Source organism: Miniopterus natalensis, chromosome 17, assembly GCF_054644295.1.
Source record: "Miniopterus natalensis isolate mMinNat1 chromosome 17, mMinNat1.hap1, whole genome shotgun sequence".
NCBI classification, from domain to species: Eukaryota; Metazoa; Chordata; class Mammalia; order Chiroptera; family Miniopteridae; genus Miniopterus; species Miniopterus natalensis.
Window position 1 is genome coordinate 27,037,633 of NC_142097.1, and position 72,089 is coordinate 27,109,721.

Here is a 72,089-nt window from a genome sequence, read left to right on the forward strand (position 1 = left end):
TTCAGTTCCAACTGAAAGGTGAGCCAACTGCTAAAATGTTTTATTAATAAGGTGCTCATATCACACGGAGAACACACTGCAACCCCCTTTTCATTACATCCTTCATATATTATCTATAACCATATTTAAAACATCAGTTAGATGAGAAGTGGAAAAGAAAGTAGCTGGAAGTGTTGGAGGGACAGGAGGATGAGAGAGGCAGGGCAAAAACCAATCAGGGACTTTGGATAAACACAGAGAACACTTTTAAATTATCTGATTGCAATAAAATTATGGATATAACCTTGCAAAATGTTTCTGGAAGAGAGAGGGCGTGCAGGAAGAGGGCCCAGCAACGGCGGCACTCGGGAAGACTAGGACGGGAAGTTCATGAGATGCTCAAGGCCTTGCACTTGGAAGAGCATCTGGTTTCCGACGCAAGGAAAGAAAAGAGCACGGTAAGGACAAAGCATTTCATCGTTAGAGATGTAACAGGTAAAGAAGATATAAATAAAAGTTAAAATGCAATCTAACCGTGGCAAGGGGAACAAAACAAATACGTCCAAAATGCTCGTCCAAGGTTTTAGCTGTTTTGTGGAGCCCCAACACTCACGGAGAATGAAACGATCAGAGGTAGGATTTAAACCAGGAGGAGTGTCCCAGGATGCTGGCTTTTCGAAGGCACTCAGGAACAGAGCGAGACGGAAGCGGCAGCGAGCTGACGGAGCTTCAGAGAGGTGTAGGTCACGTATCTGTCGCACGGGAAGAGAAACCCTAGGAACACCGTGGCCATACACGTATCCTCGAGTCACACACAGAGTAACAAGGCAGAAATCCACTTTATAAGTATTTCTTCCAATAATATAGCCTCTACTTAGGGAGTAAGAAAGAGAAGCTTGATTTCTGAACAGGCAACTCTGCAAAAGAGCTTTGACTTAATGAAGAATCTGATAAATTGTAATTATCTGCTTCTTTATTCAAATTTACCGAGTCTCAAGCTTCAAAGTTGGGACAACCAAAGAGTTTGATTTTCCTTTGAATCTTGCAAAACCTATCCTCTAAGACAAAAAGAACTGATCATCAAGTCTATAAAAAGTCTAGAGAGTATAAAAGTATGAAAGTGGAGACATTGACGGCAACTTTTATGGCTTCCATAGAAAGTGTAGAGAGGCTCTCTGGTTTGCTTGAACGAGGTAGTGCCCAGGGTTGGGAGGCCATCGTTCCCTATGATAAATGCTACAGGTGACAGAAGCAAGTTAGCTAGGGCGTTGTTATTGCATAATAGTGCCACTATCTCTAGTGGCCAACGACCTCTCATTCCTGAAAAAATGACCTTTTGGGAAATTTCTTATCTTGGTTTAGGCAAAGGAAAATGAAAACCCAATATTTACTTGCTTGATTTTACAATCTGAAGAGTTCCAAGTGAGTTTATTTTTGTAATGGTACATAGCTGATAAAATTCTTAAATGTAGCCTAACCCTTTTCATTAAATACTCCCCAAACCGTCTAGAACAGTATCAAAATGTTCATCATGTGGATCAACAATGTAATAAAAGCTGACTCTCCTATACAGTAGCTCTAACAGAAAGGATTCTCTAACTTTAGTTTTCTTTTTCTTTTTCTTACAGTAAAACTCCACCACCATCTGTGTTTCACTAACTGAAATTCTGCAAGATGGGGTAAATATATATACATCTGCAATGGATTTCTATTTCTGCTTGATCTTCTCAAAATTTAAAACTTCCAGTGAAATCAAAATTAAACTAAACATACATATCCACTCAACAAACATAAAAACTGAGAAATGTTCAAGAAGTAGAACATTCAAAGTTCACGAGCACCCCTTCAGAGTATTTTGCCTTCTGTTAGTACACTCAGGACAAATGATAGGGAGCATCTAACCACAATAAAAAGGTGGTTCCAACAACTGTAGTTTTTAAAAGATGATACAACTATAGTAATGTCCATGCTCAGTCATTAATATAGAACAGTTCATGTAAACGGTAGACTGGAAAAGCATATGTAACTGATTTGCACAGGTTTCTCTGAACTACCATAAAGTTTTATGTGGCGATCCCCCTGCTTGCTAAAAGTAATCAAATCAAATCACAGATATACGTGGAAACGAAGCCACATGCCTCTGAACCGTTCATCTTCTATTCTCCATTCCAGTGAGAAGAAATTTAACTCGGTCTGAGCTTACCTGACTGATCTGAGAAAGCAGCAAGCAGCCTTTCGTTAAGGCTAAGAAAGAATTTATATTTGGGTGACACATCTATGAGAAAAGAACAGAAAAATGAGAAAAGGCAGTGTCAACTCAAGAAAGTCCTTGACCCTAGCCATGACAGAAGCCTTCGCAGACCATACAATTAAGTCACGAGAAACAGCCTCAGTCTGACATCTGTATAATGCTGAGCCGTGGCCGCTGTTGCCTTTAAAGGCTGATTGAAGTACAGATAATGGCTGAGAACTCAAACTCCTCCATCGTTCTTTTCTCCATAAACAGAGAGCCAACAGGAGTAAGTGTTAAAGGAGCCTTGGGGTGCTGTGCTGCACCGGGAGAGCGCACCACATGAAGGACTCCAGCCAAACTGTCAACCCTGAGTCTGAGTCTCAAGCGTGTTAAACCTGACGTGCATATATGTTTAAGGCTTAATCCTGCAGTTCTTATATTCAGAAGCATTCAAGTTGCGACTGTTCTTAATGCATTTCATTATTCACGTGTAACATGCCACTGCTGAGGAGTCATTATGTTCTGGGCAACCTTCCTGAAGACCACAGATCCCAAGTCAGGAAAGGTACACTTATAGAGGGGAAAACCTGGAAGTTTCCAGAGTGTTCCACAATACATTTCACCAAGAACTGAATTGTGTGACAATGCTGATTAAAAAAAAAAAAAAAAAAATCCTTTCTTTTTTTTTTTTTTTTTGCTTCTGTTAAGGGTGGTGGTTATTATTTGCTTAATACTGGTCTCCCTATGTAGCAGATACTTTCTTATGGCTATATTCGCTTCAGTAAAGAAATCCAAGATGACTACCTGAATTTTCCAGTGTATATTTATAGCACACCTTATACAATGGTTGCTTCAATGGCCTCAAGTCTAGAGTTCAGAATTGCTACCCTATACCATAACTTTATTTAGAACAAGATAAGGTATAGCCAATTAACTAAGCTGCAATTTACATCTTTAAAAAAATAATTTTAATATCACAGGCTTGGCCATGGGATGATGACACGTCTACGTGAAGGTCAGACCCACAAACTTGTCATGGAATTCCCAGGAGACTGTGGGAGTGACAGGAGGCAGCCACGAAAGAGGTAACAGTCATAAACAGGGAATTAACTTTCCTTATTGGTTTGGGTACCTGGGTGTTCAAAGAATGTATACAAATATTTAAAATAGCATTCTTTAGAAATTAGATCCAAAACCAGGAACAAAAGTGTGTTTTGAGACACTTTTCTGCCTCATTCCAAAATTTTTCTAAGTTCATAGAAAAATTCATAGAAAAGTTCTATAGAAGACAAGGCAGTAATCAGAAGGGGAGAAATGAACATATTAAACCAAAAACCAAAGAGATAATGCAATATTTCAAAATAGGTAATTAACCTCAAAGGAAAGAGTTCCACTTTCCCACCATAGAGCTAATCAGCCAGAAAGGTGCTTAAAGTATGTCTGCATACTTAATATTAAAAATAAAAATAAATAAATGCCAGGGTTTTCAGGCAATGATTTAAGAGACCAAGGAAAGAAGTTTCAAGATTAAAAAATCAAGAGTGCTCACTTCACAGCACATATGCTACAACTGGAATGACACAGAGAGGATTAGCATGGCCCCTGCGCGAGGATGACACGCAAAGTCGTGAAGCGTTCCGTGTTTTTAAAAAATAAACAATTTTTAAAAAATCAAAAGAGGAAGAGAGAGAAAGTAGATGTAGCTTTGGAACTCAGTTTTCTGAGATGAAAACATACAAAATTTTAGTTATATTGAGTCTGGATACATTTGATCAGTTACATATATTTGTATGTTAGCCCTTCTGTTCAGCCTTTCCTATTAATAAGCTCCTGACTGTGCTCTTTCAAAAGTTATCCAAACTTAAAAGTAACCTGCCTAAAGGTTTTAGAGATGCTCTCCTTATCACCTATGAACCTTGCAATCACAGCATTTTTTGCAGAAGACAGGGCAATGAAACGTAGTTTTCTTTCCCTCGCTACAATTTAAACTGTGTTGGCATAAGCTTCAGGCTGTGGATCTATCCAGTGATATAACAGACATTGTAAAACTCAAGCAATGTGTTCTCACCCAAATTTCTCAGCCACTATCGGCAATGTTGTTTGTGATTTTAGTGTACTGTTTTATCTTTTCATAACAGTCTAGAAAAATAATGCAACTTCAAAACGAGAAGTGTATCATGTCATTCCATGGAGGTGGGACATGAACACAGTTCCCAGAGAAGTGAGAAACAGGCGTCACTGGGATGAGACAATCTCCACTACTTCCTTCTCTTGACAGTGAACAGCTTCACTGAGAATTTCAAAACATGCAAGTTTCAGGCGACTTCCCTGGAAAAGGCCCAACACTCTGCAAACCAGCCATTTGATGCACTAACTGAACCAAACAAAACATGGAGGACAGGAGCATGTCAGTGAACCCAACAGACACGTGAGTGTTAAGCAGAGATTAAAAACTACCCAGGACTGATGCCAAGTTCTGAAAGCAAAACCTCATTTCTGCAGTAACTTGGTCTGCAGACCCTCTCACTTACATCTAGTCTCTGAAGCACCTTTGACTTGTACGGATGTAAGAATAGTAAATTTGAACTATAGAAGTTATATGCATCTTTAAGAATCACATTTTGATGATTATAAAAAATTTTTTCTATTTTACAACATAGGTCCAGCTACACTGAAAAAATTACACCGCTTATTGAAATACATTTCATTTTAGAAACAGACTACTAAAGAAGTCTATACAAAAACTCTAAAATAATTTCTGTAGTAAAATAAAGAGTGCGTTAGGAGAGCTACACAAAGAAGAAAATTTCCATCTTTCTCTATAATGCTTGATATACTGTGAAAATGTGGCTAGCTCAACTCTGTAGCCAGCACCAAAAGCTGAAAAGAATTCATTACGCTACACAGTGATACAATTAATGCTCTGGGTTAACCTCACAGTCTTCCCGATCAGTACAAAGGAAACCAGGCCCGTCCCCTCTTTGAGGAGAAGTCCAGGATATAAAAGCAAGCATACCTCATCAGCTGATATGAAATTATAAAATCCCACAAGTCTGAGTATTTGAAATTTATAAAAGTCACCAGAAAATGCAAGCAAATTGGGCTTTAGTTTGGTGGTTCCCCTGGTTTGGATGACAGTTCCCTCCGTGAGCTCAGGTGGTCTGGCTCATCCCCTTGATGTACTGAGTCACCAAGACAATGACACAGCTCTTGGCAGAGGCTGAGGGGAGTCTGACAGCTACAGAAATGCTCACCGACTCCCGCTCCGCAAACACACGTGGGCACAGAGCTTGTGGAGAACACACTTGAGGAGATGGAGGCTAATGATGCTGTGCCGAGCTGTTCTTCTCTGCCAGGTGCCGCAGAAAGTTGTCCTCGCCCTGGCCTCTGTGATTTAAAGGCTCGCTCTTAAAGAGAGCTGGAGGTGGAGGGAGGTGCGGGACCGGAGGGATAGGAAGGTGGTGCGGATGATGAGGGTGTGGGTGGATGTGGAGGTGTGAAAAGGGGTGGGGAATGGGCCTTGGGGGCAGAGTGCTTACAGGGTTCATGTTGATTGGCGGGGCTGGGGTTGTGGGTGTGTTCACCACCGAAGGAACCGGGGCAGCTGGGGCAGTTGTAAGTGGGATCTGGACAGCAGGCGGCACGTTCACAGGGCTGGTCACCCGAAAGCACTTCTCCTTGTGGGCCTTCAGCATGTTGGAGAAGCGGAAGCGCTGGCCACACACATCACACGGATAGGGCTTCTCGCCTGTGTGAGTTCTGCGGTGCCTCTTCATGTTGGGGCGGCTGGTGAAGCTTTTGCCACAGATTTCACAGATAAAGGGTTTCTCTCCTGAGGTCAACAGAGACACAAAAAAATGCTTAACTACTAGGCGGTAATTATGTGCTCGGTATTGCTCAGATTACAGGAGATCACCATTCCTCTCCCTATGGCATACTATGTTCTAATAGTCAAAAGGGAGTCTCCCCAAGTGGGGACTTAACAAATAAGAGCAGATACGAGTAAAACTTACAGACAACCTACATCTGGGCTTGGTTAAAAAAAGGTATCTACAGTAGTGACCCTTAATGTCCTACAGGGAGAACTGTCCACACGGCTCTCCTGTGCTCCAGGGAACCAACACCACAGGCGAATCTCCACCTTAAATTCGGGCACGTTAGTCTGTAAGCAATATCTGACATTCCAACCAGAAGCGAGACTTTGCTGAAAATGACCTGTGGAGCAAGCAAGTTTCTCGGTGTCCGCTCGTGCATAACCCTCTGCATGGGGCTACTCTCTGGCACTGAACTTGGAAACTGGGCGGACTCAGCCTACCATGTGGATTTCACGCTGCAGTCTCTCCACGGGAGCGCTACTGGCACCTCCGCAAACAGTTCTTCATTGCGGGGGACTCTGGCACATCTGAAGAGCACGCAGCACTCCAGGTGCCAGCCTACTAAATGCCCCCAAGAGATTTTTACAATAAAAAATGTCTCCATACCATTTCCAAATGTCCACTGGCACATGGAGAGCTGAGGGGAGGGGGCTACTGCTTCTTGCTGAGAATCACTGGGCCAATGAGTCAAAAAGGAAACAAAATCCCATAGCTCCAAGGGCACTTAGGGAGAAATTACGTTTGGGTTCTACGAGATTAATTTTTAAGCCTCCTTACTTTCCTTTGGACTTTTTGCTTAGTTCCGTGCTATGTCTGCCTGCTTCTCCATACAGGCTATGGGGAGAAACAAAATGGTATTATATGTCCATTAATCACTTCGCATGGAATTCCGCTCAGGTGAGGGGTGGGGTGCCTGTGTACCTGTGCTTCAGTGACCAGATGCTTGTATTTATCAATTCCTTCATCAGAGCTCAGTGTATGTAGCATGTATCTTTAGTTGACATAAAATTTTATTCAACAAAGACATTAATCACAAAATATGCACACTGTGAAAAAGGAAGAAATGCAGGAGAGGAGAGGAAGGAACGGAGGGAAAGATGCACAGAGAGGAGGAGGTGAGTGCAGCGGCTTAAGTAGCTGGAGGTCCCTTTCAATCTTGCAACATTTACTAGGCACCTACTATGTGCCAGCACTGTGCATGAATGTGACACAACTACTGCCTTCAAAAAACTTATTTTTCTGTCTAGTTCCAGTTTCCTGCTGAATAACAAAAAACTGAATCCTAAAAGTGACTCAGGACTTAGAGCCTATCCAAGAGCCACCAAATTATAGAATTTGTTAAATAGTCTATATATTCAGTTATCCATTTAGGCTTCAAAATTATCATTATCTTTTGAGGTATAATTTACTTAATTAAACTCTTCTCATCTACTCTAATTCTTAAAATTGTAGGGTGCTCTGCTCTGAATGGGAAGAAAGTCCTCCAGGCAGGCATTAAAAGATATATATATATATATTGATTTCAAAGAGAAGAAGGGAGAGGGAGAAAGAGATAGAAGCATCATCCATCTGCCGCCTCGAGCCCACAACTCGGCCATGTGCCCTGACTGGGAATGGAACCAACACCCTCCTGGTGCATGGGACGGTGCTCAGCCAGCTGAGCCACACAAACCGGGCCAGGCAGGCATTTTTCTTTGGACTTCTACAGAGAAATGGAACCTAAAGAGATCCATCCACGGGCAGAAATTTTCTCACCGCTAGTTAAGCAAAACAGCAGGCTAAGCAAGATAATCTCTTGTGGTTCTTTCCAGCTCTGCTACTCTGTACACCAGCCATTTTCAACCTTTTTCATCTCATGGCACACATAAACTAATTACTAATATTCTGCAGCACATCAAAATATATATATTTTTGCCAATCTGAAAAAAAAATAGGTATTTTTTTTTAATTCTCACCTGAGAATATTTTTTCCATTGCTTCCCTCCTCATTGCTTTTCAGAGAGAGTGGGAGAGAGAGAGAGGAAGAGAGAGACATCGATGTGAGAGAGATACATCGACTGGTTGCCTCCTGTGTGCGCACCGACTGGGGCCAAGGACAAGCCTGCAACCGAGGTACGTGCCCTCGGCCGGAATCGAACACTGGACCTTTCAGTCTGCGGGCTGACGCCCTAACCACTGAGCAAAACCAGCAAGGGCAAAATGGGTATAATTTTTATTCCTCCACACCTGACGGCTGTTGTTGTGCTGGTTGTTGTCATTTTTTATCTGACAATCTAAGGGAAAAGTGGTCAGTGCCCCTGACTAAACAGTCAGGTATTGCATGTTTTAAAAATTCTTATGGCACACTGGCTGAAAATCGCTGCTGCAGACTAACAGAACCTAGAATCTTATGATTAGATTTAGAAACCTGAAAAATGTTTGATAATGTTCAATTTGTATAAAGACAGCTAATCCCAGAATGTCAAGTTACAACTGAGATACAATGATAGTGTTTACCAGGGTAGCTATATTTTAGCCAGTTCTCTGGAAGCTAGATAGTCAAATGCTTACAAGATACAAATCCATGCTATGGAACATACACCCCTAAAAACAAAATGTGGCTAAAATATTATTTAGCCTCATTGGATGGATGTGTTCCTGAAAGTAGTGAACTTTGGTAAATCAAATCCAATCAAACCTTTAAGAGTACTGAGAACATTCTTTTTAAAGCAGTCAGTGTCCTCCTTCTTAAAGGTCCAGAACCCTTTCCTTAGAAAATACACACAAAACAAGTTTCATACCATTTCAGGAGTCCCTATGGCCCAAATACAGAATCCATTCTCTTGAAGGAACCTCTAGTTAAAAGGCACTAACAAGGAATCCTTTTTTTTTTAAATCCTCACTTGAGGATATCTTTTCCATTGTTTTTAAGAGACAGTGGAAGGGAGAGAGGAAGAGAGGGAAAGGGAGAGAGGTAAAGAGGAGGGAGAAAGAGAGAGAAACATCGATGTGAGAGAGACACATCAACTGGTTGCCTCCCACAAGCCTGCGACGGAGGTATGTGTCCTTGGCTGAAACTGAACCCGGGACTCTTCAGTCCAGGGGCCAATGCTCTAACCACTGAACCAAACTGGCTACAAGGAATCCTTTTTAAAATAGTTATGAAAGCCTAATTATTCAGTATTAAAAATCTATATTTTAATATATCAGGTATATTTAAAGTGAAATTTCCATGTAGAACAAAAATTGGCGGTTAAGATTTTGAAATAAACAGACTCACAGGTGATCAACAAGTACTTGAGACATAGCTGCACCTTTCCCAAGAAATTCTTACCAGTGTGTGTTTTCATGTGCTCATCGAAGTACTGCTTCATGTTGAAGTCCTTGCCGCACCACTGGCACATGAACTGCTTGTGCCCAATGTGGATGCTCATGTGGGAGCGCAGCTGGTACTTGTACTGAAACCTTTCGTCACAGTTCTGCAATGGACAAGGCCGAGATATTTGAATGCCAAGCATAATAGCTTTACTTGAGTCCACCCTAGATAGTCTCTGAGACAGGTTTACTTTTCCTATTCAAAATAGAACCTGCTTTTGTCAACTACTTGGTTCTGTTTAAATCTGCAGCTGTGTTAATAAAAAGGACATTTCTCATGTAATCACTGAAGTATACCCAACCTCTCTGAATTACTAAAAGAAAAATAACTCATGTGTTAGTCCCAGATTTAAAAATGTGTTAAAAAAGATATTTCTCTGCCTAGCAGCGAGACAACACAATGCTCAGAACACATGTGTGGAGGCTGTGGGAGCGCAGCCTGGTGCCTCGGGCTTCAGCACATCCCTTGGCTGCCTCACCAGACAGACAGGAGCTGGGGCCTAGGCCTGGGCCTGGGCTTGGTGGTAGCACCTTCCTTACCTCACATCTGAAGGGCTTCTCTCCAGAATGCTGCAAGGAGTGCACCTTGAGTGACATACTGCGTTTGAACGATTTTCCACAGGTTTCACACGTAAAAGGCATGTCTTTTGTGTGTGCTGCAACACAGAATGCACTTATACTCAAAATAAGTTCGCCCAAAAGCTCAAACTGAGAAAGATACGTGTCCTGCAGTAAGGCCATTGTGCCATCTTAATTTCCTACACTCTAAATCGTGAGGCTTTAACAGCAACATTCTGAGAATAAATAGCAACGTTGAAAAGGAACCTGGGTGTGGAAGACTGTACTGTCCGATTTGGTGATGCTCGCTGAAGACATGTTGCATTAGTTTCAACAAGTCAAAGGTGACTAAAGTAAGGCAGTGCCTCACACCCTGCCCAACCAGAGCATAAAACACACCAGAAAAGAAGGGGGAAAGTACATGTGTGAGAGAAAAAAAGCCGATGAAACTTACCAACCATGTGTTTCCGCACGTGAGCCATGGTATAGAATTTCTTCTCACAAATTTCACAGGAAAACTTCTTTTCTGCATATCCATGGACAATCTTGATATGTTCGTGAAGGGACCAGAGTTTCTTGAATGATTTGTTACAGGAAACACACTGAGCAGGATAAATAGAAATAATCTTTATTTAGAGGGGCTTGCAGAAAGTCATACCCGCCTCCTGGCAGATGACTTAGGTGTGCTTAGGTTCATGGCACAAGGCCAGGACCCAAACAAATGCTATTCTCCCAGGGAGTCCAGGTTCCAACACCCAGATGTGTGTGTCCTATTTTCCAAGATGCACCTTTTAGAGACACTTTGGGAGTATGAAAACAATGGCAAAAAAATAAGACAAGAAGAAATGGAAAGTTCCACTAGTATCAAAGAGCTGACTGCTTTTATCAAGTTTGTATTGTACCCATAAAAACACCCTGCAAGTTTTTTTTTTTTTAATATATGTATTACCAAAAGCGGCTGCCTCCTACACATGGGTCACTAATAGGTATTTACCAAAAGATATAAACTAATTTAAAATTAGCATAAATAAAAACAAGAAAAAACAAAATATATGTCAATGGTTATAGGTCTGTAGAAGTATAACAATGTTTTTGCTCCATAGAGAATGTATTTGGAACCTTCATTAACACAAATTACTGAGATTTTATTATATTTTTCTAAATCTAATTTGCTCTATTAAATATTTCCCTCTGGCAGAGTTTAACATAACCTCTAAACTGTTCATATCATCTGCCTTTTCCCTTATAGCCCAACTCCAGATGTCTCATATAAGTACCTATAGCAGCGACTTTCAACCAGTATGCAGCAAGGATTTCTAAAACATGTAATACCTGTTTCCCCTTAACTGTCAGACGAAAAAATGACAACAGCCAACAGAACAATAGCCATCCGTCCGGTGTAAGTGAATCAAAATTATACCTAATCTTTTGTCAGATCGGCAAAAGATAATATTCTTTGATGTGCTGCAGAATTTTAATTAGCTTATGTGCCATGAGATAAACAAGGTTAAAAATCGCTGACCTATAGGAAACACATGCCACGCTGCTTAGTTCCTTGTATTATGAATCATTAATGGTCTAGGCTATCAGGCATAAAGTATATGAAAATAAAGTGCTTCTGGTTAAAGCAAAACAATACTAGAAAGTTCTAGGTAACCATCGGACTCTGGGACACTCAAGGGAACGAGCTGGTATTCGCTGTAAATAAAGGCCTCTTAACATCACTGTCACTTCAGAAAACAAGGACTCTGAATTTATTGTTTGAGAAAAGGACAGACAACTCCTACAAACTATTTTGTGGAACAAAGTTTTAACTTTTACTTGTTGCTAGGTCATCATGATTATTAGAATCCGTACTTAAGAACAAAGCAATTTTCCTGAGGAATGTAAACAGAGTTCACTTAGCAGCATTCAAAAACCTAAGCATGTTTAATCGTATCATGGTGAGGAATAGTGAGGAAAGTCACACACACAAAAATATTTATTAAATGTTTTCTGTTCTGTAACTTAATAAAGTAAGTTTAAGTTAAAAACCAACAACACTATATAAAAGTCTTCAAGACCAAGACACACCTTTCAGCAATTAATCGCACAGAACCTAGTTTGACCCCTAGGGTGCAGCACTGCATCACACTCCCTTTGGCCTGAACTGCTGCAACCAGTTCATCACCGAGCAAGGCACTGGCAGCGACTGGAGGGTATGGGCGCATGGCTCAGTCTTCTTTTATTTACCCAGTGTTTGGGAAATCAAATCACAACCGATGATAAATCAAAAAGCAGTGAAATTTTAGCAGATGTAATTTATATTTTTAAAAACTCTCTTTAAAGTAAAGCAATGACCTCAGTTGTTGATTAAAAGCAAGAGGGAATGTGGAAAATAAGGAGTGCCCCAGGAAATGAACCAAAACAAAACAATTGCATCTTTTAAAAGAAATTTAGCTTCAATATGGTACAAAATATGTCTATTTTACATATGTTATGCAGGCATTAATAGACTTACCTTTCGTAAGTATTCATTAATATGCATTCACATGTGTAAACCAACATAGCTCAACACAGTAATATAATTCATTCGACAAAATATACTTAGCACACCTCTTAACCTATCACAACACAGTCCTTTCAAGGCACCAGCCCGGTTTGAACACCATGTTTTGTTACCTTAACGATACGGTACAGTAGCATTACATAACCCTACTGCCAGGTGGGCAACATTTTCCACCAGCTCAGCCTCTGTTTAAAGTTTGCATATTCCCATGGGCTCAGCCTCTTGACAAATTTAATGCTGTCAATTCTCCACTGGTAAAAGCACACTCACTCTTGGAGATCTTCCATTTCCACCGGTCTGAGTCATTATGGTTTTTGTCCCCAGCGGCTGCACTAGAATCTGGCATCCTTTTAAGTCTAGAAAGGGACTGCTCTCTACTCCTGAACTTTGCTCAGTATTTCTGACAGAGAAGATGCCAGAATGAACTATAATACATGTCCTACAATTGCGACTCAGTGCAAAGTCGGTGTTGACTTTACCTCCCAGGCAATCACCTATAACAGATCCCCCTTCCATTGTACCTGGGTTCCCACTAGTCCAGCGTCAGTTAGATTTAATGCTTTTGAAAGAAAATGTTAAGCCTGGGTTTTGAAAAGACCAAAGCAGGAGCTTTTAGAGAGCTAACTTGGCGAAATCTGTCCCTTCAGCCTCTATTGTATTTATTCTCTTGGGCGGACACCAGGTGAGTCTGAACAGCCAGGGTCTATCCTGGAAAGTTTGCCCTCTCGGTGATGAAACCTACCTGAATATTTTTTTCACAGTCTGTTTGCTGGTGAAGGGACAGCTCACTTTCCAGGACAAACTTCTTGCCACACTTATCACAAATCTGCATGCGCCTGTGAGTAACGTTCATGTGCTTCTCCAGGTACCAGCGAGTATTAAACACCCTGGGGCACTTCTCACAGGTCAGAGTCTCTTTCTCTTCACACTTAGCTTTCGGGACCGGCGCTCGGGGCTCCTTGGCCGCCCGCTTCTTACGCTTCGGCGGCTCCGCGCTCTTCCTGCGGCCGCGCGCGGCCCTGGGGGCGGGCGAGGCGGCGGCCGCGGCCACGGAGGCAGCTCTGCGCGTCCTGCGGCGCGGGGCGCGCGCCTCCGCCGGCTGCTCCTTCCGCCGCCCGTTCTCGCCGTAGTCGGTGCTGTCGTCGGTGGCGTCCTCCTCGCTCTCTTCCTCTTCCTCCTCGCTGCTCGTCTTAAGAACAGGAGTCTCTTTGGACTGAGAAGAGACACCCTTTTCCCCTTTAGACACATTTAAGGTTTGATTATTAAGGTTTACCTCCACTATGATCTGCTCCCTTTTGTAGGAGACCTCCTCCTCCTCCGAGTCATCGGAATTCTCCCGGTCCTCCTTGACCGCGCGCGCCTCGGCCGCGGGCCGGCTCTCCCTGAAATACGGCTGCTCCTCCGCCTCGTGCACGTGCGGTTTGCTCATCTTGGTGTCCACTAACACAGAATAAGGGCTTCCCGACTCCCTTTTGTACACTTTGGTGGACAGGTCAAGTTCTTGGTTGGCACCATGATAAAAGGTAGGTGGCCCTTGACCACGACGGCTGTCTTCCTGTGCCATCCCCGCTGCATGCGCGGCACAGTTTTCAACCAGCTCCTGACAGGAACTGGCTGTGTGGCTCATTGGTAGGTGGCCCAATTTATTAAGTAGTTCAGACTATAGAGAAATAGCTTTAAAACTGCGTAATTATCAAGACTCAAATCTTTTTCCATCTACAAAGAATCACTAAAGTGAAAAAAAGGTATTCCCGGAACCCGCGTGCAATTCTTCCAGGTTGCAGCACCACAGCGTAGGTCAAAAGGCTCGGTATATGGCAAGAGCAGAGCGCTAGTGATTTTTCTTTTGAAGACAGCTGCGAGGGACTTGGAGCATCTTATCTACAAAGAAAAGCAAAGAAGAAAAAAAGTCAGATACCACTATTTCCTTCGTATAGCATGCACCTACACCACACAACAAACACAGCTTAAAATGATTAAACTCTTTATATATACAATTCTTTATCCTGCTTACATGGTTCAGTGTGGGCCATTATTTTACTGGGTTACATGAATTCAACGTTTTGTTAGAATCAGACTCTGAGTAAATTCTAAGAGAGCAGGAGCCACTATCCCTTCACTGAGATAGCCTTAGAGCTTAGCACAGTGCCTAGCTCTTAGTAGGTGTTCCGTATATATTTGATGACTAAATGAATAGCTACTATTGTATAGTATTCATTATCCTAGATGCTAGGGGACATACTGATATGGCAAAATATATGGTCTCTGTCCACAAGCAGTTTACAATCTTGTTACATGTGTCGTACATGAAACACACAAGAGTGCTATGCTGGCTGGCTTTCTTTTCAGTATCAGACACCACTGCCCCCCCACAGTGAGAGCTCACAGAACAAAGGTGATAGTGGGCTAGGCACTGCAGACCAAGAAAATAAACCTGTTAATTCACATAACTATTGAAGAGAGAGAAAATGTCCCTGGCTTTAAATAGTTTTAATCCAGGTATAGATATTATTATAGGTACTATTGTTTTCAGATTTATCAGAGTAATTTCAGAGTTGCCAAGTATTTTTAAATTTGTTCTATGCATAGCTCACTAGATTGACTCAATAACTGGGTGATTTTTCACGCCATTTGCACAGAAATCTAAATTCTAAGAAACAGTAACCATCAGGTTGATATGGTTCCAAGAAAAATAAAACCATCAATTTGAAAAAAAGATCAGAAAGGCACATAATTTGCTTTGTGACATACCTCACATTGCTGTTTAGCCAACCACCTAACCTGTGAGTCATATGAAATTACTGCAAACACATACCCTGTCTAGTTGACAAAAGTGTATTTACTGAGTGCCTGCTCTGTGCACATGGACTGTGAAGGTGCTTATTATCTATTATTTATATTTAATAGCCACTGCAAAACTTTGGGGTTGATTTTTACAGTACTCTTCTCTTCCATTTTCTTTCTCTGTATGGATTTATTCTTTTAAAAAAGTATTTTCCGCCCGGCCGGGCGTGGCTCAGCGGTTGAGCGTCAACCTAGGATCCAGGCGATTGGGGTTCGATTCCCGGTCAGGGCACATGCCCGGGTTGCGGGCTCAATCAATGACTCTCTCATCATTGATGTTTCTGTCTCTCTCTCTCTCCCTCTCCTTTCCTCTCTCTGAAATCAATAAAGATATATTTTTAAAAAAATAAAATTATTTTCCTTTCATTTCAGTGGAATTTCAGAAAAGAGTGGTGATAAATGCTACCAAGTTTTGCTTGACATCTGAATAGACAAATTTATACTTTCTGTACTTATTAATGAGAAAATTATGCCTCTGAGAGGCTAATTTGTCCAAGATCACATATCTATTCAATGACAAAAGCAATGTTTGACCCTAGGTCTGCCTGACTCCAAACCTCGTGTTCCATCTCTACTAAGACAAATGATGACACTCCAAAAAATAATTTAAAATCAATTGTTCCTGTAATCACATATCTTTTTGCAACAGTTTCATACCTCATATTTTAAGTAGGAAAATCCTAGTATCTTCATTTTGCATGTGCTAAAACTTCTGACCCATGGAAATAATGTAAACTACTACAAGTACTGTTATATAAACTTACATTAATTATCTCAAATTAAGCAATGGAGGAGAGACAATAAAATTCAACCAACCAGCAAAAGCTAGGAATTAAATAAAATTCAGGGAGACAAAGAAAAATAAAGGAAAATCCTCTGTGGTAGTCATTAATGGTTCTCCCCAAATATTTCTGGGCACATGGTAGGACTGCACTTTCTAACCCTGCGCCCTCCCTGTAGTTGGGTGGAGCACTCTGACTGCTTCTGGCCAGTGCATCATGAGTAGATGTGACACGCACAAGGCCAGGTCCATTTCTAACCAAGATGAGAGCCTCCAGACCTCTTTCTCTCTGCCACAGGTACCAGTAATCTTCAAGGTGATGACTATGATCATTAACCTGGGTCCCTGAGTGACTAAAATGACTTACAGGACATATGCACATTGCAGTGGATTTTTAAAAAATTTACTTTTACACAGAATGGTGGTGTGTGTTTTTTTAATTTCTCACCCAAGGATATTTTTTCCATTGCTTTTCAGAGAGTGGAAGGAGAAGACAGAGAGAGAGAGAGAGAAACATTGATGTGAGAGAGACACATTAATTGGTTGCCTCCCGCATTTACCAGACTGGGGCCAGGGATTGAGCCTGCAACCAAGGTACGTGCTGGCACCTTGGCTAGAATTGAACCCCGGACCCTTCAGTCCCTGGGCCGACTCTCTAACCACTGAGCCAAACCAGCTAGGGTGAAAAAGTCATTTCTAGTGAAGGAAAATTAGAATGCAGAATGAGGTGATAATGGGGTATATTCCTGAATGAGAGACAGTATAAGCTGTTCAGTCGTGCTAGAATACAGGGCTTGTGAAAGGGAGAGACGGTACAAAAGGTGAATTATTGTGGCCAACCTTGAGGGCTGAGATGAAGAGTTTGTAGTTAGTATGGATGGCAAGACAGAGCCATCAGAAGTTTTTAAAGAAAAAACTAACATAACCAGAGCTGTGCTTTAGGGGTCAAATTATATGACAGCAAGCAATTGTAGGCCTATTTTTAAGTATATCTTTGAAATATATGTATATATAATAAAACAAATATACAATTAAGCAAGACAGAAGAGATTTAAAATAAGGAAGTTTAAACAGAAAAAATAAAAGGAAAATAAGATATACCAGGAATTAAGATAAAAACAAAATAAAAGCACAACCATTTTATACTAAATTCCATATCAGTATTGACTAAAACAAAATTTAAAATATCTGAATTGTACTTTAAATGACTTTTTAAAAAGAATGTGTTCCTTATGAAATAATTAATTCCCCTAGCTAGTAATTAAATTAAGTTTAAAACTCATGTCCACACTTTATTTTTCTTCTTAATACTTGCCTGAAATGAATGAAACCTGACCATGTCCTGTCTTTCCCTTAAAAATAATCTCTAAGAGTAAGAAACCTTTCAGCCTATGTATGGTGTACACTGGATGTCTGAACTACTTACGATGCTAACTGCTATGTAAGTTTAACAAGTGTAATAAGAATCACTTAGACCCCTCTAATCTTGTTCGTTTATATAAAATATAAGCCATAATGTTATGGCAAAGAATGTGTAACCAAACAGGCTTAATCATGGATAAATAGCTAGTGCTCAGTTTTAACCTAATTTATGGTACTATCAACCCTTAAATTTTACTATTTTACATACCCCAGTGTGCCAACCTGAAAACTGGGAGCCAAGAAAACAAACTGCAAAACTGAAAAGCCTGGTAAATTCTACACTCCGATCTACAAAATGCATCTGGTGGTAGTGATAATAATTTAATTTATATGATGCTGTATAATTTACATAAAGCACATTTAGCATATATTTGTTAAGCATTTAAGTGCCTACTGTGTGTTAGGCACTGCAGGAGCTGGAGCCATCAAGGTGTTAAAAGGTCTAACAGGGGAGACAGACGTGAAAACCAGAAATCACAATATAGTGTGATAAGGACAATTACAAATCACAGCGTAGCACAAAGGGTTAGGGGCACAATTCTGAAGCCAGAATGCCTGCATTAAAAATCTGGCTCTTGCCCTTGCCAGTTTTTCTCAGTGGTTAGAGCGTCGCCCCAGACTGAAGGGTCTCGTGGTTGATTCCCTGTCAAGGGCACGTACCTCGGCCGCAGGCTCCCTCCCCGGGGTTACGTACAGCGGCAGCGTGGGAAAGATGATTAACTGGGGTAAAAGGTAGTGAATGTGTCAGAGAAAGTTTCAGAGATAAGATCAAGCTGGAGCTAGTCTTGAAGGACAATTAGAAGTCAGAGATGGAGAGGGGAGGTAGGCACGTTGCACACATGAAACACTATTATGAAGAAGACAAAGATGAAACTACGTGTTTTTGTTTCCCGTTTAAGCATCACTGCCCTACAGTGATTTGGACTGTCGTTCCTATTTCACAGCCGAGGCTCAGTCTAATAACTTTCACACTGACACAGCTGGTAGGTGATGCAGCAAGGGGCAGAATTCTGGTTTTCTAACTCCTAGTCCCAATTTACCCACTGTCTCCTATTGAGCTAAGTGGTAGACAACCATTATCTTAAAAGATCACTTAACCTTTATCTGAGGAAAGGGAACTTTAGTTCCCGGCAAGGAGTGGGTCCCGCTGGCCGAATTTAAATGCTGACAGAATTTAAATGCCATCTTTTAAAGGTTAAATACTCAGAAACCTAAGCATATACGTTGTTTTTTACAGGCAAAAGGAAAGAAACCATTATTTGTACAGTTGATCCTGGAAAATATATGGAGTTTGTATGATGCTGTCTTTTAAATGCCTTCTTTTAAAGGTTAAGCCTTGGACAAAAAAATACCTATACAACACAAAGTAAATATATAAAATTTCAGGCTAGTATTTAAAGGTCTAAGTTTTATCCTTAGCTGGTGGAATTTGCACCTCCCTCCAGAATGCCCTGTTAGATTAATTCATGTGAATACATTTCAACTTTCAATCTGATCTGCCTGCAGTTTGTGTTTCATAGTAACCACAAAAGATTAAAGATTTAAATGACATTTTAGTAAAATTTCTTGCAACAAAATTGTTTTCAATGGATGGAACCTAAATAAATTTAAACTTGGTGTGTAAAGTGGAAGTTACAGATATAAAATTTAAAGTGAAAAAGGCTCGATATCATAGGATCAGTAGCATACTTATAAATGTCCTTCATTTCCAAAGATGCCTAAAAAATCGATCTGGAATATAACAGAAAAGCTACCAACACCAATACGTAAGTCAACTTTACAACCAACAAAACCCCAAATGACATGTATAACTGGGCCATATTTTAAATAAACATTATAAAGTATTCTCAGATGCCTGTATTTTATTTCATTAAAAATATAATTAATTTAATGCAATCTCATTTAATAAAATGTAATGTCAAACAATTATTTTTAAGCAGTCCATCTCAATCATTATCTGCAAGAAACAGAACTGAGAAATGCCAGTCACCTTCAGTTTTAGACAAAGCTTTTATAAAAATAAAATTTCACTGTAATTTTTTACACATACATTTAAATGACACTGCCATTGTGTCTCCTCAATAATAGGCAAGTGAAGCCAGTAGGAGAGGAAAAAGAGAGGTACTCCACCTAGGTACTACTTAATTACCTTCAAGCATCAACAGCCTCACATTTCCATATAAGACAATAAAAACTAATGTGCATTACTCATCACACAGTTGGCTTATGAAACCTGAAATTTCACCAATAACCCCCTAGGGCCAAAGAAGAAACCAAATACTAACTAGACTACACTTCAAGACCTGATGATCACAATGTATATTTAAAACATCTTTCCATTGTTCAAGTCCATTCACAAACATCAACAGGAGAATATAATTTCAACAAAGGAGTTATTTTTTAATTTTTAAAATATGTTTTTATTGATTTTAGAGAGGGAGAGGGAGAAAGAGAAACATCAACTGGCTGCCTCCTGCAGGCCCCCTACTGGGGACAGAACCTGCAACTGGGCTTGTGTCCTTACCACGAACTGAACCAGCGACCTCAGTACTTGGGACCACGCTTAACCAACTGAGCCACAGGGCCAGGAGTTTTGTATTGCTGTCGCCTTTTCCATTAAAATCTGACAAAGTCCTGGCTACATAAATGCTCAAATAAAATTCAGTGCCCTTAAAAACCAAAAGAGCATATCCACAATATGCATAAGCTGGGAAGGTCTCAGTCAAGCCTGTCCAAAGAAGGTTGTTTTATGGAATGCAATTATTTTAATGCATTAGTCCATTTTCAAAATGTTATCAAGGTAAGTACCTTGATAATTATTAACTGACATCCTGCCTCTTAGTCTTATTAAGAAAAATAAGAGACTTAAAAGGCCTTGTGAATCTTCCTTTTCTTAAACTCCTAAAAGTAACAGGTTAGAACTGTGATATTTAGTAGGTACAGATGTTCACACTATGGCTACCTATAACGTAAGCCACTATGAGAGGTCTATGTATGTGTCAATTTTGACTAGATCTTTATGAACTTGAATTAAAAATGCATTTAGAAAATGAAAATAACTGAGAAATGTCCTTATTACATTCCTATATTTTACAAAAATTAAAATCACAAGTATTTTAGATGCGTGAACAACAAGAAATGATGAAATTTAATGTATATATTTGACCTACCAAAGGACTGTTATTATTTTCTCATTAACAAAATTTTTTTGACACTTCAAAAATTAACAGTTGGGGAAAAAGCTTAACTGAACTAGTCTTAAACCAACAGATATAAACAAAGAGTCTAAGAAAAAAACTATTTGAAGCCAGATGGGAAGGTTTAACTCAAACCATGACATACTCAAAACACGGCCAATGGAAAAAGACAAATTGCTGATATACCACCTGCCTTTTCTTTCCCACAAGTCTGTATGTTCTTCTCCTTAGCAGCAATTCTTAAACTTAGGAGAGAATCTTTAGAAAACTATAGATCTTCTCTCCCAGAAAAATGAACATACAAAATTTTGCATGCAATTTCAAGGAGTTTGTCCATTTCCAGAAACCCATCCATGGATCTCCTAGGGGGTCCAAAAACCCCCAATCTAAGAACTCCTGTTAAACAGCAGATTTAACTTTATAGTATTTGTAATGTACATTTAGATTATGTTTGTAGGCGAAATTTTTCTTTACCTCCTTTGCTCTTCTTCCTATCATTTTTTCTTCTAATCTCTCCATCATATCTACAGTCATTAGTGAATTAGTTAAATGAAAGAACATATTTAAATGTATAAATAAATGATCTTAGTATGAACCCCGATATGCCACTTAACCAGGTATATCACCTTGGGCAAGCCAATTAACCTCACTCTATCTCAGTGTGTTCCCTGTAAAGCTAGAATAATAGTACCCACACCTGTTTAATCTGATGACAAAGGCAAAGTTCCCAGTACATGTGGATTTCAGTACTGGCTCCTTTCTATTTCCTATTTCCTATTTGACAAGGTCTCTCTTAAAGAAGTTATAAATTATGGATGGCAGAGCAGAGATTTACGTAATTTTAGAGTTTGGTGCATGCATTGTTCCATAGTGAACATGAAGTAGTAAAGATGAGAGAAAGGAAAAGATTGTGAAGAGCAATTAAGTTTAAAAAATGAAACAGGCTATAAGCAACCAAAAAAGAATAAAACTCAACATTATCAAATTAAAAAATTTTGTGTGTCAAAGGATACTATCAAGAGAGAAAAGAGACGACATACAGAATGAGGAGAGCTGGAAATCATTCAAACAAAAACTTGAGTATAAATGTTCACAGCAGCATTACTCATAATAACCAAAAGGTGGAAGCAATCCAAACATACACCAACTGATGAATGCACAAATAAAATATATATCCACGCAATGGAATATCATTAGTCATAAAAAGGAATGAAGCACCTATATGTGGTACAACAGATGAATCCTAAAAACATTATGCTAAGTGAAAGAAGCCACACACAAAAGGCTACACATTGTATGATTCCATTTATATGAAATGATCAAAATAAGCAAATCTATGGAGATAGAAAGTAAATTAGTGATTGACAGGAGCTAGGAGTAGGAAGGAACAGAGAGTGATTGCTAATAGGTTCCAGGTTTCTTTTTGGGGTGATGAAAATTTTTTGGAAATAGATATTGGTGAATTGAACACTTTAAAGTGGTAAATTATATGGTAGATGAATTATATCTCAATAAAAAATAATAAATAAAATGAAACAGACTATCTGGATACTAATAGCCCAAAGGTAGTCGAAACAATAATATTATTTGAAAATAATGATATTTTACATAAAATGACATTACTGATTTACTGGATAGGCCAGTACAGACTACAAAAACTAGGCTCTGACAGCCATGATGCGATGAGACTGAGTAGAAAATCAGAACTTCCGCAGTGCTGAGAGTCAGAGGGTCTGGATGGGCTCTATTTGGCTCTTCCATACTTCTGGGCAGGTGACTTTACCTTTTGAGCCCTCAATTTTCTCACTATACACTTAGGGGATTCCTGTCCACCACTGACACTTACTGTTTGTGCTGATTATGTTTCCATTCTCTCGCCTAACTCATCTGGTCTCCTACAGCCACACAGTAATTCCCACCCTTCTCAACATTAAGGGCTATCATATACTCCCTTCTCCAGCGCCCCTGCTATGTTCCCATGGATCATTGTTTTAAAAAATTGTAAGATTTTGCATTCAGGTCATACTTTTTATTTTTCACTAACCAAATATAAAAAAATAGCCTATCGTAACTTTTTTGGTTAGACTGCCCAGTTCTGCCATATGTCCCACTTGACTTTTCATACAGGAAAATTAGCTTATAAATCTCAGGTTGGGGATGCCTGGGTTAAGGGGCTATATTTACCTACAGTCTTAAAATAAGTATGACACTAAATGGGATTGAGACCACAACCTAACCATGGTACAAGTAAGTTTTTCCAAAGACAACACTGGTCCACCACACTTTTTCAAGGTGGAGAGAGACACCACCACATTTAACACTGTTCCTTGGATTCTAGCCAATTCTTTGCCTTCATCAGAAAGCATTTAAGGCAATCTGCCAACCTGGGATGTAGAAGAAACCCACGAAGCCTCAGATACCTGTCATATCCACTGCCACCTTTGCTTTTAAACCACCTCTTCTAAAAACAAACAAACAAACAAACAAACAAAACAAGTTGTAGGCCAAGTATAACGAAACCAGGTAACAATGCCACGTCTGTGTCAAAATTCAAGGCAAAAGTACCCAACTACTCTGCAGGTGGCAAAGAGCACAACTTATAGACATGTTCCATGCCGGATGTTGGCAATCTGACTCGATGGATCCTTTATCCCTCTTGGGAACTACAACTGAATACAGAGAAGGCTGATTACTGAGGTTTGGGCTATTACTCTACCCACACTGCACGAGACATCTAGTATATCAGTCCTGGAAGCGATGGGGCTCTACTAAAATTATTACTACTAAAAAACGGGGGTATATTTGTGAAGCCCAGATCTCTTTTTTCCTCCAAAGAAAAAAACCAGATTTTTAATTTTTTTCTGATTATAAAGGCAAAGTTTATAGGCCAAAAGGTTTATACACTAAGTGTTTTCTGTCCAATTTCCACACTCTAGTCTTCATTCACAAGCTCTGACTATCGCCTACATGCAATGTGCCAACAGGTCTAAAATAAGGAGAAGATATTTATTTATACCTTCAAACATTTATTGTTTTGGTCCTAACTTTCACAAGCTTAAAATCTGTTTGGTGATTGCTAAAGAAAACAACTGCTATTTTTAAAAAAGGTGCCATATAATTTAAAAGGACAAGCAAGATGTAGAATGGATAGGCTGTGGAAGGCCCTGAGCAGAACATGAGACCTGACCTAGGTCCTGAGGAATGGGAGGGATTTGAAAAGGCAGAGAGGAAGTTAAAAGACAGTTTGAGGAGAAGGCTGTGTGAGTAAAGCTGTTACCATGAATAAGCACATATAGTCAGGGGGTGATGAAGATACAGGCCTAGCCAAAGGCATCTTACAGGGGATTAGTCGGTGATAAAGTTATACATGTGAAGAGTAGGGACAGAAAACAGGGCTGAGGAATACAGGTATCACCAGAGGTGGCGGAGAGAGCCAAAAAAGGGGAAATCAACAAAATGTGCTCATTAGATGTAAAAGGTAAAGAAGGAAAGGATCAAAGATGATTCAGACAATTCCCACTCCTGCGTGATAAAGCCACAATCTTAAGCTCCACATCACTTCAGAACATATCAACTGAAAGAAAAAGATACATTACAAAAGGTAGTTATAGCCCGGCCGGGCGTGGCTCAGCGGAGTCGACCTAGGATCCAGGCGATCGGGGTTTGATTCCCGGTCAGGGCACATGCCCAGGTTGTGGACTTGATCAATGACTCTCTCATCATTGATGTTTCTATCTCTCTCTCCTTCTCCTTTCCTCTCTCTGAAATCAGTAAAGATATATTAAAAAAAAAAAAAATCTTAAAAAACAACAACAAAAAAAAAAACAAACAAAAAAAGGTAGTTATAGTAAATGAAAAATGCCTACTTTTCTCTTGGTTATACTATAAAGAGATTCCAGTATTAAAACACAAACTCAAAGTACTAAACCACAAAAACCCAGATACTTTAAAAGCCAAGGAAATCTATAGTATAGCTACCTAAAACCATTTGGAATACCCTCCTAAAACACTTTGGGTCATCAATACCGTTTCAAATCTGAAGTATTTTTTCCCTTTGGTCTTCCCTTCTATAAACTTGTGTACAACAACCACATAAGAAAATATTAAAACATTTTTATGTTCACTTCAGGAAATTCTAAAATTTAAAACCACTCCAAATTAAAATATGACCACTTCAAAGAAAAGGGGATAATTTCAAACTCAAGACCAAAACAGCTTTTGATACAAACCACGCATGCTGCAGAAACAGCAACCTAGTTTCATTTTGAGTATTGTGTTTGTTGCCCTCAAGGGATTTGCAACTTTCGAGCAAGATTTTTTCATTAAATGCCAGATAAGAGGTAAAGCAAAGGGTGAAAAATCAATACATCTTCATGCTACAACACATTTCAACTCGCCACTTTAAGGGAAGAAAAGCACAGTCCTTGCCCGGCTGGCGTGGCTCAGGGGTTGAGCACAGACCTAGGACCCAGGAGATGGAGGTTCAATTCCCAGTCAGGGCACATGCCCGGGTTGCAGGTTTGATTCCCAGTAGGGGGTGTGCAGGAGGCAGCCGATCAATGACTCTCTCATCATTGATGTTTCTCTCTCTCTCTCTGAAATCAATAAAGATATATTATTAAAAAAAGAAAAGCACAGTCCTTATGAACATACATACACACACGTATCATACTGTCAAGCATCTGTTACCGTGACATAACACTATTAACTCAAAGTTAAACTAAAGAACATGTGGCAATTTAACAACCTACTTGTGAGGAGGAAAAAAACCCTCAGCATCACACAAAATCATTCTTGGCTATTTGCTCCCTGGCACAACAATGTGTCAGTAATAACCTGAGCAGGGAAGCTGATAGAAGATGCTGAAATATACCAGTTTTTTCCACATAGAACTCTTTTTATTGATTTCAGAGAGAGGAAGGGAGAGAGAGAGAAACCTCAATGATGAGAATCATTAATCTGCTGCCTCCTGCACGCCCCCAACTGTGGATCGAGCCCGCAACACGGGCATGTGCCCCGACCGGGAATCGGACAGCGACCTCCTGGCTCACGGGTCAGTGCTCAGCCGCTGGGCCACGCGACGGGGCTCCACATAGAACTCTTAATTACCCTTTCCCCAAATACGGTTCTCTATACTGAACTGAGAAGGACAGTGCTTGTTTCAGTAAGACAAAAACACCAACCCACCAGATTTCTGAATGAACAACCTGTTTCAAAACCACTTTCTCCTCACAAACTCCAGAAAAGTTACTTTTAGGGTATAAAATAAATTAATTAGTAACAATACACACACTTTAGACATTACTTTTTACCTGCATTGGAATGTCTAAAAAATGAGCCTATGAATACAAAGGCACTGAGCCCAAGAGAAAGTGAACACACTCCTGGCTTGCAGCCAAATGAGTAGGTGGAGAAAATGTTTATGTGGGGAGATAAATTTTATATAATGCTTTAAAAAAAATTTTATTGAATTTATTGGGGTGACATTGGTTAATAAAATTATATAGATTTCAGGTGTACGATTCTTTAATATATCATCTGTATATTGTATTGTGTTCACCACACAAAGTCAAGTCTCCTTCCATCATTTACCCCCCCCTTTACCCGCACCTACCTCCCCCCACCCCCTTCCCTCTGGTAGTTGTCTGTGTCTATGAATTTGTTTTCTGCTTAATCCCTTCACCTTTTTTACCCAGCCCCCCAACACCCTCCCCTAACAGCTGTCAGTCTGTTTTCTATGTCTATGAGTCTGTTTCTATTTTGTCATTTTGTTCATTAGATTCCACATATAAGTGAAATCATAATGGTATTTGTCTTCCTCTAACTGGCCCACTTCACCTAGCACACTTCAGGTCCCTCCATGCTGTCGGAAAGGCAATATTTCCTTCTTTACAGCCAATCAGCACTCCACTGTGTAAATGTACCACAACTTTGTAACCCACTTGTCTACTGATGGGCACCTGGGCTGCCTCCAAATCTTGGCTATTGTAAATGACGATGCAGTGAACACAGGGGTGCGTGCATATATTCCTTCAAATCAGTGTTTTGGGTTTCTTCAGATACATTCCCAGAAGTGGAACTGCTAGGTCACAAGCCAGTTCCATTTTTAATTTTTTGAGGAAACCCCATACTATTTTCCAAAGTGGCTGCACCAATCTGCATTCCCGCTAAGTGCACGAGGGATCCCCTTTCTCTGCATCTTTGCCAACACTTGTTGTTTGTAAACTTATTGATGAGAGCCATTCTGGCAGGTGTGAGGTGAGATCTCACTGTGGTTTTAATTTGCACTTCTCTGATGATTAGTGACATTGAGCATCTTTTCATATGTCTATTGGCCATCTGTATATCCTCTTTGGAGAAGTGTCTATTCAGGTCCTTTGCCCACTTTTAAATTGGATTGTTTTTAAAAAATAAATTTGAGATATTAACCTCTTTTCAGATGTATCATTGGTGAATATGTTCTCCCATTCTGTGGGTTGTCTTTTCATTTTGTTGATGGTTTCCTTTGTTGAGCAAAACCTTTTTTACTTTGATGTAGCCCCATTTGTTTCTTTTTGTTTCCCTTGCCTGAGAAGACATACCACAAAATATTGCTACGAGAAATGTCTGAGATTTTACTGCCTATGTTTTCTTCTAGGATTCTTATGGTTTTGAGTCTTACATTTAAGTCTTTAATCCATTTTGAGTTTATTCTTGTGTATGGTGTAAGAAAGTAGTCTAATTTCATTTTTTTTGCATATCTGTCCAATTTTCCAAACACCAGTTATTAAATAGACTATGTTTACTCCATTGTATGTTCTTGCCTCCTTTGTCAAATACTAACTGACCATAAAAACGTGAGTTTATTTCTGGGCTCTCTATTCTATTCCATTGGTCTATATGTCTGTTTTTGTGTTTTTTAATATATCTTTATTGATTTCAGAGAGAGGAAGGGGGGGGAGAGAGAGAGAGAGAAACATCAATGATGAGAGAGTCATCATTGATCGGCTGCCTCCTGCACACCCCTGACTGGGGATCGAGCCCACAACCCAGGCATGTGCCCTGACCGGGAATCGAACTTCGATCTCCTGGATGCTGGGTCAATGCTCAACTGCTGAGCCACGCCCTGCAGGGCAGTGCCATGCTGTTTTGATTACTGTGGCCTTGTAGTATAGTTTGATATCAGGTAGTGTGTGATTCCTCCAACTTTGTTCTTCTTTCTCAAGGTTGCTGTGGCTATTCAGGGTCTTTGTGGTTCCATATAAATTTTTGGAATATCTGTTCTAGTTCTGTGAAATACACCTTTGGTATCTTGATAGGAATTGTGTTCAAGCTGTAGATTGCTTTGGGGAGTATGGATAGTTTCATGACATTAATTCTTCTTCTCCATAAGCACGGGAGATGCTTTCACTTCTTCAGTTTCTTTCTTCAGTGTCTTATAATTTTCTGAGTACAGGTCTTTTACATCCTTGGTTAAATTTATTCCAATGTAATTTTTTTGATGCAATTGTAAATGGGATTGTTTCCTTAGTTTCCCTTTCTGATAGTTCATTACTGGTATATAAAAATGCAACTGATCTCTGGACATTTATTTTGTATCCTGCTACTTTACTGAAACCATTTAACAGTTCTATTTTTTTGGTGGAATCTTTAGGGTTCTCTCTCTATAGTATCATGTCATTTGCAAATGAGTTTTAGTACTTCCTTTCCAATTTGGGTGACTTTTACAATGCTTTTTTTAATCTAAAGAAAACCACAGCTCTTTACAACATATATGCTATAAATGGATGTTATCAGTCAGAAACCCAAGTAAATATTAGTTTGCTTGCTTGTTGTTTTGTGAATAACTTTTGTCATAACCCAAATCCAATAAGTGGTCAAGATAACCAAGCCAATATGACCAAACAGATTGCCCAGTCCAGTCAGTAGTCTGGGAACATATGACTAAGTCTAAATCCCCTTCATTTATTTATGTTAAAGAAAACATTTTAATTAGTAATGTGAGTTTTTATTGTAATATCTTTAAATATACTTCCCTTACTGAAGTCAAAGAATTTTTACACTTTTTCTTTTCTTTCTTTTTTTAAAAAAATATGTCTTTATTGATTTCAGAGAGAAGAAAGGAGAGGGAGGGAGAGAGAGAAACATCAGTGATGAGAGAGTCATTGATCGGCTGCCTCCTGCAGGCCCCCCACTGGGGATCAAGCCCGCAACCCAGGCATGTGCCCTGATTGGGAATCGGACCACTATCTCCTGGATCATAGGTCGATGCACAATTGCTGAGCCACACCGGTTGGGCTTTTTGCAGTTTTTCTATCACCACTTTGGCAATGTCTTTAAGAAACACGGTTAGGAAACCAAAGATAGTTTTGAACAAAAAACAAAAACACATTTATCTAAGAATCACAAAGTTCCTATCAAATAGCATGATAGTCTCTTTCATAAAGGGTGGAAATTCAGGCCCACTGACTAAAAAGTGAGTCACAGGGACTCTAAGAGAGCAAAAGCTAGTTGAGTATATAACTTCTTTTCTCCTTTAAAATAAAATCCAACCAGAGGATAAATGAGTTTGGGAGGTGGGGGTAGTGCAGGTGAGGGTTGGTGGTAAGGTAGTTACCTAGATTCTCTAATGTGTTTATAATGAACATCTATCATTTCTGCAATAAACAAAACAACTAATCCTAAACTAGAAAATAAATGAATCTATCAAACCTATTCAAATTCAATGTATAAGATCATTTAGATGCAAGTGTGGATGAAAGAAAATTTTTTAAAAGTACAAACATAATGTAACTAAGCATAAAAAACACTTAAAATCTACACCAAGCCTCAAGATATCATTAGACTTTTAGAAACATTCAACACATTTCTTGAGTATCTGCTATGTGTTAAGTGCCACAGACATGACTGTGAACATGACAGATATGGTCCCTGGCCTCAGGAGGCTTACGATACTGCCAATTAGTTTTTAAATAGAGTGACCATATGTCCTACTTTGGGCAAAGCCATGGTTTATACACATTTCTCCCGGAGTAATTAATAATGTCCCTCTTACACATCTTCCAGCCTAGACAATAAATTCTATGGTTACCCATTTATACAAAAACAAACTACTATACTACTGTTCTTATAGGATACATGTTTGTAAAATGTATATCATTTCAAGGTTTTATCTTTTTAAACTCACTTTATTCATTTTTATTACACATTAAATTTTCTTAAATTATAAAAAAATAACATTTTAGACACTCATCTCATTTTGATATATACCAGCTTACAATAAATTCAAAGATTTGCTTTAATCAAATAAGAGGAAATCAAAATCTGATTTTATCACATAGAAATATACACAAATAAATCCAATGAATAAAAAAATAACACCTTTAAAGACAATAAGCTTCTTGAGGGCACATGGTTCTTTTTAAAATACCACTTCAGCATTCCAGCCTGTGTCTAGCTCAGTACTAAGAACATACTGTGGTTTCCAGATATTCCCCACTAAAAGGAAACAGGACAGGAAATGTGTCAGATGAGTCTCAAACTGTCATATTGGGAAGCAATGAAGCTGTCCAAAACTACCAGGGTTGTGTCAAAAAGACTCGGGAGCCAGACTGGTACGCTCCTAATGGACAAAGACAGGGCAACTGAGTATGAACAGGACTGATAACAGCAGTGAACTGAAATAGATCAAATATGCTTAAATCCACTGGTCACCTCTAAAGGATGCTAAAAGAACTAATTCTTTTGAAAACTGGTTAAGTGAAGGCCAAGAATCAAGCATTTAGTTTGCTGTTCCAATCAGATCTGTACCTTAAGGAAATGAAGTACTTGTTGAGGGGAAATTTCTTTTTAGAGAAGTATCCCAGCTAATAATTGAAGAAAAAAATTATAGCATTAGATATCATTTTACAACCCCAATGAATTAATAGATACAGGCAAAGATGGTCAATGGCAAAAAAAGAAACAGCCAGCACTATATGTCTCCTGATAGAATTATATGCCACTACCTATTAAATAGTCTTGTCCAATACCCACAAGAAAAATTAAACTTTAATCTGATCAAGTCAGTTCATCTAAAAACGAATTTATAGGAAGTAAAAGGGATTGAGGAACGTGCTAAATGATACTGCATGGATGCAATCAGCAAAATCCAGACTATGGGAAACTATACAACAAATGATGTGGATTCTTCAACTGGAAGGGAGAAAGGGAGAGTGGGAGGGGGGAGGGGGAAGGGAGAGGAAGGGAGATGGGGGAGGGGGAGGGGGAGAGAGACACACTCCTCCAAGCCTCATATTCATTTTCAGCTGTTCCTTCTACCTTACCCCAATATCTTAATGAACCAACAAGTCCTATTTTAAAAAACTGCCCTGTCCTCCCTGCTCCAATTGTTAATATAACCTCCTAATTCAGGCCCTAATCACTTCATACACATATAATAAGTCTTTCTGTCTCCCTCTTTCAAACCACTTTACACAGAGATCTCCTAAACTACATTTTCCTAAAGAATTTGGATCACGTAACTCCCTAGCTACAAACCCTTGATTGGTTTCCACAGCCTTGGAATAAAGTACAACTTAGCAAAGCATTAAAAAGCCCTGCACCATCTGAGCCCAACTGACTTTTCAGTCCTGGCTCCCAGAGTCCTCCTCTCACACCTGACATCCTCATGCTATTTCTCGAATGCACCTTGACTTTCTCCACCACTGAACATTTGATTATGTCATTCTTTCCTTCTACCTAGAACCCTGCCATTACCTCTGCCCCAATTATGAAATCCTAGCCATCTTTCAAGACCTCGCTCAAATGCATCTATCTCCTTGAAGCTTTTCTTGATCACCATTTTTGTTTTCTAGGATGCTTAAGAGGATTTTTTCTTTAAAAGGAGAATATGGCATGCTAATGCAAGGAACACTCCAGAGTTCCCTTTAAGCTGGGAGGAAAGTGATTTTTAAAAATCCTTATCTACTAGATGTTGCCAATTTCTTCCTCCTCTTCCTAAACTGTTTCAAGGAATGATTTAAATTAATACAGTGAGTTTGGATGCTAAGGTTTGCCTCAGAAGGGATTCTCTGCATCAGCAAATGTGGAGGAAAAGACACCCAAGTACTACCCTATCTATATGTTATTTTGCTTCAAGGCCATTACCTTTTCTTCTTCAAGAAGCGCTTAATACTTAAATTCTCAGAGCAAGACATTACAAAGAAACCACCTGGTGTTGTAGACTCTTGACTATTACTTTCAATTAACAGACAAGTTAATTCCCAGTAAACAAAAGGTAGCTATTTTTGCCATAGCCGGTTGCTCAGTGGCTACAGCGCTGGCCCACAAGCTGAAGGGTCTCAGGTTCGATTCCCGTCAAGGGCACCTACCTTGGTTGCAGGCTCGATCCCCGGCCCCTGCAGTCAGGGCGAGTGGGGAGGCAACAACCAATGTGTCTCTCTCTCCTGTCCACTGTCTCTGAAAAGCAATGGGGAAAAAAATAGCCTTGGGTGAGGATTTAAAAAAGGGGCTGTTTTCTATGAACTATACTGAAAAGGGTACCACTGTGCAAGACTTATAGCTCATGGATAGTACAGATCATGCTTCTGCATGTCTTCCACACTACCCTAAAATGGCCTTGGGCAGAACTGTCTGTAAATATCAAAAGATAACTTTCAAAGATATTAATGTCAAAGGTAACTTTGTTTAAACAAATACAGAGATCCAGATAATTATATATGGTACATAAATATGACTAAAATTAACCTGTGAGCAGATAGTCAAGCTTATTTAAGTAGAGTTTAAAAGATTTAAGATATTTTCAAATGGAAAAAGAATATTAGTTGAAAAACTAGTGATATCTTAATCAAACCTGGAATTGATAGTAATATACCAATGTAGGTTTCTTAGTTTATGCAAGACTTTAACATGATTATATAAGGCTTTAACAATAAGGAAAACTGCATGAGGAAGATACGGGTACTCTTTTTGCAACTTTTCAAAAATCTTAAATTATTTCAAAACTTAAATTTTTAATTTTTTTAATTTTTTAAAAACATATCTTTATTGATTTCAGAGAGAGGAAGGGAGAGGGAGAGAGATAGGACCATCAATGATGAGAGAATCATTGATCAGCTGTCTCCTGCACGCCCCTACTGGGGATCGAGGCCGCAACCCAGGCATGTGCCCTGACCGGGAATTGAACCACCATCTCCTGGGTCATAGGCTCATGCTTAACCGCTGAGCCACACCGGCAAGGTAAATTTAAATTAAAAAAAAAAAAAAATTTAAAAAGAGAATTTATTAGTATAACACAAACTGAGTTATAACCACTTTAGTCAAAAGATTTTGTTTTAATTCAAACAGCAGGTTGTGCCCTGGCTTGGTAGCTCAGTTGGTGAGAGCATCATCCTGATATTCCAAGGTTTCAGGTTGGATCGCCGGTCAGGGCACATACAAGAATCAACCAATGAGTGCACAAATAAGTGTAACAACAAATCAATATCTCTCGCTCCCTTCCTCTCTTTCTAAAATCAATCCATTAAAAAAAAAAGTTTTTTATAAAGCAGGTTGCTTTATCAGTTTATTTTTCTCAAAAGTGAGATTTTAAAAAACTGACTTTTAAGCTTTGATGTTTTAAACTTTCTCAGATTTACTTGGTAAAGGCTATCAATTAGCAAATGGGCTGGGTTTTTTCAGCAGGATCCATGTACAAACATGTGCAGATATGTTTTATGGTTTAAATCCCAAATTGGCTAATGCCAAGATAACCTGACTTCTGACATTAACTGGAACAGCCAACTATTGCTCATAATGCTATGTGAATATGGAATAACCTTCCTTAGAGTAGTTCAGCATTATTTTTCTAAGTGTGAAGTGTGGACATTTTTGAATCCAGCCATCAAAGAAGGTAATGACATGAGAAGATAATGTTGTAAGTATAAAAAGATGTTATACAAGGGCATTCATTATAGCACTGTTTATAATTTATTTCTGGGAAAAATAACGTTTTCTTTTTAGAATAACAGGTATCCCCCTTTGTTAATTAAAACATCTTTGCTTTCATATTTGATGAAAGCAACATTTTCATTTTGTCTTACATGACAAAGTAAAACAAATGTAATTATTGTCTTTTCCTTCCAAGTCCTTAAAGAGATTACAACCTAGCACTATTTATTATAACGAAAAACTTAAAACATTAAAAATGGTACACATAGACACTGCCATCTAAATTATGATATAGATTTATAGGAACTGACACAGAAATATGTCCACATGGGGGAAAAAAGACTAAAGAATATGTGGGCACAGGATCATGTACTCTCATAGTGTAAGACCATGTACATGCATGTATGCAGATGTATACTCATTGAGAGAAATCTCAGAATAGGGAGGGGTAAGGGTGGAGGAGGAGGTACTTTTATTTTTTCTTATATTTTTCTATAATCTTTAAATAGCTTTAAATAAGCATGTATAATTTTTTTTTTTAAATGTATCTTTATTGATTTCAGAGAGAGGAAGGGAAAGGGTGAGAGAGAGATAGAAACATCAATGATGAGAGTCATGACTGGCTGCCTCCTGCACCCCCCCCCCGGGGATTGAGCCTGCAACCCAGGCATGTGCCCTGACGGGGAATCGAACCTCAAATTCCTGGATCAACCGCTCAGCCACACCGGCCAGCATAAATTTTTATTTTTTTTTGGTTAATCCTTACCCAAGGATATTTTTTCCATTGATTTTTATTTTATTTTATTTACGTTATTATTATTATTTTTAAATATATCTTTATTGATTTCAGAGAAAGGAAAGGAGAGGGAGAGAGAGAGATAGAAACATCAATGATGAGAGAGTCATTGATCAGCTTGCCCCTGCACGCCCCCAACTGGGGATCGAGCCAGCAGCCTGGGCATGTGCGCTGACTGGGAATCGAACCCCAATCGCCTGGATCCTAGGTCAACGCTCAACCGCTGAGCCACACCTGGCTGGGCTCCATTGATTTTTAGAGAGTAAAAGGGAAGGAGGAGGGAGGGAGAAGGAGGGGGAGAGGAAGGGAGGGGGGAGAGGGAGGGGGAAGAGAAAGAGGAGAGGGGGGAGAGGGAGGGGGGAAAGGGAGGGAGGGAGGGAGGGAGAGAGAGAAAGAAAGAAACATCAATGTGAGAGACACATCGACTGGTTGTCTCCTGCATGCACCCTGACCAGGGCGGGGGATCGAATCTGAAACCTAATACAGGGAAGCATCTCCCTCCAACCCAGTTTCCTCAGTCATCCAGTTCACTCCCCCAACTGACAACCAATACAAGTTTCTTATAAAACTGATTATTAGTTTCTTAAGAGTTATTTTGTAACATGTAGGAAAATCCCCAAATATAATCACTCTCCCACCCAAACTTTTTGACAAATAGTAACACATTCTATGCACTGTTATATGCCTTGTTATTTTCATCAACAAGATAGCTTAGAGATTCCCTCAGCAATATGTAAAGTTTCCTCATTCTTTTTTGCAGCTACATAAAATTTATTCTATTTCTTGAATAGACCCTAATTTATTAACCAGTTCTATACTGATGAACACTTAGGGTTTTTTCCAAACTTTTGCTGAGTTAATTTAAATAACTTTATATGTGAAGGAAGGAAAGAAGGGAGGGAGGGAGGGAGGGAGGGAGGGAGGGAAAATTATAGGGCTCTCTACAAAGAGGACCTTCAAACTCCAGCTCTAATAGTACGTTAACACAAGAAAAGTCCCTGGGCATGTGGGTTACAGTCTTAAGAGGAACTGAAAAAGAATACAGATTTATCCATATAATTGAGATCACCAATACTCTCCTTGCCACCCCCACAAACAAACACACACACTTTACCATGTATTTCAATGTTCATAGGCCACTGATATTATTTTAGGTATATTAAAATGATATATTTGAAGGGTGAAAACAATTTATAAAGGTCTAGTTATAAATCTCATTTTGTAAGTCACACAGTGTAATTAAAAAGTTATGTACCATCGAATCCTCAAAACTGAATCAAAATTTCAAAGATGAAAAGTATAAATATGATAAAGACTATATTTCTCCCTAGCATTAAAGACAAACGAAATCACCCAATGCTGGATACTCCTGTGAAATCCAGGTAAGAGTCATAACTCTCTGATGCCACGTAGCAAAGACCAAAAAATTCGGACACAGAGTCATTCTTTGCATCACTTCCATTTCTTTTCTCTTCCAACAATCCCTTCTCACCACACACTGATTGGTTTATCTAGAAACTAACAGAAGCATCTAGTTGTCTACTAGGCCATTTTACTCTAGTAAATCAGTTAAAAAAAAAAAAGGCAACACCCCCTTCCCAAGAAAAAGTTTACTTAAAAAAATGTATTATATTTGAGAAAAAAATATGTAACTCAATCATCCAAATTTTACTTGTTTAGTCAGTCTGGGTTCACATAGCATAAGTGCTGTTTTTATTAAATATTCTGGCCAAGATTAAGTCTTTTCAAGTGTCCTGTAAAAATCTAAGGTGAGCCCTGGCTGGTTTTCTCAGTGGTTAGAGCATCAGCCCTCACACTGAAGGGTCCAGTGTTCAATTCCAGCCAAGGGCATGTACCTGAGTTATAGGCTCGAGGCCCCTCCCCCTTCTGGGGGAGGCAACCAATCGATATGTCTCTCTCATATTGATGTTTCTCCCCCCCACCACCACCTTCTACTCTCTTTGAAAAGCAATGGAAAAATATCCTCAGGTGAGGAAAAGTAAAAAAATCTAAGGTGAGAGAGGCTAAGATCATTATTTGCCAATCCTTCTTTATCAGCAATCCAATACTAGTGATTCCACTGATGGGCAAGCCCCTAGAGGTGGCTCAATACTAAATGAAAATAAGGATTAGCAGATTCCGTTGAGGTAATCCTGATGCATCACTGATGTGTCTATCTTATCTGAAAAGTCTCTAGGTAACTCTTGTGGGCTCACAGACTTACCACAATAATATCCTGCAAAAATGACAGAATAATTTAATTCTAAAGAACCCAAGAAATCCTCTTTTAAAAGCTCTATGCACTGAATAAAAACTCTAACCATGCCCTTGAATCTACTTTTCAAAGTAATCAATCTCTTAAACTGTTAAAAAAAGAAAAAGATGATACCAAAGTTTACCATAAAACTGCCCTTTGGGTTAAAAACAAGGCTAGGTACTACACACACAATCTGTAGGAATAGGCCTGAAGTGAAGAGTTGATAAAATTTGATAGGTAAAGGGACCTTACTTTTCTTTCCTTCTCCCACCAAAGCAAAATGTCGAAGGCACTCAAACCTATAGCTATCTCTAATAACAGTTTATAACCAAGCCTCAGAAGAGCAACGGGAATTCTTTAAGAGAAAATGTTCATAAGTGTTTGTAAAAATCAAAGATAATTGCTGTATAAACAAACAGATTAAAATAGGCATTTGATGTCATCACTGATTCTACAAAGCACTTTACGGCTTGCATTAACCATGAAAATTTACACAAGGCTTTGTACATGATTCGATTCTGGACAGAGAACTCACTGAGATACATTAATGTCCTAAAACACCCTGTTTACCACATAAGCTCTGAATTGGCTTAAAACAAGCTCAGCCTGTGGGGAACACTGTAGAACCTGAAGCCAAGTGTATTGTCTCCACCAAATTCAGCCAGCCATAGAGCAACAAATCAAAGTTCCAAAAAGCATACTGCACCTGCAAGACTTAGGTATGCTCCAAGACAAATATTTGCAATTTTTTTCATCCCAGATCTGCACAAATAAAAGTATGCAGATTGCAGCACCAGACTTCTAAATCTTGTAAGCCAAAACGATCTGTAGTTACACTCCGCATCAACAGTGTCCTACCATTTATTGAGTCCTTAATACTCCCTCGATACAAGTGCCAGGAACTGTGCTAGAGGTTTGCATGTATTATGTCTAATCCTCATAACAAATTCCATTCTGTTGATGAGGAAACTGAGACCAGAGGGGTCAGGGTGACATGCCCAAGGCCATAAAGCCAGTAAATGGTGGAGCTGTAATTCAAATCCAGTTCTGCCTGGCTCCAAGGAAGCACCTCCCTGCTCCTTCTTCAGCTAAAGTCACTAACTGCAACACCAGTTCACCTCTATCAAAGTAAATTCAAGTGCTAACTATTGGAAACAATGACAGATAGCTGAGAAAAACATCATACCTAAAACTGGAGCATAAGACCCAAGAGTTCCCAGCAAGGAAATGCAGTCACCTCCTTTAGGGTAACTAGTTCCAAAGGCTATGGCTCAAAACACAAGAGAATCCACAGGTTTTTTTAATTGTGTTGTTGGCTGTCTCTCAACTGACTTTTTAGAACAAGGGAAATGAAACTTGAGAGTATCTTCACATTTTTGGTCAAATTATCTAAAACCCTTTAGAAAAGGGCTTTCTTTCTTTCTTTCTTTTTTTTAAACAGTTCACTTTTACAGTTTATTTCAATAGACTTCAGACATGCAAGAATAAAATCACATCAGTAGCATTACTAATCAACTTTTTTTCTACAGACTTGAAAAGTATTTTCTTACCACACTACAAGATTACTTCCCATACTTAGAGCAGAAATGAAAACAGCTCTGGGTGTCACAAATCAGATCTTGAGGCCACAGTTGCAGAAAGTAGGTGCCGTTTCCCTTGAGTAGGAGCTGCTGATCTGAAACCTCCTAAGGGAAGGGTGTCTGAAGAAGAGTGTTGAAGAAACTAAAGCAAGCTGTTTGTATTAATGAGTGAGCTGCTGGCACCACTACTCCTGAAGTTTTTCACTGCTATGCAATTGTTTCCCAGCTTCCAAGCTCTGAATCTGGCAGAGAGAATGCTGTTCTCACAGCCATACGTGTTATATGATCAGCTGGTCTGTGGTATGTGGGTGTTTAACTAGGTGACTGGTTAGAAGAGGTTCTGCAATATTAAAAATCAAGGAAGCACCCTGTCCCAAGATTTTAATGATCTGTCACTATACTATGCTGACAAAGAAAAGAGACATATTTGCAACTTTGACATGGTTTGGGTTCGGGATAGGCAAATAATTTCCGACAGTAAAACTTCAGGCATGACATGAACAAAAAACATAACCTGTAATATAAACCACTTCAAGCATGTTTATTAGATAATAAAAAAAAATGCAGTACTTGCAATCTCAGCATTCTCCCAAACTTCTTAGGGTACACTGCGTAATTTATTAGAATAAACGCTACTCTTCAGGTATGTGGAACAGGTTCTATGAAAGATTCCAAGGCTCCCTTGCCTTCCAAAAAGCTGTTAATACCATGAACTCCTTAGCTTCTCAGAAACCCCAAAATGCTAAAAATACTAACATCTCAGAATTGTAAGCTCCTGGAGAGCTGGAGGCTGCTTCTTTGATGTCACTGCCCATCATAACACTATCACAAAGCCAGAATAAATGTCTTTTGATTGAAACATGGTCAAAATGCAGGGTCTCGATGCAGAGTGATTTAAACAAGAGTAGGTGATGGTTGTCCCTTGCTTACTGACACAATGGTGCAACGTTCATCCCTAGTTCTAGATGTTAAACATGGAGATTAAACTTGCTAACTACAATTAAAATCCTTCCATTAAAACAAAATTTAAAAATGGATGATTCTGATGGCAATGTCAACTCTGAATAAAAACATTTAATCATATTTAATAAAGTTGAAAAAAATCTTCTTCATGGAGCAGGTGCTTTACTCTGGGAATGATAAAGCCTTCTTTTAAGAGATCAAGTCAACCTCAGCCAACATATAAAGATTCTGGATAAGCATCAGAAAACAGACCACTGATATGCTGTTGAAATTAGAATATAGTACAAGGAATATACATTATCAATTGGTCAAATTTAGACAAATTATTTTGACTCCAGTTTTAACTTTTTCTGAAACTCTCACATACACTTTTACAGGATGACAGGGAAATGATATCTTACAAGTATCTAACTCACTGTAATAAAATAACAAAACACAAGGAAGAATACATATATAATCTGCTTTGTTGCTTATTGCTCAGGACCAAAGTAATGTCAATCATTAAGAAAAACAAAAACACCAGCCTCCCACACACACACACACACACACACACCCCTCAAGTTCCTTTCACTTTTGCATAATAGAGATCTTAACCTGAGGTCCCAGGACCAACTTCAAGATGACTGTAATTACATGCAAAATTATGTGTCTATTTTACTAAGAGGGCCCTAAAGGCTTCAATGACCCCAAAGAAAGGTTAAAAACCACTGAAGTAAACATTTCCAGGTTCACGGAAACTCAGCAGTGAACATTTTAAACAAAAGTATACTAAAGGTAGTATCTATCCAAATACATGTGCACAGTCCTGATACAAACAACCAAGCTGCCTGTCAGCTCTGAGGATCACAGTGCAGCTCACCACTCTCAACTCAGCTTTACATGGGAACATCACCTGCATTCTGCATACACACTTGCCAGCCACAGCAGCTCTTCATTCCCTAAGCATACACATGTTGTCAACAAAGCCTGTGCTAGTTGCCATTCCCAGAACAATACCGGCCCGGCCATCTCTGGAAAAAAATACATTCTTCCCAAAATATTATCTTATTTACTATGCCTTGACTGATAGATGTTAAACATTACAACAAAATTAATTCCTCCACACCATATGTATCTAATTCGCTGGGAGAAAGCATCACTTCAGGTATTACGGGTCGGCTGGAGACGCATATAAGGGAAACACTGTAATAACGACGCTTGAGCATGGGGACAATCTGGGGACAATCAAAGGCAGACTCACAGAGGAACATTCTGAGAACATGGCTGTGGAAAGCACCCTTCTCCAAAGGCAAAAGCACATTCCTTTGACTGGCACAAGCCATTCCTGACAATGGATCGCGATGACAGTGGCTGCTCAGCAATCAGGAAGAGAGAGAGAGAGAGTGTGTGTGTGTGTGTGTGTGTGTGTGTGTGTGTTGGGGGAGGGATGTACTAGATGTGATCAAAGACTGGCCCTCTTCAAATGAGAGCATATGGGATCTTAAATTGTGAAATCAGACTTGGAGGGTGAGGCAGGGGCATTTATCATTTCTACAGGAGACATTCTTCGACAATGAACATGCTCTGTGCCGATGTAACAGGGGTGTCACTACCTTCAGTGTCTCCCATCTAAGAATCTTTACTAGAGCCTGATTGGAGGGGAGGAAGAGGGAGGGTAGAGAAAGGTCGGTATTACCCCCTGGGGTGAGTGCTGGGCAGCTGTACACTAGATGCATTTTGTCTCAGGCGGTACAATACTCCCGGGGGTTGGAGGTTTGGGCGCAACCGCAGGGCGGGGGAGGCAGTGGGTGCAAGCCACCAGCTGCAGAGCTGGAGAATGTTCGTAGGAGGACTGGTGCAAACCTCCCCTCGGCCCGCTAACCCGTGCAGACCCAGCCTCCCCTCGGACCTCGGGACCGGCAGTCTGCAAAACTGGAGCCTAGCCCGGGTCCGGGAGCAGACGCGGGCGCCTCCGGCCCAAGCGCGGGGCCAGAAGAGCACAGCGCCCGGGGCCTCCCAGCCGGATGGGGGCTGCTCCGGCCTAGTGCACGCAGCTGCCTCGGCGAAGGGCTAACCGGGCGCCCAGAGCCCCGGCCGGCCAGGCGGACGGCTGCAAAGGGCGCAGCCGCGACTGTGGCGTGTGCGTGGGGGGCTGGGGCCCCTACTCACCCAGGCCGGCCGCCTCCGCCTCCGCCGCCCCGACCGCCGCCTCGGCGGTCCATTCTGCGGCGGGGGCCCTGAAGCCGCGGTGCTGGAGTAACAACCGCCGGCCGGGCCGGCCCCTCCCCCCCGCCCAACGTCTGTCCTCAGGGCCGCTCAGCAAACCCGGCCTCGGCCGCCGCCGCCGCCGCCGCCGCCGCCGCAGCGCTACGTGGCCGCCGCTCCGACGTCTCGCGACTCCCTTCCGAGCGCGCGAGGGCGAGCGGGGCCGGCGGGGCGGGCGGCGCGCGGGGAGGGAGGCAGGGGAGGGGGGTGTGCGCGTGTGGATGTGTGTGCGGAGAGGGGGGCAGGGAGGGAGGGAGAGCGGCGGCGCGAGCGCGCGCGCACCCGCGTCCCCTTCCCTCGCCGGCCCCCCCGCCCAACAGGGATCCCGACACCTCCCTCCGCCCGCCCCCCTGGCATCCCGGCCACTGGGCGCGGCGGCGCGCATGCGCAGGCCCTGGGCTGGCCCCGGTGCACCTTTTCTCCCTCCTGCCACATTGTGAGCGCTCCGCCGCCCAGATAACCGCCGACTCCCGCTCCACCCCCGCCCTCCCCCATTCCGCCCACTCCCGAGCGCCCAGGTAAAGGCGTGGACTGCGCGTGCGCACCGCTCTCCCTGGGTCTGGGGGCGTGGTTGCTGCAAGGAAGCCAAAGCGTCGAGTGGGAGGGAGCTTTGGGGCGGGGGTGTGGGGCTCCGCGAGATGGGGGCGAGTTAGGGTTAGGCAGAGGTGAAGTGAAGGAACGGGGCCAAAGAAAAGTGGGCCCAAACGAGATTTGGAAGTAAAAGAGCCTTTGAGTTGGGAAATAAAGTTTAAAAAAATCTTGACTGTGGCCTACTTGTTACAGGAGAGCAATGTGACAGAGGACAGAAACAGAGGTAAACTATAGCAGTGTGGTCATTGGCCAGCTGATGAGACAGGTAATAAAAACTGGAGAAATTTAGAGATTACCAGAGTGGTCCGAAAAACAATTTGAGAGCCGAGCTTGTTCTGTGGCCAGGAATAGGGAAGGGGGTGTGTGTGTGCTTGAGACACAGAGCTGCTGCAAGAAAGGAAGCCTCCATTGTAAGCATTACAGCATTATGACTAATTAGCTATTAATGATTAATATAATTAATGGTACTATTAGCTAACAAGGTAGCATTTATCCAAGTTCAGAGCCAAGAGAGGGTGTCCATAATTGAAAGTGCTTGGAGTACAGAGAGGGGAAATGAGGGAGGCAAGGCTGGAGAGGACCTAAAACAGCAACTTGAAGGATCTGGATGACCTTTTCTCACCGTAATCCAAACTTCCTTGATGTTTTCCAAATCTTATCTTAATTACAACTCTTATCCTCCTTCTGTTATTAAAGGCACACGTAATAAATGTTCTTGCAGTAAGGCTGACCTCTCTACACATTTTTAATATAGATGCAGCTACTTCTCCCCAAAATAGCATTCCTTACCACAAAAAAAAAAAATTGTAGGACGTAAAATGACCTCAGTCTGGGACAAGGTTAGGGAAGAAACTGAAACTTTATAAATAAAGGGGTTCAAGGTTCCTTCCAAAAACAGATGCTTGGTTTTTATTACACTTTGACTCCAGACTCCAGGGATGGTAATTTGGCAACTTTGGTCATGTTCTTCAATTGTGGATAAACACTAAAAATGCTATCATGTTTCAGTAGGTAGAGAAATCTTCAGGCAGAGCAGGAATAAATAAGCATGAATAGTAAAAGGAAAAGACTTAGATCCAATGCAAGAAAGAACTTGGCATCTGTGGGGGCTGGTGAGCCCAGAACATCTGACTGAGGTATCTAGCTTTGCCTTCTGGGACACTTGATCCCTTCTTCACCCTCTCCCTGTCAGGGTTATCCTGCTTGGAAGAGGTGGGGTGCAAAGTGATGGCTAAGAAACAAGGTGACCTTCCAGCCTCTTTAACTCTCCACCCACAGGCCAACCCTGTGAAGGGCTCCTAGTAATTAGAATAGTAATATTCTTACCTTCTGTTTGAGGAGTGCTTTATGGTTTTTTTGAGGGAGGTTAGGTTCATTATCTCATCAATCTTCCAGCAACCCTGTGAGGCAGGCAGGACAGGTATTGTTCCCAATGAAGGAAATTCAGGCCAAAGAATGTTTAATAGCTCAGCCAAAGTCACCCAGCCCAGTAAACAACGGAGCCAGAGCAAGACCCAGGTTCGTGACTTCCAGTGTGCTGTTCTTTCAGAGAGTTTGACAGGCCTACTCTGAGAAACTGCTACATATTCCTTTGGAGTAAAAACAGGTAGCCTTGGCATTCGATGGAGGGTAATTCTCATATTCAGTTCTGCAGCCACATCTCCCTTACTCTTTCTCTCTCTCGATGCTAGGACTTGCCCCTGTGTATCTGAAACCTTGGTGATTGGTACTTTGGAAGGCCTTGGGCCTCAGGGCTAGCAAGGCGATCCCGTTTCCTCTGCTCTCTCTTAGCTCCTCTCCTTCACAAACCTACCAAAAGAAGAGGGCTGCCAACCAGTGTCATCACTCGACATGTCCCAAGAAGAGGGCATTTGCTCTTAGTCAGAATACTAATTTCAGTGCCTCCCTTCTTCAGCTGCTGGCTCTGCAGCTTAGCAGTCATGGCAGACAACACTGAGCACCTACACCTGGCATCATTGGGAGATCAGGCTTCTACCACCCCGGTTTCTTGGCCTTGGGTAGAGTTCCTCATTAACATACTCATTAAGGCAGTGGTCAGAAACCAGCAGAACCCTTTTTTTTTTCATTGAAAATTATTAGTGCCCGGCCCGGCATGGCTCAGCGGTTGAGCATCGACCAAGGACCCAGGATATCGCGGTTCGATTCCCGGTCAGGGCACATGCCCGGGTTGCGGGTTTGATCCCCAGTCGGGGGCGTGCAGGAGGCAGCCGATCAGTGACTCTCATCACTGATGTTTCTATCTCTCCCCCTCTCCCTTCCTCTCTGAAATCAATATAGATACATTTTTTAAAAATTGTTAGTAAAAAGTTCTGTATACTTTGACAGTTCTGAAAGCCTTCAAAGATTTGTTTTAATTTAAAGAGCAGCAGAGCTATCTGGTTTCTATAACGTGAGCTGGATGACTTGGTACAAGCTCCCTCTTCACTGCATTTCTTTGCTCCCCAAGTCTCCAGGGATGTTCCCCTAGTCAGTTACAGTTCTTACCACCTGTACTTACATAGAGGCAGTGACGGTGGCATTCTGCCCATGCATTAATTAACACAGCCCCATTCGGCTGCACCGGACTTGGAGCCAGAGCATAGCCCCGGTCATGGTCTCCTAGGCTCTCATACTTTAGTGTTGTGACCTTTGCTCAATCACTTCACCTTTTAAGCTTTGCAAAAAGAGGGGATTATATGGCTCTTAGAGTCTTCCAGATTGGATACCTAGGATTCTACTCTAGAAAGCTGACCATGTTCATTAATACCGTGTAATTCCATTCCTGTCCTAAGAATTACTACTCAGTTCTCACCTCTAAGCCTTTCTTGCAGGAAACTGCCCCTTTTTCAAAATGGATAAAGCTGTCCTGGGCTCCCCTTATTAACTCACTTTTTCTCATAGCTGTAAGGGACAGTGTTTAGAGACAGCTCAGCAAGCTGGACTTTGGCTTTTTTATCATGGGGCTTATATGCATACGTGCATATGTGTGTAACTTAGAGGGCTATGGGCCATGGGCACCTTCACTCTGTGCCCCTCACTTCTCACTACCCCCACTTGAATTCTAGTAAAAAGTTAAAATAAATGCCAGGATGCCCTGGAAGAGAAAAAGAGGATACACTAAAAGGCCAGTTATGTGACTGCAGCTGTTTTGCCTTGGGGATAGACACGAGGGAGGCTACTGGGACAGCCAGTGTCACTTGGGCCTCAAGCTTGGTTTTAGCTGTAGCATGGCCTGGGACCGTCATTTGGTTCACAGCTCCCTATAGCTATGGTTTCTTAACATCAGCTTCTCCTTCTGAAGCATCTCAGAGTTTGGATTTTGATTACTCTGGTGTCCTTATCATCAAAATGTACTTTATAATAAAAAAACCCATGTTTATGTGATAATTTCTACAAATCTTTCTTCTGTATTACCCCATTTAATCCTTCCCTTAACACTAGAAGGTAGGAAGGGCAGAAAATGTTGTTCCCACTGTTTATTTTGTACAGAGAATGAAAATAAGGCCTGGATTTGAAGGGTCACACAGCCAGAACTAAAACCTGGGTCTCCAGGGTCCAAGTCCAGGACTTCTCTGGGACACTGTACGGCAGCCTTTTGCTGGACACCATACAAAGCAAATTGAACAGATGTGGTCTCTGCTCTCTGGAAGTTTGGACTCCAGTGCACAGCCACAGCTCCAGCTAACATGAAAGGACAAAGTGAGTCCTAGTCAACTCATGCCAATAAATAATTGAGTTAAATAGATAAGGATCCCCGGCTGGTGTGGCTCAGCTTGTTGAGCATGGCTCTGTGCACTGATAGGTCACAGGTTCAATTCCTGGCCAGGGCACATGCCCAGTTGTAGGTTCTATCCCTGATTGGGGTATGTCAAGATGTGATGTTTCTCTCTCTCTCAAATTAATAAAAAAAAAATCCTCGGGTGAGGATTTTTAAAAAAGATAAGGAAATCCACGTTTACCTGGTCTACTAATGTTTTTAAATTCCAGTTGGGCTAGCGAGGATAATGTTAATGAGACTAATCTTTTAGGCCAGTCTCATCTCTGCCTACTTGCTTTGTACATGGAACAATATTTGTAGCTGCACTGCGTGCCCCCTCTTCTCTTACATGGGATGGGAATCAGGACCATTGAGAAACATCTCAGCCATTTTCCTAATTCAAACCACTGCAAAAGCATCAGTTAACCCTGCATATACCAACTGTCCTGATGGAAAAAATATCAATTCAGTCCCTGTCTTATTATTACAGGGCCTGAGATTCATCTTTATCCATACAAGATGGCCAGTTAGGACAGTGGGGAGCTGGACTTTGGAGTTTGAGGGACATTGGTACTAGCGAAGTGAGGCCACTAAGCCACCTGCAACAGCTTAGCTTCCTGGATATCTTAAGCAAAGGCACCTTGTAACCCTGGGGTTAGGGCCTGTGCGCAGCTGAGGGCAGGGACCTATCAGGAGAACTGTCCTCCTAGCTCTTAAGTGCACTGTTGTAGCCCAATTCCTCACCTGGGGGATTCTGCCTCAGGTTCTGTCTCCAGGAGACTGTTCAAGGTAGTCAGGTCCAAATTGTGTTTGTCTTTAAAGAGGCTCACAGATTCTTTTAGGCAGCACGCTTAATTGTTGTCTGTAATTGAAGTGACATATGCCCCAGAGGCATGTACTGAGGTCCAATTGAAGAGATGGTTTTGTAAAAATTGGAGTTAATTAATTAAAGAAGGCAGTTGCACGGGGCTGTGAGTTAGTGCCAGACTTCGTAACCCTAAACCAGCCAACCCACCCAACCGGCCTCACCACCTGAGGCACAATCCCAAAGTTCACCGAGGTGGGATGGGAGACCTGGGGTGCAGTGCAGGAAGTGGGGACTGAGAGGGAGACAGGTGGGGCTCAAGGAACCCTCCCTTGACTTTCATGACCCCCAAAAGGCTTGGCTCTTGAGAACTGTTTGGGCATCAAAAGACATGTGTTGGGGGGCTAGGAAGCTGCAGAAAAAGGAAGGCAAAGTCAAAGGGGGTAAGTGAGATTGTGGGCAAGGGGCAGCAAAAGGAGGAGGAAGGTGCAGAGCTGGGGCCTTGACTGGGAGGGGGAGCTGTTAGCGGGAGTAAAGAATGGAGCCACTCAGGTAGAGACTGGGAAGAATCCGGGGTGGAGAGGACCCTGTGGGCAGAGCTCAGAGGAGATGGGACTAGGATGTGGGGGCGGCAACTTGGTGCCTGAGGCCTCTGGCATTCAGAGGAGGTATTAATTAAACCCTTGACCTGAGGTCGTTAGCAGAGCTGTGGCAGCTTTTCATAGGAGCTGAGTTAAGAACAATAACAACAATAATAATAACAATTAGCGATAATGAGACCTTATCTGCAGTTAGTTGTTTCTAGAGCTTTGTAGGCATTAAGTCATTAATTCCCCTGGCCCCTGAGGGCCCCTTTTTTCTAGAAGTAATGGAGGTGCAAGAGGATACAGGCAATCCTTGTGCAGTTCAGCCTGCTGCCATTGACTGGGCGGGTTAGTTCACTTACAGAGTGATAAAATCCAGTTTCTTTAGGGCTTCATAAACTTATAATCTTTTGCATTTAGAGTGTCTGAAATGGTACTTAAAAGGGTAAGTTCAGGAATGTGGAAATCGGCCACCACAAGATATCTAAACAACTTTGATGTGAAAACTCAGGTCCCACCTGAGAACACCAGACTGAACAATGTGCTGGGACGGAGAGTGGCCTGCAGATGACCATGAAGTGATCTGGAAATGACCATCTCCATAAAGCTCTAGCTGGAAGGATTGAGCCTTGGCCTGCAAACAGGGTAAATTGAAGGACTTCAGGTATCTACCCACCTCATACCAAGGAGGGAAATTTAGAGGGAGGGCTCCAGGGAAGTAAAAAGAGGAGAGTGATTCTAGAATGGGAGTCACATGGGATGGAGCCTGGGAGCTAAAGTCTTGAGCCAACAGTTACCAACCTCACAGATTTCAACTGTTCTTTCATTTGTATTTCCTGTAACAGTGGTTACAACAAATTTTACACATTCAATTCAAAATCACACTGTCATTTGCATCTCAAAGATGATGAAAGTCTTCATCGTTATCCTAGTCAAGATCAAAGACAGCAAATAGGGAGTGCATTGTATAGTACCTTTTTTAATATATATATATAATTGATTTCAGAGAGAGGAAGGGAAAGAGAGGTAGAAACATCAATGATGATAGAGAATCATCAATCGGCTGCCGCCTGCACAACCCCTTCTGGGGTCCGAGCCCCAAACCCAGACATGTGCCCTGACCAGGAATTGAACTGTGACCTCCAGATTCATAGGTCGATGCTCAACCACTGAGCAAAACCAGCTGGGCTATAGCACTTTTTGTAAAAAACAAACAAAAAACTTCAGTACACTTAAATAAATGGGTACCCTGGTGGTCCTTAGGTCATGGAGTAGCAAGGATGATGTTCCCCATTAATGAAGGGGGCAGGTGAGAGCCAGAGCAGGAACTGAGCTTGTCTGAATCTTAGAATTGGGCATCAGAAAAATCTGTGATAGCTGGTGAGCCATCACCTTTCATGACAGTGAAATAAGAAGGACCAGTCCTCATTATTCTGACCCTTGCCATCTCTCTAGAACCATGGCCTGCCTTCCTTCCCGGTGTTACTGCTGTACAAAGAAAGTTGCCTGTAAGAAGGCATTGGAATTTTCAGGGCTTGAATACTGTCTACCTTGTAGATTGCATCAAAAAGAAGATAAAGTAAAGTTTATATGGTAAAGTTGGGGAATGCAGTGTTCTGGTTAATCAAATAATCTGGTTAACAAAGGAGTACTAAACACATCATAACATTTGAGACATAGTCAAGTTATTCATTGTTTATCTGAAATTCTAATTTAACTGGATGTCCTGGATTTTATCTGGGAACACTACTTGCAGGTAAACCACTAGGAGATTCATATCAACTCCTTCGGAGTTTCTTAGATAAAAATGCAATAGGAAGGCCCAGCTAGCGTGGCTCAGTGGATGAGCGTCAACCTATATGATCCAGGAGATCGTGGTTCGATTCCTGGTCAGGGCACATGCCCGGGTTGCAGGCTCAATCCCAGCAGGGGCCGTGCAGGAGGCAGCTGATCAATGACCCTCTCTCATCATTGATATATATGTATTTATTAAACAATCTCCATTTTTTCATTCCAGAACTTTTTTCCCCCAAAAAATATATCTTTATTGATTTTGGAGAGAGGAAAGGAGAGGGGGACAGAGACAGAAACATCATTGATGAGAGAGTCATTGATTGAGCCCACAACCCAGGCATATGCCCTGACCAGGAATCAAACCCCGATCTCCTGGATCCTAGGTCGACGCTCAACCGCTGAGCCATACCTGGCTGGGTTGGGAACTTTTTAAAAAATATATATCTTTATTGATTTCAGAGAGAGGAAGGGAGAGGGAGAGGGAGAGAGAGAAACATCAATGATGAGAAAGTCGTCATTGACCGGCTGCCTCCTGCATGCTCCCAACTGGGGATGGAGCCCGCAATCCGGGCATGTGCCCTGACCGGGAATCGAACCCCGATCGCCTGGATCCTAGGCCGATACTTAACGGTTGAGCCACCCCCGGCAGGGTCATCATTGATATTTCTATCTCTCTCTCCCTTCCTCTCTCTGAAATCAATAAAAACATGTTTGTTTGTTGTTTAAAAAAACAACAAAACGCAATAGGAAGGAGAGACATATTTTGACAGCTTCAAGGTCATTGGTACTGGGAAATGGGGACAGAGAAGATGGCGAAAGATGTATTAGGGAAGCAAGAGACCCAGACCCAGGTGGCCACCAACTGGTGAGCACAGTCATCATCACACTGGGTCCATGAGTCACCAAGTCTTTAACTGGCTCCCTATCGAACTAAGCAGTCATTTCAGAGCCTCCAGAGAACACAACCGGCCGACACCTTAATTTTGGCCCAGTGAAGCTCCTGACCTCCAGAACTGGAAGATAAGAAATCTGTGTTGTTTTAAGCCACTGAATTTGTGGTAATTTGTTACTGCAGCATTAGGAAACGAAATCCCCATTGCCTACAGGGAAATCTGAACTGCTTTGCAAGGCATTCAAGGGCCTTGTTCTCTGCCGAACTGCCCTTCCCCCATGCCTTACCCACGGAACTTCTCCAGGCTCCTCACCAGGTCATGCCCTCTCTTATTTCCATGCCTTTGAATCTGCTGTTTCTTCCACCTGAACACCCTCTGCTCGCTTGTTTGTCTGGCAAAATCTTCAGCCCTTTTACGTCTCAGCTCAAACAATACCTCCTCTGTGAAGCCTTTTCTGCTTTCTCCCAAGGAACTTAGGGCTCTTTTCCCATGCCTCTGCTGCATTTCATTTGCACTCCTGCTAAATCAGTTCCATATCGTAAGGACCCATCTGTTCCCTCCCTGGACTATAAGCCATTTGAGGGCACGGAACCTCTCTTTATTTTTTTATTTTTATTTTTTTAATTCTCACTCATGGGTATTTTTTCCATTGCTTCTCAGAGAGTGGAAGGGAGAGAGGGAGAGAGGGAGAGAGAGAGAGAGAGAGAAAGAAACATTAATGTGAGAAGGACACATTGATTCGTTGCCTCCTGCACACACTCTTACCAGGGCTGGGGATGGAGACTGCAACCAGGGTATGTGCCCTTGGCCAGAATTGAACCCAAGACCCTTCAGTCCACGGGCTGATGCTCTAACCACTGAGCAAACCAGCTAGGGCACGGAACCTCTCTTTAGACCTTTGGTCTCCGTTAGCACTAGCATGGTCCCTAGCACATCAAATAAAGGTCCCCAGAGACTGGAGCTGGCATCCTGACTGCCAGTGTGCCCTCAACCAGCGACACAGCCCGCCAGCCCAATTCTCTATCCACAACAAGCATTGGGAAGATCATCCCTTCCCTTCCCTAGTGAGAGGTGATGGCCAAGGAAATCAGCTGTGGAAGTGTTTCAGGTCCAATAAAGAAAAAAGCAGCAATCAAAGTTTGGTAATATTCCAGCTGTACCCACAGAATATAATGCTCCCTCTCCAAGTCTCAGTTCTTCAACTCGGAATGCGTTTCATGTGCTTCACAAAGATGGGGCCCGTATCCACCTCGCATGCATTGTACCCCCGCATCTACACTGCTCTTTAGGGTCAGTTCTCTGGTGGTGTTGATGAAGATTTTGAGGGAGGCTTTCCCACATTCTTCAGACTTGTGGTTTCTCTCTAATGCGCACCCCGATGTTGGGATCGTCTTGACAGAAGGTTCCCCCACAGTCACTGTGCTCATGTAATCAAGTTCCATGAAAATGAGTCAGATGTACCTACCAAGCTCCCAACTTACCCCGAGGGCTCTCCCACAGACACCTCAGATACAGGGTTCTTTCCAGTAGGAATTATCTGATGTTGTATAAGATGGTTACTCCACCCAAATAAAGGCTTATTCACGTTTAGGATACTTATGAATGTTTTTTTCTATGTGAATTCTCTGATGTTTAATGAGAAGTGAAAGGCCAATGAAGGTCTCTGTAAAGGCCTGTTATGTCCCCAGCCCCATGTCCAGTGTGCAGAGGGACACTGTCCTCTGTCCTCTGAAAGTTTACAACCTGGTTGAGGAGACAAGATGCGTGCACATGAAACTGCTGGGGAACACGAAACATTGTGTAATCATACCCAGTCAGGGTTTAATGGAATTCAGAGAAAGGAAGGTTCAACCAGAGATTGACTAGATAGGAAGGGGTGCCCAAAAGGCGTCAGACATTAGCTCAACTTGAAAAGATGGCAGAATTGAGGCTGGAAGAGAGAAGAGGAAGGTGTCAGGAGGTGGCTTTACAGCAGAGACAGAGACATCCTTCTGTAGGGACTCGCTGCTTTAGATCCTGGAGGAGAGAGAGGCTGAGAAAGGAGAGTGGGGGAAGAGAGAGAGGAAGAGGGAGAGAGAGGGAGAAAGGAAGGAAAGGAAGAAAGAAAGGAGGTTGGAGGAAGGGAGAGAGGGAGAAACTCTTTAATGTAGTGACTTGTCCCTTGATTTAGGAAACTCCCACAAACTTGGGGCAGCAGCCTTGGCAAATTTTATTTCTCTAATGCCCTTCTCATTTTAGAGCTCAAGTCACTTTCACTTTTACCAGGCACCTAAAAAGGAACACGTTTCCCCTGCACTTCAGAATTCTTGGGGCCCGTTCCAGCTCCACGACCATGAGTGTCACCCTGGGTGGCTGAGGCACTGGGTAGGGAGAGAACCCCAGGCAGGAGGCGCCCAGGAGGCTGCCTTCCAGCACGTTGGAGCTCTCTCTCCTGCCTTCCCTTGTATTATGTTCTCTAAACAAATTTCCATACGGGACATTGACATTTAGAGAGAATGGGGGGCATCAGTCCAAAGGCCTTTTCTTATTTCAGTTTTATAGAAACCTTTCGGGAGCATTCAGAGGAGAGAATGCTTGGTAACTTTTCCACAGAGGGCGAAGGATGAATAAGAGGGTGGAATCTGCAGCGTCTCGTCTTGGTGAGACAGTTGGGAAACTTTTCTCCCAATTATAGTGGTTAAACACTGACTCAACATCCAGCAGCCACATGAGGTGTTAGAGCCCTCAATCATGGACACATTTCAAAACGAGACAGGCAATGACAAGGGACCGGTCATGGGCAAAGTCGTCAGAGAACAGAGGAGTGGATTTCACGCCCAGCATGGTGGCGAGGTGGCGGGACCTGTTGTTTCCAACTCAGTGAAACGGAGAAGTGCCTTTTCTCAGTGCCATTGCCCAAGGGGTTTGTTTGCATGCGGAATTCTTAGGCTCTCAATTCCGTGCCTGCTTCCTGTGTCACTTCCCTCGGAGACTGAATCTGGGAAGGGAGGGGCCTCACCCAGGGAGGACAGATGGGGGGCTGGTGCATTTTGGGTGGACATCCTGTTGGAACAATCTCCATTCCTCCCCCGGCCAGGCACACGTTGCTCTGGGAAGAATGCAGGCAGGAAGTGAGAGGGATCTATGTGGCTTCAGTGGAAGTGCCCAGGCTCTCAGGAACCACGGGGGGTCATCCAGTGGGACAACACGGGGGGTCATCCAGTGGGACAACACGTCCCATTCTATTTTCCTTATTAGCATCTGTCCTGCCTGCTAGTTCCTGGGCTCCCCCAGGGCAAGCGGCATGTCTGTTCTCGTCACCATCAGAGCCGTCGCAATGCCTGTTCCGAGTCCTGGTACACATCAGCTGTTTATGAAATATTTGTGGAATAAATCAACTATAAATGTGGAAGTGATCCCCTTAAAAAAGCTCTTACCCTTGGTCAGATGTACGGTTATATTATAAACGTTGGCATGCCGGGGATGGGAAGGGACACTGTTGGGTAGTAATAATAAGAGTTAGAAACGCGGCGGGAGGGCCCTGGAAAATAGCCCAAAAGTTCAGACTGTATCTGATAAGCAACAGGGAGCCACGGCAGGTTCTTCGGGTCACCAATAAGAGAAGGCAAACGGCGGAGGCTTCACAGGCTGTGTTTGATCCAGGAGATGGTGGGGTCACCGAAGAACTGTGAGTCTTGAAGTGGCCTAATCACAGTGGTAAGCTCAAGAGATAACTTCTGGGGCTGGAGGCTGAATGTTTCAGCTGGGTGAATGTCAAGAAAGCAGCAGGAATTCTAGTGAGCATTGCCTCTGTGTGAATTCAGAGAGCTGGCGATGGGAACAGAAGCAGGGGCCAGAGGGTCATAGCCAAACGTGTCTAGGGAGGAAGAAGATGCCTTAGGGTTCTGATGGTCTGTTGTGTGGAGCAGGGGTGAAACCAAAAAGGAAAGTTTGTTTTTCTCCAGAGAGTGCCTCCTGAGAGCAGAGGCCATGTCTTGTGCATCTATACCCACAGCTCCAAGCAGAGTGCCCTGCATATAGTAGCTGCTTAATAAACTCTTGATAAATGAATGCTTGGCTGGTTCGCCGGCTCTGGGAGGCATTGAGGATGTGAGAGCTCATGGAGGTCCTTGAGCTGTGTTTACTGTTTTGTCTACTCCAACTTGCTCAGGCTACTCTTCCGTGTTGTCCCGCCTCTGCTTCCTGCCAGAGGGTATCCCCAAAGACTGCTACCCTCTAGGTGGACAGCAGTAGTGGGGAAGGTCGCTCTAGCACCTACAGGCTGAGTCGCAGCCTGCAGCCTGTCAGGCCACTCCCTCCCTTCTCCTTGGGGTTCCCACTGCTTGACAGGATCCGTGCATTTTGTGGGATTCCACTGAGCCCCCCTACCCAGTCACCAGGTTGTCGTTCCCTTTTCCTTCTAGTCTTTCTCTCTTTGATCTCATCTCTGCAGGCAGGGACATGTCACCACTGGAAGCCTAGTGTTAGCAATTGTGTGCATGTGTGCGCACGTGCACACACGCACACACACACATATATACACATGCACACACCTTTCCCTGTCTCTGAGCCATTTCCTGGTCCTCTGTCCCTGGGCCTGGCCCATCTTTGCAAGACCCAGGCTCTTCCTCTCCAGGGATGCTGAGTGTGGCCTCTGATGCAAAAGAGCTGGGCACTTTGCACGCCTGCAGCATTGGTCTCCCTCGGGCGGGGGACGGCTGGAGGAAGATCCACCCAGGAGGCAGGACCTTCCAGAGACGCGAAACCGGGAGGCTGACCTCATGGTGCCTACAGCGGCTGGCAAGGAGGGTACCAGTGCTGTCCTGGCCGCAGCCCAGGTCTCTCTTCTGGAATCCACACCTTACCTGGCTCCCCTCCAGGCTGACAAGATCTGCCCCAGTTGGGGAAGGATGAGCCTGGCCTGGTGTATAGAGGATGGCAGGGGAGGCAGGGGGTCTCTCTCACAGGACCTTGCTCAAATCATTCCCTGGCTCAGTGCCTCAGTTTCCCCCTTGAGAAATTCTGCCCATGCTTCCAGGGTTAGGAAGTTGTCAGCTCTTGGAAGTTCCCTGAGCAGACTGGGGAAGAAACCCAGTCATGTCGTGTTCCCTTGCAGCCAGAAGCCGCCTGCCCCACCCCAGCCCAGGAGGCCTTGCTAGTTGGTGACGCCAGGCCAGCAAGGCAGGGTCCTGCAGGATGAAAGCTCAGCGAAGCCAAAGCAGGAATAATAATGATAATCATCAGCCTCGGCGTCTTAACCATCCAGGAATGCAAGGCCCCACGCCCTGCGCCTCACACCCCAGGACACTGCGAGGGCTCCTCTCCCTTCCTTTTATTGCTGCGATCCCACACTCTGCCATTCCCAGCCCAACCCACTCGGGTTCCCAAGGACTGCAGTCCATCCACCACCCAGGTTCCATGGGAAGATTCAGCTCAACAAGGCCAAGCCAGCAGCAGGGTAGGACAGCCCAGGGACTTGGAAACTCGGGCTCTAGGCTTTCCCAGAGAAGCAGCCTGCCCGCCCCTGGCGCGGGGCGCTTTCCCACAGACCCATCTTTGGCCAGTGTGAGGTCCAGGAGCTTTGCCTGCGCCAGTACTAATCTGAATTCAGGTCCTGGCTGGGCCACAAACTCACTCATCTTTGGACCCCGAGTAAGCTTTGTTTTTAACTGCTTTGGGTTCCCTGTCTCACCTGCCCCCACACTTTCCAAGGCTCCCCATCACTCACTGAAGATAAACTCTAGATCTCAGCTGTTTCAGGTCTGTTTCCAATCCACCTTTCCAAGCCCTCTTCTCCTTCACCTTTAGACACCAGCTGGAAGCATTTTCTCACTGGCGGTCACACGTAACCCTTGATTTCCATTCTGGGCTTGCATCCTTCTTCTGGAATGTCATTTCCTCCATCTCCACCTGGCCAGACCCTCCCAGCCTTCAAGACCCAGGCCAGAGATCCACACCTCCATGACTATGCCCGAGCCTCGTCCCACCTTGGAATGTTGGCTTCCCTTTGTCTGGACCTCTCAAGCCCCGGTGCCCACCCCAGGCAGTGGCTATGGGCATAGCTTAACGTGCCCACTGCGTCATCAGCGTGCTGTGAGGTCCTATTGATTTTTGTGTCCACCTTGCACACAGGGCCCATGCTCAGTAAATAAGTGTTGGACATAAATTGTGGCATCCTGTTAACTTCTCCATCTCAATGTGCTTTGAAAAGGTAAAAATAATGATTTTAATGTAAAATTTTATGTGTGTGTGTTCTCCCCAGCTTCCTCTGTAGCAGGTGGAGGTAGCAAAGTCTCCGGTGAAGGTGTTCGCTCCATGTGCTGGCTCCTGGGCTGACACGGGGACTGCTCTCCTCAGCCGGTCGCTGGTCCAATCCCATCTTGGGCTCTGTCTGGCAGGAGGTGAGCTCTGTCCTCAGAGAATGGCAGTCCCACCGTTTGGGGGCTTCAGTTTGTCTAAGCTCCAGCAGCCTCCCTTGCCCCGTAGGACTCATACCCCAGGAGGCCTCTGGATTCCTGTGGTATAAGAGATGAATGGCTGGATGTGTTTAGAAACCTCTCACCTGGCTCCTTATGAGAACCCCTTAGAGCAGCGTTCACCACTCCTGCCTAATAGTGTTTTTAATAATAGTAACAATAACTTTGGCAACGCCTTGTATTTACTTAATACCTTTCCCCAGGGAACTCAACTAGTCATTCCCTCATTTCCAGAAGGAAGAGAAGAACCAAGGCGATGACAGAGAAGCGAGCCATTGCAGCCACACTCTAGAATACAAGCATCCTTTGTTTTAAGAAGTAAATGTAATACATGGTATTTCAGATGTGTAGAACTGATAAAGCAGGAAACCAGTTCCTTCCCGGGGACCCAAAACCTGTGACTGAAGAATTTTTCCCAAATCAGACCCTGTGTGAGATGAGAACTCCCATACTGAGCAGTTACCTCCATCAGTAATAAAATTTGAGAAGGAACCCTTAATATATGTTCAATTATTTACAAATTGTGTGCATGCCTACTGTCATTAGTATCTCAAGCACAATGGATACTCAGGGTGAGGTTCGTTTTTAAGAATGATAGAAGTGCAAGCTCACATTTCAAATAGTCACCTTGATCATTTCAAATGACAAAAAAAGGTTGTGGTTGTCTTCATGTGAGGCCCAATCAGATCGTCACTGTTTTGACCTCAGGATGGGGCTGACAAAGAGCTCATGTGAGAAGGGCCCGCTCTGCCATTCTCTTGTGTGCTCCTGCTTGCTGAATTCAAGTGACCTTTAGGGTGCCCTTTTCTATGCAGGAATCTTCCAACCCCATTGTCCATTTTGTGAAGGTAAATTTAGATCAAGTTAGATAATATAGTCTATAATGTCATTTAACCAGACAATGTATATTGCGACACTAATTTTCTAGCCATAAACAGAAGAGTGAGGGAGCCCTGTCAAGTCGTCTGGTGCCCTTCAGTGCTGCCCCCAGGAGGCTCCACATGTCGCGCATGGCCTCCGACTCAGTGTCCATCCGTATGTTAGAGTAAGAGAAAGCTTTCTTGACTCAGCTGAAGGGAGTCTTCAGCAACCCCACCTCATTTCTGTCACTGTACCGACCATTTCTTTTCTTTTTTTTTCAAATGTGGTTTTATTGATTTTTAGAGAGAGAGGAGAGGGATAGCGAGATAGAAACATTGATGAGAAAGAATCATCAATAGGCCGCCTCCTGCACGCCCCCTACTGGGGACCAAGCCTGCAACCTGGGCATGTGCCCTGACCTGGAATTGAACCAGTGACCTCTTGGTTCATGGGTCAACGCTCAACCACTGAGCTACACTGGCTGGGCTGTACCTACCATTTCTTTTTTTTAAAAATATATCTTTATTGATTTCAGAGAGAGGAAAGGAGAGGGAGAGAGAGAGACAGAAACATCAATGATGAGAGAGTCATTGATCAGTTGTCTCCTGCACGCCCCTGACTGGGGATCGAGCCCACAACCCAGGCATGTGCCCTGACCGGGAATCGAACCCAGATTGCCTGGATCCTAGGTCGACGCTCAGCCACTGAGCCACGCCTGGCCAGGCCTGTACCTACCATTTCTAATATCTCCAGGGCCCTCCTGGCTATCTCAGCCACCTCACCTTACCTTTACTTTGTAAAGCCCACTTATCTCCCTCTATTCCATTTCCATTAAAGACACCACTAAATGCTCCATTATCCAGACTAGAAACCACAGAGTCAGTCTGGCTCCTTCCTCCTTGTCATTTTTCCAAATTAGTCCACTTTTTAAGGGTCCTCCCCTTGTCATCTCTGACCCTGACCGTTGCTGGGCCACTTAACCAGTTGGGCTCCCTGCCACCAATTTCTTCCACTCCCCTTTCCCCTCTACATTTTGCCAGAGAAATCTTTCAAGTGCTGTACACAAGTCTGATTGTGTCTCCCCCTTCCTAGTCTCTCCCTTGGCCGCATGCCTACAGGATAAAGTGAGAACTCTTGGCAGAGCGTTGCAAGGCTGGGCCCTGCTCACCTTTCCCATTGGTCACCCCCAGCCAACAACCCAGGAGTTGCCACCTCGAGTGCCATGCTCCCTCTTACTTGGATAGCTTTCATGTTTTCTCTTCTCGGCCTTCTGAGTCATGTGACATCCTCCAAGACCTGTTGCCTGGCACCTTCCAAACACTGAGGCAGAGAAATACTCCATCTCTCTGCACCCTAGCACTGGGTAAGAAACTCTTTTATTATGCTGAAGTGTGAGTGTTTAATTGTTGGTATCTTCCCTAAGATAAGGGTTCCTGAACATTTGAGCCCATATTTCATTTCTCTCTATACCCCCCCCTTTTCTCCAGGCCCTCCTAGTCTGGTATTGGGGCAGGTTCTCTGTGAAGGGCTGTCCCATTGACGTGAGGAACTCGTTTCTTTCCCACCCATCACTTGCACTGTCCCCTACTCCAACAGCAAGCACTTGAACAGCAATGACTAGATAACAGCTATTGGATAGATTAGCTTTACTTAAGCCTCACCACAACGCCATGAGGTCAGCACTACTGGTCTCCCTTTTACAGATGAGGAAACTGAAGCACAGAGAAGTTATGTGATGGTCAAAGGTCATGCAGCTAGTAAGTGGCGGAGTCAGGATTCAGACTGAGCATCCTAGATCCAGAGCCCTGATGGAACCTCTATGACAGAGAGTCAGTGCCATGCCACCTCATTCGACCTTCTCACTGCTCTCCCTTCCCATCACAAGGTGGCTGCTGTTCCCAAGACAAGCTGAACACCCTTCTAGCTGGCCCAGGGCTAAGGGTCTGCTCGCTTAGGTGGCTCTCTCCCCCCAGAGAGAATGATATGCATGGCAGGCTCCCCTCCAGTCACCCATGCCCCTCTGTCCTTGGGGGAGGCCCTCTGACTGCCCACTTCTTTCCTGGGCCAAGGTTCATTGAAGGGATCAGAATCCTGGTCTCAGTGGGTCTAGGTCATCTCTCTGGGAGGCCTGCTGGAACCAGGCCAAGACCCCATCCCCGGCCCACCAGCCCTTCAGGCACCTGGAGGACCTTTACCTGTTCTACCTGATCAACTTCTGGCCATTAATAGCATCTCCTCCTTCGCTGGGGCCTTTCGTCTACCCTGCTTTGCCCCCCCCACGCTTCCTTCCTGTTGTTTCTCTTTACACCAAAACTGGGTATTTTTAACCTGAGGTTTCCACTCCTCTCACTGTCCAGTTGGTACTGGGTGGGGCTGCTTGTGTGCTGGCCACCCTTGGAGGCTACAATTTGTGTCTCTCACTGCTGGGCCCAGCCTCGCTCTCACTCTTACAATGTCTGTCAAGCTGTCCCTTCTCTGCTTCTGGAGTAAATACCCGATAGCAGCTGTGGGCTAAAGCTTTGGAAACTGCACAGGGCACAGAGGGAGCCGAACTGCTTCCTCCCCACCCCCACCCAGGTGATGCTGTGAAGACTGGACCTGGAATTAGGTGAAAATCAAGGGGACCTGGAACCTCACATGTCCCTGGAACAGCCACCAGGGTCATCTCTTGGTTACTGGTGTGGCCACAGCATTGACACCCTTTGGCATATTAGGGGACTTAGCTTCTGCTCCTGGTCTGCATTGTTTTCTCTCAGTGTTGGAGATGCGGCTCAGATAGCTGGGCACTCCCTCCCACCGCCCCTTCCCTTCCCTTCCCTTCCCTTCCCTTCCCTTCCCTTCCCTTCCCTTCCCTTCCCTTCCCTTCCCTTCCCTTCCCTTCCCTTCCCTTCCCTTCCCTTCCCTTCCCTTCCCTTCCCTCCCCTCCCCTCCCCTCCCCTCCCCTCCCCTCCCCTCCCCTCCCCTCCCCTCCCCTCCCCTCCCCTCCCCTCCCCTCCCCTCCCCTCCCCTCCCCTTCCCAAAGGTCTCTGCTACCAGGAGGCCCTTTCTGCTCACGCTCCACCTCAGTCCCAACCTGTTCCCCACTCCGGCCTCACCTGCTGCTCTCTAACCCCCAGGGGGTTCACGCTTTTCTGTACCCCAGGTGCTTAACCAAGAAACTTTTTTTAAAGCCCAAACAGCTGCAGAAGAGAGAGAAATGGGCTTTTACGGTTTTGGAGTTAGGATTGCTTGTTTTCAAGCTTGGTTTTTGTGCCCAGCTTTCTTAAAAAAAGAACAGTGGCAACTAAACAAGTTGCTATCAGAGATTTTTCTTTTTTAAGCAACTGACAGTGACTCACTGCAGGCTGCTGGGCCCATGGCTAAAGTTCTCTAAAGTCATTGATAATCCTAATGATTGCCCAGGGCACCGAGGCATCCTGCTGCTGCTCTGAGTCACCGAAGAGGATTAAATACATTCAGCAAGGTTTTTATGTCAATTGTGTTTTTAAAAAATCCAACTCCTTAAAAACGGACACCCCCTGTGCAATGCATTTAATAACTATCTGATTACTGATCGGAAAGGAGGGACCTGATTGTCCACGGGGCTCGGGGACCTTCAGGACTTGTTGACTAGACAGACTGTTTGCAGCTCTCACCTCCAGCCTCCACCCCAGCCACACCTCTGCTTCACACTTGCAACTGTCCCCACCACTCCCACCTTGTTCAGCTGCCACTTGGTCCCACCGTTAGCTGTGACTGCAGCTCTGTCTCCCTAGTCCCCTGGCATTCCTTTTGGCGTTGGTCAGTCATTCAGTCTACAAACATTTATTGGGTGCTCCCATGAGCAGAGAGCACGCTGCTGGGTGGGTACTGGGAAAAGGCAGAAGAGAGTGTCTGCTGGCTGGGAGACAATAGTCCCCACTAAGTCACAGAGAGAGCTGCTTACTACAGGCTCAGAGCTCCCTCTCAGGACCCCAGGAGGAAGGGCCCCCCCAGGGTGGGGTTCATCAGGACAGGTTTCCCCACCGGGAGAGACCTGAGCCTCCCTTTGCCAGGAAGGCTGCACCAGCCGGGCAAATAGGTGCGCGGGGCCGGGAGCCTGGCCGGCGGGGGGCCCAGAATCCCCCGCCACCTCTGCGGGGAAGCTGCCCTGCGAATCCCGGGCTAAGCGGGCGCTGAGGATGGGGGGCCAGCCCCCGCGAGGAGGAAGCGGCCGGCTTCCTGTTTGTTTGTGAATCTCGGAGCAGCACCGTGCGCCCGCGAGCACCAGCTAATCAGGGCAACGCCGGTCAGAGGCCAGAGCCGGGGAGGCCCCCGCACCAGCAGCAGGCGCTGGCCCGGCGGCACGCACAGGGCCACCCTGCCCTCTCAGGCAACCACGCCGGGGCTGGCCCGGTGGCCGCCATGCCAGCCTGGCAGGGACAGGAGGTGGAGCAATGACTTCCTCAAAGAAGCCAGAGTCACACATGCACAATAGGAAGCGTCCGCTCAGCTCTGGGGGCTCGAGCATTGCCGTCTCCCCACCCCAAGGCTGTCTCCTAGCCCCCTGGGCACAACTGTTTTGCCCCGGAGGGAAATCTCGCGCAGAGATCACCAGGCCCTTTTAACAATCGGGCAGCATGCACTGTGGTTTTGTTTGCAACAGCAAAATGCACGAAAACCACCAGCAGGTCTGCAGAAGCCTACTGGTGAAAACAAAACATGATACATCCATACCAGGGAAAAGGAAGTGGCCATTAAAAACAATGGGGCGGATTTGAATGTGCTGTGGTGACATGTCCAGGATATTTTGATCAGTGGAAATAGCAGGTGCAGAACAGTGTAATTCCTTTTGTGTCAATAGTCAGAACAGAAGAAAATGTTCATAGAGGCTTAGAGGTATACATACTGTTCATTATTTACCTTTCTGTATTATTTGCATTTATTTTATTTTATTTTATTTTTTTAACTAATCCTCACCCAAAGATATGCTTTTCATCGATTCGAGAGAGAAGAAGGGAGAGTAAGAGTGTGAGAGAGAAAGATCGATGTGAGAAACATCGGTCACGCCCCCCATGGGGGACTGAACCCACAACCTGGGTGTGTGCCCTGACTGAGAATCGAACCCACGACCCTTTGGTGCAAGGGACAATGGCTCCATCCACTGAGTCACACCAGCCAGGGCCTGTTTGCATTTTTTTAGTGACGTTTACATACTTTTAAATATTACCTGTGGGCAACGGCATTATGATTCATTTTGTTCTATTCTTTATGTGTCTCTATTATTTACAAGAAAAAAGTATTAGATCGCTAAGTATTATTTTTAAGGCAATTTAAAGAATCGGGCAGTGTGCATTTGCAAGATGAAACAGGGTAGGGCAAGGATCACAGATTCTCCAGGAAAGTTGATGGGAAGAGCTGGGAAAAGTGCTTTGCTTTAAGACCTGTACACATTGGTCACAGACAGAACAGCCACTTCCACACTCCACTTTGTGGGTTCCTTACGGCAAGTGTTTGAGCCATCTCTGGCTTCCTTCCAACCACTCCTTTCTCTGTTTCTTCCTCCCCTTTCACGGGCTCATATTTAAGTTTAGACTTGAACCAAACAATCAGCAACAGAAATCTGAAGGAAGAAGAAAAACAATGCATTTCAATGCACATGACCTGATCACCTGTCATTTGGATTTCTATTAGTCTTCTTAAAAAGGTCCTGTGTCTGATTTATCTTCTAATCCCCTGAAGCATTTCGCCCAGGACTGCACACAGTAGGTACTCAATAATCGTTGGATGAATGAATGGACCAACTTGTGTGCACAACACTTGTCTTTTTAGGTCTGTTCATTCATCAAGAGCATCCACAAGATGCAAGGTCAAGCCTCCTCCAAGTGCTTGTCAGCCTCATATTTCATTTTGCTCATTGTGAGTGTTTTAAGAAATTAGAAGAAAACTCCTGGGGCTTCAGAAAGAGAATCTAAAGCCCTCTCTGTGTCTTATTAATTCATTAACAAGTGGGTGAGCTCCACAAACTGACCTCAGGCTGCCAAAGCTGAGTATCCAGCGCCCTGGGTTAAGAAAGAGTTAAAGCTGAGCCGGGTGGCGAGCTCCCTGGCAAAGCGAGGCGTAGCACCAGTTCGGCTGGCGCTTGGGACAGGGCAGTTGGTGTATTTACAGCCACAGAAGCCCACGAGCTTCTATAACAGGAAGTCATCCGTAGAAAGTCACCTCGACCTATTCTCTTCGGAGAAGTTGCTAATGTCCTCCTAGTCCCAGCTCTGGGATCTTTTTCTGAACATCCTGTACTTGTTGACACGGGATGGCACCTGCGGCAGCAGGCAGGCTGCTGCCATCTGGTGGAGGAGAGAGGCCACAGCCTTGCAGGGCTCCTGAAACAGACTTGAGAGATAAAAGGTACCTTTGAGAACAGTTCCAGAACAGCGGATTTCAAACTTTTGCAGCCTTGTAACCCTTCTTTCAAATGACAGCTAGGACTCATGTAAACAGTGACGTAACAAAGGCTGAAGCACAAAGCCCTTGTACAAAAACACTTTGGAATTTGCCCAGCCAATCTGTGCCCTCACCCTCAAACAATGACTGAACACAGCTTTCTGAATGCCAGGTCAAGCTACCTACCATAGGACATCTGGGCTGCTGGGGAGGGTGACCCCAGAGCACAACCCCTCCTGCATCTTCTTGTTTGAATCAAACCAGGTTCAGACCCATGATGGTCCCTATGCCCCTTCTCAATAGCTGGCATGGTATCAGGGACACACAGATACCCATTGCCACCTCAGGATCCAAGGAACTCTCCTGGTCCCTGATACTGGGGAGAGGCAGGCAGTGCCCTAGGACATAGTAGGGAAGGGAATGAGAATATTTGGAGCATCTATGTGCTAAGCCCTGTGCTAAGCATCTTCACATCTGTTGTCTCATTTACTCCTCAACAACACTGCAATGTGGATATTCATATAGCTTAGTTTTTTGAGAAGAAAAATAAGATGTTTGAAGTATTGGAGTAATTTACTCAAGGTCTCCCAAGTTAGTAAGTAGCGAGGGGCAGAGTCATAATCCAGACCCAAGTCTTCCTAATTCTAGAACCCATTTCCTTTCCACTAAATTGACTTGCCTTATGGAGCGAGAAATCTGGGAAGTCCAGCCCAACTGAGCATTTCACAATGTCAGCAACAAGTGCAGGAGTTTGTTGGTATGAAGGATCTTACAAAGGAGAAGACATGGTCTCTGCCTCCCAGCTGTCATAGTCTAGCTGGGGATAAAAGTGTGCTCATGGAAAGGAATGAAGATTACCCACCTGTGAGTGCAAAGGAAGGATTTATAGGACAAGGAGCCCCAGATAGAGAGCATCCAGAAGCTGAGAGATGGTATGAAAACAGCACAAGACAGAGGGTGTGGAGACCAGGATTCCATTCCTGGCTTTGCCACCTGCATGCTGTGGGGCACTGGGCAAGTCTCCTCACCCTCCTCACCCAAATGAAGAAGTTTTTCCTTCTGCTCAGTTCTGTGCTGTTGTGATTTCAGTGGGGGTAGAATTAGGAAAGGAGCCCTGAAGGGAGTGTGTTGGTTGGTCAGGATCTTGAGAAGGGGAAGGTTGTGGATACCAAAGAGGGAAGTGCCATTTCACACTAAGAGGTTGACACAGGCAAACAAGGAAAAGAAGCCGTTGCTAGCCAAAGATGGAAAGCTCTCCTGTTCTCAAATGCTTGGTAGAGATTAGATTGGCAGAATCTACAATGAGGAACATCTGTAGGTTCTTTTGGGGTTTCCAGGATAGGCGTAGTCTTAACCAAGAGACTTCTCAGCCCAGAGGCTAAAGTTTCCAGAGGCCCCCATTTCTGGGAGTCATCCTTGTACGGGGATCCCTGTCTCGATTGTGGTCTCCCTGGCTTTGGACAAGCAGTCCAGCAGCAATCTCTTCCTGAAGGGCAGAGGAGTGGGAAAGAAGTGGTTCTACCTCAGGCCTGGAGATTCTCAGACCTTAGGGGACCATAGGGTTCTTCCTTCCTAATTCCCGCCTGTTTGCTACCTCCATTTCCACTTTCTGCCTGGTTTGGAAAATGTATAAGCCACTGAGGACAGCAGCTATTATAAATCTGTTATAAATCCAGGGCTTCAGTGTGACTTTGCTTTCCAAATCACCATAGCCTCGGACACAGTCAAGGACTCTGGTGACAATTACATTGTATCTAAAAGCTTTCTGCCTCCCTTGATGTCAAAGACTTCCAAATTCTAGGGTTCTTCCCCTTCTTCTCCAATGCTATCCAGTCCCCTAAGTCAGGGGTCGGCAAACTTTCCTGTAAAGGCACCGATAGTGAATACTTTAGGCTCTGCAGGCCACATGGTCTCTGCTGTAACTAGTTAACCCTGCTGCTATAGTGCAAAGGGCGCAGCTATGTTCCAGTAAACTTTACTTATGGACACTGAAGTTTGAAGTTCATGTAATTTTCATGTATCATGAAATATTATTCTTTTTAAAAATGTTTTTTCCAACCATTTAAAAAGGTAATTTAAACCACTGTCAGTTCATGAGCTATATAAAAACAAGCAGTGGGATGTACTAGGCCTGCAGGTCATATAGTTTGCTAACTCCTGACCTAAGTGTTTGCAGCTTGTTTTGACAAACTGAGACAGTCCCAGCCTTGCTCTGATCGTGGCTTTTCTGGCTAATCCAGGTGGTTTGTCCTGTCCTCCATGGATGACGAGGGCTTTAAGCTCCTCCAGAGTAGCTGTGCCCTTTCAGTTTCACTCTCTTCCGAAGTAGCTCGATTGGAGGGTGCTGGAAAGACAGCCTCCTCCCGAACCACCCAGTGTCCTATGCAAAGGCGTGATCTTCCATCTCTAGACGGTTCCCCCAGGCCCAGTACATTTCTGACCCTTCTCACTCCCAGCTATGTGCTTCTGGGCCTTGCCAAAGCAGCCCGGCCTCTGCTGTCCGAGGCAGGCCTCATCACTCCTGTTTTGTTCAGTTCTCGGCCCCAGTGTTGCCAGAGTTCCAGAAACAATGTCCTTTTTATAAAGGGAGACTTATATGCACGGAAAGTGAGGAAGAAGTCAGCCGAGAGGTAAATTCCTGGAGAAGAGAGGTTTTAACTTGGGCTTGGGACAGGGATTGCAAAAGGGAGGAGAGACTATAATAACTATGTATGGTGCCAGGTGGGTACTAGACTTATGGGGGGATCCCTTTGTTAGGTATAGAAATGTCTAATCGCTATGTTGTATACCTGAAACTAATATAATATTGTTTGTCAATTATAAATAAAAAATAAATTTTAAAAAAGGGAGGGGGCCGAAGAGTGGTGTTCCAGGCAGAAGCAGGAGAGGGTGAGCTGTGGGCGGGTGACAGTCCACACACAGAGGCCATATGAAGGGAGAGAGTGATGAGACTCGGGTCAGGGTGGGACATTAGTGGAGGGTTGGCCTGCTAGACCCCGAGAACCCCGATTCAGAGTAGCTTGAGGTAACTCCACGCAATGGCATGGCAGGAGAACTCAAGGGCCTTAACTTCCAGCCCTTGTTTCTAAACTCAGTCCTGCACGCTCTAGTCCTTCAACTATTCATTCGACAAACATTCGGTAATTCCCATCAAGAGCCAGGCATGTTTGGTTTGATAATGGAAAGAAGAGAAAAGGGGAATGAACGTTGAATCATGTAAGTGTCCTGCACGCCAGAAATGTAGAGTAGGAGAGAACACACACATAACTACAACCCAAAGAAGGGAGCGCTAAATGCTCATGGGAATGTGGACCAGGAGCTCAGGCAGGGGAGAAGCAACGGACAGGGGAGCAGGGAATTCAGCAGAAGTTTCTGGAAGAGAAAGAATATGAGCTAGCACTCAAAGGAGAGGGGACGTCTGAATCTGTGAAACACGGGGGAAGAGCTGTCCAGGATGAAGTGACAGTGAGCAAAGGGGGTGCAGACAAGAGCAAGGAACTCATTTGGGTGCCTGTTTTCAGCGGGGGTGTTATCAGCATTACTTTGGGGGCAATTTTTCATTGTATGAGTCTGTCCCATACGACAGGTCTCGTAGCGTCCCTGCTGCTTCTCCTCCTCCCACCTAATGCCAGTAGCCACAGCCCCTTCCCACCTGCATTTTCAAACAACACTCCCCACTCCGTGGGAACCGCTAGGTAGGTTTGTGAAGGCGAGCAGCAAAATGTAAAGTTGGGGCCGCGCCAGCGTGGCCCAGCGGCCAGGAGATGGCGGTTTGATCCCCGGTCGGGGCACATGCTCGAGTTGCAGGCTCCATTCCCAGGGCAAGAGGCAGCCTATCAATGACTCCCTCATCATTGATGTTTCTAGCTCTCTCTCCCTCTTCCTCTCTCTTCCTTTCTCTAAAGTCAATAAAGACATTTAAAAAATAATAATAAAGTGGACTGGAAAACTAGCGGCCAGACCATGGAGGGGCTCAAGTGCCAGGGCAAGACATTTGCGCTTTATTAAGCAAGCAAGGAGTGTCCACTGAAGATTCTTCAGGAGGGAGGAAACATGACCTGCTTTAGAAATATGAAGTTTGGAGCAAGATGAATGGAAGGCCTAGGAAAGGCAGGGAAGTCAGCTACCTCTCACCCAGGTAATTTTCAATCAGGGTGGGCTGCTCTACCCACAATTACTGGTGGATGGCAAAGGGCAAGGGAGGTCCTATCTGCATATCCCTGCTGATTACCAGAATGTCCTATAAGAATAGCATTTGCGCCTGGCTGGTGTGGCTAAGTGGTTGAGCACTGACCAAGGATCCAGGAGATCGTGGTTCAAATCCTGATCTGGGCACATGCCCGGGTTGTGGGCTCCATCCCTAGTAAGGGTGCGTGCAGGAAGCAGCCGATCAATGACTCTCTCATCATTGATGTTCTATCTCTCTCTCCCGCTCCTTTCCTCTCTCTGAAATCAATAAAGATATATTTTTTTAAAAAAGAATAGCATTTGCTATGTCAGGATTTGACTAATATTCCTTTGTCTCTCTGTCTTTCAGATCAAGTACCTGGGAGGGACCACGATACAACCCTCCCCCACTGGTCCGCACTGGCAGAATTGGTGTAAACCTAGGAGGAAAAGGGCAACCCTTTGAGAGTTTTCTCTCCCCTCCCTGTCCAGCTACTGCCTTCTTAGTAAGCCACCCCTTGGTGCCTGAACAAGGAAACTATTCAGTCTGACCAAAGGAGAGAGGAAGAGTCTCCCTGCTCTGCCCCTTCCCTGGCCAGGGCAGGACATGGCTTTTCATCCACAGCCCAGAGAATCCCCAGCGTATAAAGGCCCATTGTAGTGGCTTCTGGAGAAACCCAGAGGCCATCAGGGAACTCTGGGACTAAGCAGCCACTTAATGGTCCTTGAACATTTGTGAAAAGAATTACTACTTGGTGGAAGTCAGAGCAGGATGAGGCCCCTGGGCTGCCACTGGCACTACCCATGGCAGGGAGACTAACAGCAAAACCAGCAGGAGCCTGGCCTGACTGCAGAAAGGGCGGACCCGAGGCAGAAGGAATCCAGAAGCTGCAGAGGGCTCCCCTGCAGACACCTGGGGCATGAAACCCAATCGCCCGTCAAATGCAAGAAACACAACTGCTCTTCTAAAATGGTCCTGGGGAATAGAGGAGCCTCCTGCCTGCCCCCCCCCCCCCCCCCCAAGGGTGTCCAGAGCCATAAACAGCAGGAAAGGAGGACTGCTGCAGAGTAGAAGGCGGCCTGGAACCTATTTAGGAATTATGCTCTTTCTGCTCCAGTCTTTAATGTGTTTCGAGTCCAGGCACCTCATCATTCTCAGGCCTCACTGTTCTTACACAAAACACAAAAGAGAGTTCCTGAGATAAATGATGCCAGGGAGGTGGTTGGGAGATGGGCTAGATGGGAGGCTGGTGGGAGTCTCCAGCAGAATGCTTTGGTGGGAGGTCTGAGGTTCAGCCGAGGGTCAGCAGCCTGGTGCACACTTGTCCACTGGGGGATAGGGCGGTGGGAAGGGCTTCAATCCCTGCTGAGAGGCCCTGGGAGGGGAGTGGGGTGCAGGGATGAGAGAACTCAGTCCCCAGACCTACCTCAAATCTGTGCATTGTCCCTGCCTTTCTCAGCTGACAGCTGGCCCTATCACTCGGGACAGGAAATGCAGAATTGAGGTCAGAGACCCCTCGCCTTGGCCAGGTGCTGGGCCCAGGGATTAAACTGAGAGCAGAGGTTAAGGCAGTCAATGTGAGCACTCACTGCACATTGGGGTTTCTGCTTTGTTCCTAAAAGGATTTGAGGTGGGTGACTGGCATTCACCTCATATCTCAATTGTAGTTCAGCTTTCCCTCCCCACCATCCCAAATGCATATATGTGGCCCTCTCAAAAGTCATTTCAACATCAAAGCAGGATAAGCAATATAAATCCACAGCAGAGCAACCGAAGCCATCTAATGTACATAAAAATCAAACTAGAGTATACTGAGGGCTGTCACACACATGTATTTTACATCAGTCACTCCCTCCTGTCAGGGGAGTGTTGCTGACAGTTGGTGGACAGGCCTACAACTCCCAGTTAATGGCACCAAGGCCACAGAGGAGTCAATGGCCCCGTACTCACCGGCACCTACTGAGAGCCAGTCTCATGACAAACCTCACCTAGTACCATCGAGATTCACTTCTGGTTGGGGAGAGATCTGGAACACAGCACGGCGTTTTCTGAAACTCAAGCATTTTCTGCCTTGCTGGAGATTTTGTCCCAGCTGGTGATACAAACATGTGCACGCAAAACTGCAGGAACACTCTGTTCAGATCCCCTGGCTCCCACAAACAGAAAACCAACCCAGGAGACGGAGTTGGAAGGTCTGGGTGTCATTTATTGACGGTTTACACACATTTGTTTTCTTCCCAAGGCCATTTCCTTCAAAGCGCAGGCACAGAGCCCTCTAGAAGGGCAGCCTCGGAACGAGAGCCAGGAATGCAGAATGCACATGTTCTTGGCAGGCAAGTTCAGCCCCGGCAGGATGCAATCCTTCAAGATGGAATTCCACCGGGTATTTGAGACACCAAGGTGGGGGGTGGAGAGGAAGTCTTCCACAGGACTCACATCTCAGTCCAGGCCTAATCTCTCACTATCCAAGTCCATCCCAGCTTTAGGACCCTTGAGGGGCAGCAAGTCAAGCCCACCCACCTTTACAGGGGCAGATTCTTCAATCCGTGCTGTTTGTACACACCTGCTTCCGCTGGCCCCACAGTTAGAGAATCAGCCTTATGGTAAGAGACAGACCACTTCCTCTCTGACCCTCCCAGCACCTCTCTTCAGCTGGGTCTGTGCAGGAACTGCTGGAACACAGAAGCCTGCATTCTCAGTTCAGCTGTGTGCCATTTTCTTCAAATCTTGAATAAATGTAGGGTTGGAGGGTAAGAGTTTACTCGGGCTGACAACTGTGCTTCCCCAGGCCACACACACGACCCTGCCTTTCTCCTGCCAATTACCAGTGCCTAGGCTGGAGCTCCAGCAGGCCCCCAAAACAAGAGGCAAGCTGGTCTACATAGGCACTTGGCAATTTTTGGTACGGAGGTGGGTAAAAAAAGTGGATGGAAATGAGAAGAACAAGAGAGTTTCATCTGATAAGAGTAATTAGAGATCTGAAGTGATTTTACTTTTATTTCCTTCACTTTAAGCCAATCATGAAATTTCACAGTGATTCTGGGGTGGGAGCAGAAGGCAGGCAATGTTAAGAATCCTCAGGGCTATGGCCCACACGCCTGAGGAGATGCAGGCAGGGCAGGCCTCACTGGGGTAGCTGGAGGAGCACCGACTGCCCAGCCGGCAGGTAGGTGATGTTCCGAGAGCGTGAGAGCTGGTATGCGATGTCCTCTGCAGCTTCCAGCTTGCGCAGCTCGATCAGGCCATCGCCCGCAGTAGCAAGTGAGTTGGCAATCAGCTCGGCGGCTTTGGAATCGCCCTCGGCAGAGATGATGGCCGCCTTCTTCTGCTGCTCGGCCTAAGACAGTGGAGGTGGAGAGAGACCAAGATCACAACTCAGGGCGCTGGAGGGCAGGCTACAGCCTTGAAGCCCAGGTTAGGCACCTTCACTGGTTCCTGAAAGAACTCGGAATTTGCTTCCTCCTCTGGGCGGGGTCAACAAGCACTGTACCCACCTAATCCTCTCCTGGCCTCTACCACCCACTTTTCATCTGTCTCAGCTGCATAAATAGCTATCTTATTTCAAAGTCTTCACTAATATTAATAGCAATCTAGACCCGTCACCCTACTGTGAGCCAAGAGCATCCCGGGCCAAGGAAAACAGGAGAAAAAGGTAGAATCAATCCTCAGGCTCATCTTTCCTTCCAGTCCCAAGTCAAAGTGACTTTCACCAAATCCAGCATAGCTAAGCAGGAGCAGCAGGCATGTCTGACGCTCCCTAGAGTTGCCTATGAGCTACAGTGGTTCCCGGCTAGGAACCCAGGCACCCAGAATGAAGTCTCCTAGGCTTTCCGTATTCACATCGGCAGGACAAAATCTATCTGCAATGCATGACCTTTACAAGTGTGGGAGCAACAGACTAACAGACCAATAAAATTAACACAATTTTGAAACTGCTAGGCTCTGTGACTGCTCACTCAACAAATGTTTACTGAGCACCTAGTATCCCCAGGCACATGTCTAAGTCTCTGGACATAGGCAGTTTATATAAAGCAAAAGAAAGTTCCTGCTTGTAGAGTTTACATTCTGTAGAATTAAATGCTAGCCACCCACAGATTTCTCTTTTCCCTGATTTTAAGGACTAAGAGATGTTGGGTTAGAACAGCAATTTTTAACCTTTTCCATCTCATGGCACACATAAACAAATTACTCAAATTCAGCGGGATGCCAAAAAGTATTTTTGCCGATCTGACACACACA

General features: G+C 43.9%; 2 protein-coding genes and 1 non-coding gene across 3 annotated transcripts in view; 1 reads left to right on the forward strand and 2 right to left on the reverse strand.

Moving 5' to 3' along the window:
* The first annotated feature begins 3,753 nt into the window (after window positions 1–3,753).
* On the forward strand, window positions 3,754–3,859 carry LOC148091272 (U6 spliceosomal RNA). Its single transcript, XR_015715956.1, has one exon. It is a non-coding gene; the product is annotated as a U6 spliceosomal RNA (small nuclear RNA).
* A 944-nt stretch (window positions 3,860–4,803) lies between these two features.
* Window positions 4,804–41,517, reverse strand: ZNF652 (zinc finger protein 652). Its single transcript, XM_087826175.1, has 6 exons — window positions 41,445–41,517; window positions 13,290–14,428; window positions 10,454–10,601; window positions 9,982–10,097; window positions 9,401–9,545; window positions 4,804–6,044 (listed from the first exon to the last, which is right to left on the reverse strand). The coding sequence occupies exons 2-6, from the start codon at window positions 14,172–14,174 to the stop codon at window positions 5,533–5,535; spliced, it is 1,806 nt and encodes a 601-aa protein (XP_087682301.1). The 5' UTR covers window positions 14,175–14,428; window positions 41,445–41,517; the 3' UTR covers window positions 4,804–5,532.
* Window positions 41,518–70,820: 29,303 nt separating this feature from the next.
* The window catches only part of PHB1 (prohibitin 1), a 9,778-nt gene continuing 8,509 nt past the window's right edge, over window positions 70,821–72,089 (reverse strand). The window contains exon 7 of the mRNA XM_016215617.2: window positions 70,821–71,187. Within this exon, the coding sequence (XP_016071103.1) occupies window positions 70,975–71,187 (213 nt within the window). The 3' untranslated portion in view covers window positions 70,821–70,974. The remainder of the gene's footprint in view (window positions 71,188–72,089) is intronic.

Coding starts and splice junctions, on each gene's coding strand:
- ZNF652 (XM_087826175.1), bottom strand. CDS start 14,174: ATGAGCCACACAGCCAGTTCCTGTCAGGAGCTGGTTGAAAACTGTGCC. Junction 10,098..10,453: donor CGTGCGGAAACACATGGTTG/GTAAGTTTCATC, acceptor TCTGTGTTGCAG/CACACACAAAAGACATGCCT. Junction 6,045..9,400: donor GCACATGAAAACACACACTG/GTAAGAATTTCT, acceptor TGTTGACCTCAG/GAGAGAAACCCTTTATCTGT.